The 70,773-nt window shown below is 44.6% G+C and overlaps 4 protein-coding genes across 7 annotated transcripts in view; all 4 read left to right on the forward strand.

Moving 5' to 3' along the window:
- The first annotated feature begins 6,996 nt into the window (after positions 1-6,996).
- Positions 6,997-23,911, forward strand: dgat1b (diacylglycerol O-acyltransferase 1b). Its single transcript, XM_056602647.1, has 17 exons — positions 6,997-7,369; positions 8,142-8,229; positions 9,310-9,350; positions 9,452-9,537; positions 12,097-12,149; positions 12,495-12,600; positions 16,103-16,231; positions 17,110-17,178; positions 17,382-17,485; positions 17,861-17,899; positions 18,331-18,372; positions 18,711-18,755; positions 19,122-19,234; positions 19,538-19,603; positions 20,325-20,412; positions 20,499-20,561; positions 21,833-23,911. The coding sequence occupies exons 1-17, from the start codon at positions 7,128-7,130 to the stop codon at positions 21,980-21,982; spliced, it is 1,524 nt and encodes a 507-aa protein (XP_056458622.1). The 5' UTR covers positions 6,997-7,127; the 3' UTR covers positions 21,983-23,911.
- Positions 23,912-25,620: 1,709 nt separating this feature from the next.
- LOC130391999 (G-protein coupled receptor 20-like) lies at positions 25,621-35,520 on the forward strand. Its single transcript, XM_056602391.1, has 7 exons — positions 25,621-26,076; positions 28,693-28,908; positions 29,592-29,858; positions 30,058-30,302; positions 33,429-33,513; positions 33,897-34,022; positions 34,496-35,520. Exons 2-7 carry the CDS (start codon positions 28,723-28,725, stop codon positions 34,697-34,699), a joined length of 1,113 nt encoding a protein of 370 aa, XP_056458366.1. The 5' UTR covers positions 25,621-26,076; positions 28,693-28,722; the 3' UTR covers positions 34,700-35,520.
- Positions 35,521-41,618: 6,098 nt separating this feature from the next.
- slc45a4b (solute carrier family 45 member 4b) lies at positions 41,619-53,790 on the forward strand. Its single transcript, XM_056602612.1, has 13 exons — positions 41,619-41,796; positions 42,835-43,772; positions 46,802-46,990; positions 47,540-47,719; positions 47,921-48,561; positions 48,816-48,968; positions 49,088-49,336; positions 50,719-50,838; positions 50,930-51,029; positions 51,144-51,224; positions 51,327-51,457; positions 51,563-51,631; positions 51,909-53,790. The coding sequence occupies exons 2-13, from the start codon at positions 43,520-43,522 to the stop codon at positions 52,203-52,205; spliced, it is 2,463 nt and encodes an 820-aa protein (XP_056458587.1). The 5' UTR covers positions 41,619-41,796; positions 42,835-43,519; the 3' UTR covers positions 52,206-53,790.
- Positions 53,791-54,029: 239 nt separating this feature from the next.
- The window catches only part of LOC130391462 (DENN domain-containing protein 3-like), a 25,698-nt gene continuing 8,954 nt past the window's right edge, over positions 54,030-70,773 (forward strand). For 2 of the 4 annotated variants that reach the window (XM_056601609.1, XM_056601612.1), the window contains exons 1-18: positions 54,053-54,238; positions 56,738-56,870; positions 57,087-57,291; positions 57,616-57,714; positions 57,830-57,945; positions 58,030-58,154; positions 58,485-58,608; positions 60,019-60,138; positions 60,495-60,593; positions 61,037-61,156; positions 61,925-62,040; positions 62,153-62,308; positions 67,035-67,131; positions 67,893-67,996; positions 68,468-68,655; positions 69,050-69,209; positions 69,344-69,539; positions 69,905-70,076. In XM_056601609.1, coding sequence (XP_056457584.1) covers positions 56,772-56,870; positions 57,087-57,291; positions 57,616-57,714; positions 57,830-57,945; positions 58,030-58,154; positions 58,485-58,608; positions 60,019-60,138; positions 60,495-60,593; positions 61,037-61,156; positions 61,925-62,040; positions 62,153-62,308; positions 67,035-67,131; positions 67,893-67,996; positions 68,468-68,655; positions 69,050-69,209; positions 69,344-69,539; positions 69,905-70,076 — 2,296 coding nt within the window. In that variant the 5' untranslated portion in view covers positions 54,053-54,238; positions 56,738-56,771. Of the gene's footprint in view, positions 54,239-56,720; positions 56,871-57,086; positions 57,292-57,615; positions 57,715-57,829; positions 57,946-58,029; positions 58,155-58,484; positions 58,609-60,018; positions 60,139-60,494; positions 60,594-61,036; positions 61,157-61,924; positions 62,041-62,152; positions 62,309-67,034; positions 67,132-67,892; positions 67,997-68,467; positions 68,656-69,049; positions 69,210-69,343; positions 69,540-69,904; positions 70,077-70,773 lie in introns of all 4 variants that reach the window. The other 2 variants (XM_056601611.1, XM_056601610.1) reach the window with 2 other exon arrangements.

Raw genomic sequence — 70,773 nt, forward strand, 5'->3', positions numbered from 1 at the left:
ATGAAGGAAAACTTCCTTAAATGTTTCCGTAGCTGGCTAGGCTGTATGGTAGCGGCACATTGAATTTTCTCCAGTCAAATTTTAACTTAAATGTTAGTAAAGATGAAGGCAGTAAGGCATCCTCCTTTCTTTGGCTAAAATGTGAAAGTGCACAATGATGTGAACAACTCATTTTGGTGTTTATAAAGTCGCTAGAATAAGGGGAAATAGTGTCTTTTAAGCTAAAAAAATTCTGGGGGAGGACCCCCAGACCCCCCGTTTCAATTATGAACACAACTATTTTTTTAAGTGCTACATGGAGATGTAACAAGTGCCCCGAATGGGACCTTCAAGGCAGCGCTTGCTAAGGTTAGGGGATAGGACCTTCCAGGCAGCGCTGCCTTTAAGGCTCCGTTGGGGGAACAAAACACCATCAAGTTAGAAAAGCCACTGTGTCCGCAGGTGGGGCCCCATGTTGTCCAGAATGTGCCCTTTTTATTTTTTCGCCACTGCCTCTCATGCTTTACTGCCTTGGGCTGCCTTGACCTCCTCGATTAGGGACAGCATGCGTCGTAATTCGGCTTCAACTTTTGGCAGGAGAGGAAACGGGATACGGCGTGGTGTTGTCAGGGTGTAGGGCTCTGCATCCGGCTTCAACTCAATCTTCACAGGGTCACACTTGAACAGGCCGATGTCCCAAAACACACCCTCTAGCAGATCTGATGCAACAGCATTGACTCTCATCACCAGGCCCATTCTCTTAGCGACACTGCGTCCCAGTAGATTATGTGAGTACGGCCCCCTTATAACAGTCACCCAGTACTTGTAATGCTGTCCCTTGTATGGACTTGTGGCAAGGAATCTGCCCACACATTGCAATTCAACTCCTGGGCTGGTAACGAGTGGTTTTGGCCAAGTCATGACCAATCGTGGGCACCACGCTAGCCTATTGAAAGCAGTCTGTGACATTACTGTGATGTCTGCACCAGTGTCTATTTTTAATTCAACAGGACTGCCATTTACATGCAATTCCACCAGCCACTCATTTTCGGAGTCAGGCTGCTAAATCACGTCTGTTGTCGCCTCCATTACAGCACCAACGAAAAATGCATCTTCACTGTACTCCTCGGTACAGTCAGACGTGACATTGACTTCTTTTAGTGATTTACCTTGACAGATGGCCTCGAAGCGCCCTAATTTGTTGCATTTCCTGCATCTCTTATCTTTAGCTGGGCTGGGGCATGCGTTCCCATGCTGACCATTGCAACGTGAACAGGCAAACTGCCTTGACTCACCCCTGTCGTCCCTTCTCTGCCACTGCGGTCTATCCTTCGAGCCATTTCTTCCATTGGATTGCCATCTTCCCTGTCTCATAGCATTCACTGCACACTGTCACTGTCAGCACGCAAACTCTGATTTACTCGTCCTTGGTCACTCCTAACTCAAAGTACTGCGCTAGCTCGTACAGGCTTCTGATAAAAGCTTCAACAGGCTCACCAGGCTTTTGAACCCGCTTATGAGAGCATGCCCGTTGGTGTATTACGTTTCTCTTCGGCACAAAATGCTCGTGAAACTTCTTTATCACAATGTCGTAATCATTACATCGTCATCATCGTCTTCAAGGGCTACGCTCCGGTCAAACACAAACGAATCGTATATAGCCTCCGCCTCACTTCCCATAGCATAGAGAAGCGTGTTCACCTGCACTACAACACTGTCCCGGTCTAGTTTCGTTGCCACCCGATAGCGATCAAAACGTCGGCGCCACATCGGCCGCTCAGCTGGACGGGTGAAATCAAACTTTTCTCGAGGTCCCACCTTCGCCATTGTCACTTAAAAAATCGTAAATCGGCCACTTCTGACACCATGTCATGTGCGGAGGCATTAACTGTGACTACCACGTAGGTTTCATTAATAGAACAACTGTTTTATTTCCGGACACATGGATATGACGTCACAGGTATGGCACTACGGTGGCCCATACATTCATATATCACTACAAGGACAACCTAAGGTAATGTTGGAAAACTGGGTTATTGTGTTGTTTGTGGACAATGACCATGGGGGGTATTCTATCAAAGTTGCTAACGAATGCGGCGCTTAGATGATTAGGCCCGGTTAGAACTAACGCCTACTTCCACTTGAGGCTAAAGTCATTCCATCAACACATTTCAGCCGCGCCTTGCTCAGGTTAGTTCAAGCCGGGAAACGTTTTCGTGGATTAAGCTCGCTCACAAGATATGTAACTAGCCCAGAACACTCAGGACGCAAACTCGGGTCGCCCGTGCTACAAGCAGTGTTGTTCCTGAACGTGTTCATATTTTGGGCGACGTGAACTGAACGTACTATATTACTGCCTGTTGAATTTTACTGGGAACTTGTTCATTCTGGTGTCTGTGAACGGCAAGCTCACTCGGTTTAACTTCATTCAATAGGGGGGTTATTTGTTCATCAACACGGCGGATGCGCACGCAGAACGCCGTGTTGTTTGACCGGTTGCCATGATTATCTCTGTGTAGTTAATTTGCAGTTGCGGTGTTGTCAGCTTACTGTTACATTAAACTGTAATAAAAAAACACGTTTATATGCTATAGACCCTATAGTATCTGTCGTATAAAGGCTGGGACGAATTTCAAATATGTACACTTTATGTTGAAAGTATAGACCGTCGCGATTCCCATTGAAATGAATGGCGCAGTGATTATTCTTCAACACGAGAGCTGTTAAATTGCGAAAAATGAATTAAACTATAATCAGACAACGTGGTTATATTCTATAGACCCTAGAGTATCTGTGGTATAAAGGCTGAGACGAATTTCGAATTATAAATATGCACAATCCATAACGTTAGCTCTCTTGCTCCTTGGTCAGCGGACAAGAATACCTCCTAGAATCATCGCTTGTTGGCCGGAAACGGAAAGGGGGGCTGTTTACGTTTGGTTGTAATCTTTTCGCTCGGTTCTCCGTCTCAACAGTAGGGCTAGAACCGAGCGAAAGACTACAGCCAAACGTGAACACCCCCCTTTTCTGTTTCCGGCTAACGAGCAATGAGTCTTCCAACAGATATCAATGGGATTTACAAAATGCGCTAAATGTGCAATAAAACACGATAGAAACTGTATTTCGCTACGATACTTGATTCAACCACTCTATTTCATCCTAGATAAACCACAAAGGGGGCAATGTTCAAAATACCGGAAAAAAATAATAGCTCACAGCAAAATGTTGAAAAAAAGAACTATGAACTAGTTCATTTTTTGGAACTGTGAACTTAGTTCAAAATTTTGAATAATGAATGTTTGACTGAACTAGTTCATTTTAAAATTTGTGAACTGAACTTTGAACTAGTTCACGTAGAAAGTTAACTTTCCCAACACTGGCTACAAGGCTATTGCTAGACCACTTACCCAACTGCTGGTTCATAAAATTGATAGAATACATATATTTATAAAAAAAAATGGAGAAAATATCCACGATAACAATAGATAAATATATCGTTTTATTTGTATAATTTAATCTTAGACCCTTAGTGAAAATATACGCTGTTTGCGCTACATATATGTAAATAATGACAAAATCGTGAGGACTAGGCTTGGCAGAACCTTCTGATGGTACACTTGTTTCAGACAAATGGACTTCTATGAAATGCCGCTCAAGTAAGCCTGACAGTGAGCCTGGTACCGACCAGGTTAGTTTGGTCTGATAAATTGCCATGGTTACTTAGCGGAGATTCACTTAAGTCAGGTTAATGGAACGCAATTCTTGCTGAAAGTAGCGAGGCTAATAAAGCCTGGCTTTGCCTTTAGCTTGGTTGATGGAATATCCCTCTGGTGCTCCATTTTGCCGTGCAGCAGAGTGCCTGTGGAGAGAGCTGGTTTAACCTTTGTGCATTGATTACTCAATGCCTAACAGGTGTCAGCCTGACTCGGGCCAGGTGATGCTGCTATCATCCACACACACTACACCACAACATCAACATTCTTTTGAGTCATATCATATTATTCTTAAAGTGAAGTTGTTTTGACGTCTACTCGTTCCCATTCCCCCCCACTGTCTTTATTTCAATGTTGTTTAACTTAATCTCTCAGCCATTTTCTAGGTATATCTGCCCTCCCTCTAATTCTCTGCAGAAGACAGGCCCAGATAGATGGACATCATGGAGTCCTTGGCCAATCCATAAAAGTGCTGAGTTAGCACACAATGTTTTCCACCACACAATATCTGTCGCTCTTTCGACATAGACACAGAGATGCACACACACACACACACACACACACACACACACACACACACACACACACACACACACACACACACACACACACACACACACACACACACACACACACACACACACACACACACACACACACACACACACGTACACACAGAATTACACACCTGCTTGTGTCAGCCTGTCTGCTCACTCTTATCTTTCAAGACAAGCTCCTATACAATTAGCATTCGTCACAAACAAACACTTGACAACAACCAAGCGTTTATTCACATACACTGTAACACTCTTGAAGAGCATTCACATTAGCATACATGCATTCAACTCATAGACAAACACATGCGCATGCACATGCACAGTCACACAGACACTCACACAGACACAAGCTCACACACAAGTGCGACAGCTGCGTGGTGTCTGTGGGTCTGCTGTGAGTGTTCCACACGCAGCGCTAAAGTGAGTCATCCATCCATCCACAACTTCATTACAACCTGCAAGGACAAACACTTCCTCTCATCCCTGTTATCCGTCTATAGATATTTATCTCCCTAGCCGCACCTACTCAGCATCTCTCACTCTATCTGGCTTTTTCCGGGTGTTCCCATGTTCACTATCCATCTCTCCATTTCGGGTTCTCAATCAAACTGTCACTGTCTATCTCCCCCTATCGCCGGTCTGTCTGTCTCTCTCGTTCTCTATTGTCTCTGGTCCGTCTCTCTCGTTCTCTCTTGTCTCTGGTCTGTTTGTCTCTCCTTCTCTCACTTTCTCCCTCTTTTGTATCTGGCTTCCTGTGACCCTGCCTCTCTCTCTCTCTCTCTCTCTCTCTCTCTCTCTCTCTCTCTCTCTCTCTCTCTCTCTCTCTCTCTCTCTCTCTCTCTCTCTCTCTCTCTCTCTCTGTCTCCGTCTGCCTCTCTCTCTCTCCCTCTCTCTCTGCCTGCCCTAAGTGCCTATCGGGGGGGGGGGGGGGGGGGGGGGGGGACATTTGCTGACAAAGGAACGCCCACACCTATCAATACATAAAAACATATACAAAGACAGACATACTGTAGACAGACAGACAGGTGCTGGAACAGACAGGAATATTGGCAGAAAATGAATAAAAATAACTCAATAGACAGAAGTACAAAGAAGGCAGAAATGAAAGCCGCACGGCAATAGCGATGGTAAACTAAGTGGAGGAGATACAGAGACGGAACATGTTTATCATAGGCTAGACTTTTCAAAGTCACATCTTTTTGTTGTTACCATCTGCCTTCCAGGGCTCGGGTCGGCAGCCTTGGAGAAGCCAGACTTTTAGGGCCTTTTCAAGGCACGAAAACCTGAATAATGTATGAACAAAACCTCTTATTCTCTAAATTTTAAATGGCCACTGCTATCAAAAATAAACCCAATCTGGATAACGTCAAGATAAAAAAAAAGAGTTGCCCAGGTGGGTGGAGCCTACGTTGGACCTGGCGGTACTTTTGAGGTGAATCCTAACGGTTCCTAACGGAAAGCAGCATTTCCTTGTTTGTTTCTTGACTAATTTAAACAGTGATGGAGGATTAATTAATGATTTTTTTGGTGGATGCTGGTTTGAATGTGGTTCTAATCTAATATGATGCCGACTAAATTATTCTCATTCACATATTGACTCTATAAAATCGGAAGAATGGGGACTTGTTTTTTGCCGCCCTCTAGTGGTCACAACAGCATTGGGTTGATCTCATAGTACATTTATTGTTTAATGGGATGGTTTACTGGACGATGATGTGCATCTTTACTTTGTGTTATAATACACAGACAAAGATGCCTACTGCTTTTGGGCAAATACTAGGACAAATTACATTCACATTGTTTAAAATGTCCTTATGACATTTTAACCAGTTAGATGAAATGATGAGCTCAGAATGTGTCATCCATTACCATGAATAACAGCTATCTAGAGAAACTGAAGCCTACGTGAGCAATTTAACCAAAACACACACACACGCACACACACGCACACACACACACACACACACACACACACACACACACACACACACACACACACACACACACACACACACACACACACACACACACACACACACACACACACACACACACACACACACACACACACACACACACACACACACACACACACACACACACACACTTGTATGTACTGTAGCCTACTGTAGTTCCTGCTCCTGTTTAGCTCTTATTAAATGAATCTCAAATGACTTAACTATTTACGATGAGCTAAACAGGCCTACTCAAAAAGTTTTACTTAAATTCAGATTAGGCTATGTCTCCTAAAGAAATAGTGATCAATTTCTTATTGATCATTACCCTTGCCTTATCCTAACAGTATGAGACAGTCCCATTACTCCAACCCTATAGACAGACAACCCTCGAATCTTATAGAGGGATAGCACTGATAAAGCTGGATCAATGCTGCTGATCAGATTCGTCGTGAACAAGGACACGATCAGCCTGCAGAGACTCTGGAGTCTGGACACAGAATAGAACCACACCAAATGTCATGGTGCACTATTCTGGCAAAGAGGCCACCCACTATTCATATATCAAAATAAGGTGTTAAGAGTTGTGAGACGTCTGCTTAGAAAACAATCTCTTATGCTTTTAAAAGTGAAGAGAAAACAATTGTTTTAAATGGTTTTCTCTCCAGCATGGGCGTCGGTATGCCGATTTCGTTGGGTCAGTCAATGTTCTTAAACCACAGCTCACTCCTACTTTGTAAACTACACGAACCAGGAGGCTCTCCCACTGGGCGTGCGGATTATCTCGCAACTTCCTCCTCCACGCAACTGTGTCAGTTGAGAAGGGGCATGTCGTTACCTGAAGTGAACTTATCAAAACACACATAGGCTACCACACACACCCACACTGCGATATGTTGTCTTTGAAGCTAACACTTTGAAACATGGGTGATTCTTGCCCCAACAGGCCCTCCGCCCTCCGCAGAAGGGCTACTTTCTCTGGGGTACGAAGCCTGACTGTGCAGCCGGCCAGCGGCGGGTCTGCCACGGCGTGCAGTTCGGCGCTGACTGCGAGCAGCAGTAGAGAACCAGGCCAGCACAATGGCTTGCATACAACTCACTCCAAATCAAAACACGAAAAAGTGGAAAAACGAAAACGAAGGAATGACCACAGTGGCAGATTGAGGTGAGGATTGTGTTCTTTTAAAATGATTTATTTCTGGGCCATACATTTCCATTTAAATGGCTCATGCGTCTCTCGAAACTCCGAACCGAGGTCTGATTTGCATATAATCAGAGCTAAACTTCTAATGGGGCCCACACACTTATTTTGGCCTTTCCTTCTGTTTGTGTATGCTTTTTTTATATGAATTGAAAAAGTGTACCCCGCACTGTTGACAATGTGTATCCAAAACGTACCATTACATCTTTGTCGATTTATTTTAGCTGTCAACCATCTTTATTTACTTCATTTTTCCCCCTTAATAATTTAAATGTTATTGCAAAATCCGAGATAAGCATTCATTTGTGTGCTAAAATAACAGATGCAAGTGATAAACAGTGAAGTCCAGAGGGGGAAAGGAGCTATATAACACAGTCCTACTAGTTAAAGTTTATAGTCAACTTTTTCTATTTCCCTAAAAAGACATGCCACCAGGATACTGGTATCAATATGTTCACCTGTTTCGTCCATCTTTTTTCTTCGGTAGAAATCTTTTTTCATACACATGGTGTGATTTATCCTTGCCCATGCATCCACCAATCCACACACTCTGCCAATCATCAAACCTTCATCCACTCAATACATTCTTCCAACCATCATCTCCCTCCACCGGCCCTCCCTCTACCACCAATATGGAAGGATCCCTCCCTCCATCCATCCACGTGTCTGTCGATCCATCCATCCATCCTCTCCCCACCCCTCCTTCCATCCTTTAATCCATGCATTCTCTATCTAGTTGTCACCAGCACCAGCAGTCCTTGCTGAGCTCGTCCAGTGGATACAGTAATTATCGCGGAATCCTTAACTGGTGTGTGGTCATGCTGGTGAGACACACACACACACACACACACACACACACACACACACACACACACACACACACACACACACACACACACACACACACACACACACACACACACACACACACACACACACACACACACACACACACACACACACACAAATACACAAATTCCTATACAAAACTGAGCTTTATATATCCAGTAACATCGTTATGGTTGCCGGGGTGAAGTGATTCCATTGGTATACTGACGGGACCTACACTGTCCACCAGTTGAGTCTGTATTATTCAGTCTGAAGCTGTACGGAACTATTCCGGGAGACATCAGGAAACGTTCATATTAATAGATAATAGTCTCAAGCCGAAAGCCAGTTCAACACTCCAGTTAAACTTGTCACACGTGGAAAATACGATTTTCAGCTTTTTCTTTGCCAAGGAGAAGCTGCAAGATAAGACGAGAGAAGAAAGAGGGGGAGAGAGCAGCAAATGGTGTTCCTTTTTTCTTCTTCTGCTAATCCAGACTTTGAGCGCAGATGGTTGTGTTCTTCGCTGGAGGTTTTCCTTTTTTATTCCTGGTGAACCCCAGCGCTGTACCCAGTGAGCAGCGTGGGGGCTTAGTGGCGGTTAATGAGATATTAAAGCCATCGAGATGGAGGGAGTGAGAGGAGGAGGAGTAGAACGAGAGAAGAATAGAGGAATGGGAGGTGGATACAAAAAGAGGTGCAAAAGAGATGAAATACAGAAAGAGAGGGAAGTAACATGAGGAGAAGGATGGGGAGAGGAACAAAGAGTCAGTGGCTCGACTCAATTGGAAGAACTGGGTGGACTAAAGAAACAATGAAAACCATGAAAGAGAGAGAGTTAGAGTTATTGCAGCACACTGCAAGTCTCTCTATAATACTGGGACGAGCAGAGATGACAGGATTGAGCGAATCAGAGGGAACAGGCTGGTACAAAACAGTCGCACCAGAAGAAATCTGACCCAAAAATACCAACAATTGTGAGCTTTCAGCAGCCTTGACTGAGTAACTCATTCTGTGTTGCGTAACATGCTACTACTCCAGTGACCTGACCCACTGCAATCCTCTGTGTGTTACAGGTCCTCAGCAACTCCCGCCTCTTCCTAGAAAACCTCTTAAAGTGTGTAACAATGAATTCTTTCACTACATACTTACATATTGTTCCCATCCCCTTGATAGACCTATTGATAATCGAACATGTCTGTCTATTTCTTTCTTCAGGTATGGCATCCTGGTGGACCCCATTCAGGTGTTGTCCTTGTTTGTGAAGGACCCGTACAGTTGGCCCGCGGCCTGCCTAGTCATCGGTGAGTGGGGATGTTGTGGTACTGTGATGCTGTGGTACTGTAGTGATGCATACTGACCGTTTAGAGCTGTCGTAACACAACAAAACGGTATTGGCACATCTCTGGATTGAAACAAAAGCTCTCTTTAGAGAGAGAGAGAGAGAGAGAGAGAGAGAGAGAGAGAGAGAGAGAGAGAGAGAGAGAGAGAGAGAGAGAGAGAGAGAGAGAGAGAGAGAGAGAGAGAGAGAGAGAGAGAGAGAGAGAGAGAGAGAGAGAGAGAGAGAGAGAGAGAGCCCAAGGATGCAGGGGGAAGGGGAGAAGGATGATGAACAGGGATGGAGGAATCAGTCCAGAGGAATGTAATGAAGGTATAGAGGGATAAGGCTGCAGTAAATGAGGCTTAAAGGAGAACACCAAGATAGGGAAGTGAGTCTGATGCTACGAGAAGAGGATCCAGATGGGCTGTAATGTTAAGGCCTGTAATGGGAAGCATTACAACATGAAATGAGTTTGAATGGGTGGCTCTTCATTCTTGCCGAAGGAGTAAAATATCTCATTCTCTGATGACATTGACTACCTAAGATACACACACACACACACGCACACACGCACACACACACACACACACCATACTATGTTGTACTGAACAGTGTATATCTATGCTATGCACTGTTCAGTACACCAGTGTGGTTGTCTCGGTACGGTTTTGATCGACAAATAAACGCCTGAAGACTTAATTTGTGTTTAGACTTTCCATGTATTAGTATAAAACTCAAAAACATGGATAGCTAGTCTTCCAGCAGTATATAGTAGATGAAACATTAGTGGCTGCTTCATAACATAACAGTCATTTTACGCTGCAGTGCCAACCGACCGTGCACCGTCTCCGTCCCGTATGGTTCAACATGAACACACAGATTCACCACGACGGTGTGTGTACAGGTGGGGAGACAGAGATTGATGCCATTTGCATCCAACCGATACTACTATTTGTTAGATTAAGAGATGGAGAGTACTTTTTTTTTTACAAATAGAGTAGCAATACTTTGAATAATATATGACATTGACAGTTGCCGCAATAGTAAGAGTGCTGATTTTGAATAGCAGATTCAAAGAAAAGCTATACTAAATGTATTAAATCAAGTATTCAAAAAAGTACAACTCAACGTTTGCTGACACAATTGGCAAGTAACCACGCTGACTAATTCAAATGTCAACCTTACAATAGAATTACAGAAAACATGAAATATGTAAATAAACTAACTTTATTATCAAAGTTGCAATGCTTAACTTTTCAACTAGCGCATATCTTAAATTGACCTGGGTGCATCTGGAGTCAGTACTGTTCCATGGGGATTTATATAATGTTATCAGTCACATCCTAGAACTGATTACTAAAAAAGAGGGTAGGCCAGGCCGTACCCCTCTTTGTGCTCCAGAACGTCCTGCAGCTGTTTCTAACCAATACTTATTACATCCTTATATGTGTATAAATATATTCAAATATACATGCTGGACACAACGCAAAAAGTATGCTGTGAAAATTGCAGTGTTTATTGAAGTATATTAAAATGAATATGTATGCTAGGAATACAACAATAAGATTCATGAACCTCTTTGTGCATAACATTGGTTTGCTGTTTGCTCAAAGGTTGAAGTGATGATTAGATGAGTCCATAGTGGTTCAATAAGTCTGCTAGGAGATCAGGGCGGAGGGCAATCCATGCCCTTTATTGTTCCGTTTTCTGTTCAAAAATCAGCCCTAATCGTATGGTTAACTTGACTAGTGCTACTACCTAACTAGACTTTAATTATACTAAGTTACTTTAATCCCTCACTGTCATTTGATCTTGGCAAGGACGTAATTTTAACCAATTACCTGTAATCATCTACTGTTGGTTGAAGAATATTGTTCATTAATGGCAACATATTAAGGTCAAACAAATTACTCAATGTTTTTGTGCATATTAAAGTTTGCATTTATAATAAATGATTGAGTTGTGTGTGTGTGTGTGTGTGTGTGTGTGTGTGTGTGTGTGTGTGTGTGTGTGTGTGTGTGTGTGTGTGTGTGTGTGTGTGTGTGTGTGTGTGTGTGTGTGTGTGTGTGTGTGTGTGTGTGTGTGTGTGTGTGTGTGTGCTTGAATGCACTCAAACCCTGTTACTTCCTTTGTGGCAGGTGGTGTGCGCTGTGATGCACATATGCTCTGTTAGTGCTGGCTCATTTCATTCATAGTTGACTGCTGGGTGCCTGTGTGTGGTGGTCTGGGACTGGAGCATGTTTGCAGAGTCTTATTGGCTTGACAGTTGCTTGACCTCACGAGACCAGTGGTCACCAAGAAATTCATTCAGTTCTTAATTCGGTGTGCGTCTGGCGATGATGTTTGCTTTTTTTCCACTGTAGTTCACCCCGCCATTTCTATTCCATTTAGATATTCATATTCAAGATATTTCATACTCAAAAATACATGTAATGTGACAGCATGTGCTTCAAATGACTGACCCTTACACAGCCATGGTAGTGAGAAAGAAGGCCATTTTGTCTATTACTATAACATCGTTTTCATTCATTGTCTTTTACAGTTTCCAATGTATTTATACTGGCTGCACTCTACACAGAGAGACAACTGTCAAAGGTGAGCTCATCGGCGCTGGTTCCGGATGCATTGCGGCACTTCTGACTCATTCTCAAGGCAACCTGACTGGTTGAACAATGGGCGAGGCTGTGTTTGTACATTCAGAGTGACACAAACTTGGTAGCACACAGGCAAAGTTAGGTGAAAGGTCAACATAGCTGTGTCACTGTTTATAGTCCTATGTCATTTTAAATTAGTAAACATGCTTTTACATTATTTTAAGCCAATATTTCAGTACATTTTGTGAATGATTAAAAAATAATATTTAGAAAATAATGTTGTATGTGATTTATTACTAAATGAGTATCCAAAGGCAAGTTCTAACAACAGTGTGTCTCTTTGCAGGGATCCCTCAGTGAACAAGTGGGGCTTCTTGTCCACTCGGTCAACCTTTCAATCATCCTTTTCTTCCCTGCTGTTGTCGTCCTATTGGTTCCCTCCATATCCCCAGGTAAATAAATCCCTCTGTTTGTGTTGATGTGTGTGTGATTGAGTGTGTGGGGGTATAGGTGTTATTGTGTAAAACAGAAATGATACATTTGGATTCAGTGTTACAACAGCGCCCATCTAGTGTTTATACAATCACATGATCCTGACTGGGGCCTCATCCAGTTGGCTCTAGATGAGTGGGGCGGGCAAAGCTGCCAGAGTGGGCGGGCATCGACAGGCAGGGTCAACTAAAGGTCACGTGCATGTGTCTCCATTAGTCTGACTGTCAGCAAACAGAACACACACACAATCATACACTACTGTATAACACACAAACCACACAGTACTATAGAATAACATAGATTCATGGAAAACGTGTTAATTTTACCTGAGAAGGGGAAAGGATCACAATCTTGTAGCTAGGGGTGCATGATTGACAAATAATGATGTTGCGATATTGTTCATGAATAATGTGATATTGATTATCATTTTTATATTCTTAAATATATGTAAAAACACAAAAGTGATGGAGTAACGCATCAAAATAGATCCATAACATATCAAAACAAGTGTTGTAAAAACAAAAGGGTTTATCTGGTTGCCACACTTGTACGGCAGCATAGCGCTGCTTTGGTGTTGTCTTAAAATAATCCCAGGTCTCAATAGCTGCTTACGAACTACAATGAGTCCTGTATCAAAGACACTAACCTAACTAGAGACACCACCTGTATGAGGCCCAGTTTGTCTAGCGATGTCGAGGAGACGGAGGAGGATCCTGGCGGGCTTCAGGCATTGGGCGTAGTTTTAATGACGTAGCCAGTTGTCTGCCTATTAAATTGTGGCCAGATTGCTGTCCGCACAACAATGCAACCCCCTCAGAACATGCACATTGCACACACGCGGGGCACACTATGTGGCCAAACAGTAGGCTCGTAGGGTATGTTCGTCTAGAGGACCCGTACACACACACTTGCATGTGACTTAAAAACTGGCCAATGAAACGTGATCATTATAAAGCGCTGTCAAGCGGGCTCCAAACTGAGAACAACAGATTAAAAAACCAACGGTGGAGGCTCCAAACTCACAGAATATTGCATGCTTTTTTTTCGTTTTAATATTGCCCAATGTGATATTGCAATATCAGTATTGAGTCAATATATCATGCCCCCCTATACTTGTTGCCAATACAAACATGCCTATGGTTGGCCAACCATAAGCGTGTACGGTAAATCAATATATGTCACTGACTAACATATACATGCACATGTAGCAAATAAACCATTGAATGATGAAGGTAACATCAGATATTAAGGGAACACAATAAAGATATTGAGTCTACTTATGGAGATTGAGTCCTCCTTGTATAGCATATGCACTTGATAAATCAAGCATTCTGTCTCTCATCACCTCTCCTCCCCTCTCTCTTCTGCCCTAACCTCTCCTTCCTCTCTCCTCATCTCCTCTCCTCTCTCTTCTACCCTAACCTCTCTAGCCTCTCTCCTCATCTCCTCTCCTCTCTCTTCTGCCCTAACCTCTCTAGCATCTCCTCATCTCCTCTCCTCTCTTCTGCCCTAACCTCTCTCTCCTCTCTCCTCATCTCCTCTCCTCTCTTCTGCCCTAACCTCTCTAGCCTCTCTCCTCATCTCCTCTCCTCTCTTCTGCCCTAACCTCTCTCTCCTCTCTCCTCATCTCCTCTCCTCTCTTCTGCCCTAACCTCTCTAGCCTCTCTCCTCCTCCTCCTCTCCACAGCGCTCATCTGATTTCTCAGTGGGAGGTAGAGTCATAGGATTCAATCCATCTGTCTGTCTATTCTCCTACCACCACCGCAGTTTACACAGGAAGTCTATGTCGGAGAGCGAGTATGTGTGCTTGTGGGTGTGTGTGTGTTTGCGCGTGCATGTGAGTGGGTCTGTGACGACCGCTACAAGCATCCAGGTAATGAATAACATGGGAGCCAAAAAAAGCCTGCAATGTTGCTCAGTGTTATTATTATAGACATTAGACCTTTTAAAATGTTTCCCCGGGTGGAGCCCCGTTATTATCAATTCAACTCATTTTGAATTTTAATGAAAATATTTTAAGGGATTGAGGGAGGGGGGTTGATGGCTAACCTTTCCTGGCTTTTTTCAGTATTTCTTAAACCGCTCTTTTGATGTGTGATTTATAAGTCAGCTCTAAGGGATGTTTAAATGTCCCAGGAGAATCAAGACATAATTCCAAAATTACAAATTAAGCGTAAGCCACTGGAGGCAATGATTTATGCCTCAGCTTTGCATCGTGCCCCGAAAGCCTTCCTTACTCTTTCTAAAAATGCTGAAACCTGGTCATTAAAGGAATATTTATTTTTATATTAACAGAAGTAACGGTATGGTAGAGGTATGAAACTGTTTCAGGAAATATCAGGAACACGTAAACTGCATAGCTAAACAATGGCAGTTTAAATGACAAACATGATTTTTTAATTTAGCATTAACTAACAGCCTCAAAGTCACAATTTGAATGCGTAGTAGCAGAATCATCATGGTGAAAAAACATGCAGAGGATTTTACAGGATTGCTTCTATGTTAACAACTATTACCATTTGAAAAGCTTCAAGATGAGTTTTGAGGCGCACGTCTCCTCTGCTGTCCCTCTCTCATGTCTGGTTAGATGTGGACACACTGCAGATTGGCAGATGGTTCATCGATGGTTCTATGGAAACTGTAATGCCAGTTATTCCGACCTATATTACACAGTGTGTTTGTGTGTGTGTGTGTGCGTGTGTGTGTGTGTGTGTGTGTGTGTGTGTGAGATGACGGATTATGCAAATTGCTTTTTGCTTTGTTCATCTACAATATGGTAGCTGTTGATATTGCTATGGTAGCTTTATGCGTCTTTGTGTGTTGTTCTAAATAAGACACAACACACATAAAGACACACGGTGGCATACACACAGATATTCACATATTTGAAATGGTTGGCTGTGTGGTGAACATCACAGACTGGGTGTCCTTGGCAAAGTTAGTTAGCTGAGCCGTGCTAGCGTATTTTACGGGGCCTCATTTGCTCTTCAAATGATGACCTCGTCTTTCCTATTTTTTTCTTTCTTCCTTATGTAAATTAATTCTACCTCATTTCCTTTCCCTCCACTTTTTTATTTACTTTTTATTCGTCCCCATTCCACTCCTGCCTCTCTCTCTTTTCCTCTCTCTTTCTGTTCCTCTCACTATCGCTCACGCGCTCTCTCTCGGTCTCTCTCTCTCGGTCTCTCTCTCTCTCTCTCTCTCTGGCTCTCTCTCCCTCTCTGTTCCACTCTCTCTGTGTCTGTATCTCTCTTTTTCTCTTGTTCCACTCTCTCTGTGTCTGTATCTCTCTTTTTCTCTGTCTGTGTCCCTCTGTCTCTCTCTTTTTCTGTTCCACTCTCTCACTCTAACTTGTTATACATCAAGGTGTCTTCACAGTGTCTCTCACATAAGAGAAACAGTTTTTCTATGATGGAAAACATCAGTTGAATCGTCCTGTTGTTCTCTGTGTCCCTCGGCCAGTTGGCGGTGTGTTTGCGTTGGGAACCTACACCATCCTCCTCCTGAAGCTGTACTCCTATAAAGACGTCAACAGGTGGTGCAGAGAGCTGAGCAGCATCAAGGTCAAGACACTGTCCAGATCCAACTCCTGTGAGTTCCAACTGCTAAACAAATGGACCCAGCACTGAGGGCCGGGAACAGGCTAGAGTCGTAGTCAGCGGCATGGGTGGATTACTGCACGGGCACACCGGGCACATGCCCAGGGGCCCAAGGGCTCAGGGGGGCCCCCCTTGGGCCCCCCTGAGTCGCCCCACAAGTTACTAACAGTGGGGCCCAGGGCCCCACTGTTAGTAACTTGTGGGGCGGCTCATTTAAACATGGAGCAACGGCGAACTCTAAGTGGATCTTTGAAGCAATGAATTTATTCAGTTCAGATCATTTAACAAGCCTGGAGATGATGCAACCCCAAAAGGACTGCTACGTATTCTCTCTTCTGTCCAGGATAACAAATGAACTGAGGACGAAAATGTCACAAAAACGCCTCAAGGCACTTTCTCTCATGGCAATTGAGAACGACCTTACCAATGCACTGGACTTAGATGATATCGTGGAGGATTTCGCACGGCACAGTGCCCGGAAAAAATGCATTTCATAGGTGAAATACGTTACTGTCCATTAATGTAAGGAACTGTTCGTATTGAGTTGCTTTAAGTCGTTTTTATTTGTGGTTGAAAGCGGTGCATTCGAAATTCGTTCAAATCGCCAAAAATTGCATCAATTATATATATTTTTTATCCTGTTTTGGTTAAATAAAGATGCATTTATTTGTAATAATTATTGTGAAGTTGCCTTTCCTGGGGGGGAAAGGCAACCAAACCCGATATGTCATAATCCGTCTATGGTCAGCGGTTGCATTATTTTCCAACATCAGCCCTGATTATTTATTTTATTATAAAATTAATACAGAAGTGAACAATGCATAAACACAAATTCATCTGTCCTTGCATTAATGCATTCATGTGCTGCAGGTCCCTCAGCCCCACCCGTGATTGGTGTAGACCAGATAGTCTGTTACCCCGGCAACCTGAGCATCAGAGGTACCCTCCCTGAGACCACTGTCGTTCACACTCAGAGCAACGTGCGGGGCCTTATTAAGGCTCTTCATATTGTAATTTGTTTCCATTGGAAATAAACTCAGTTGTTAAAACAGTACAAGGTAAAGCGTTCCGATTTGAATGTTCCTGTTTGTTTTCTCTCCCCCTCTCTTTCTCTGTCTGTCTGTCTGTCTGTGTTTGTGTAGATCTGTACTACTTTGTGTTTGCTCCCACTCTGTGCTATGAGCTCAACTTCCCTCGCTCGCCCAAGATCCGCATGAGTTTCCTGCTGAGGAGGCTGCTGGAGATGGTGAGAGGAGCAGGGACAACCCCACCCGGGGCTCTGGCACACAGCCAATCTACTGTTCCTTGATCACCATTATTATCTCTCTTACATTGTCATCATGGGAGAGAGATATATGTGTCTGTATATTTTTGAGCTGGTGTTATTTGCAGACCTTTACTGATAAGGCTGGGACTTTCTGCACAATGTTTATCATTTAATTATGTCTTCATCAGTGCTTTCATTGTAAATCATATGTTTAGAGGTCATATGTTTGTTTGATAAAAGCTATTCATATCCACAAACCGGTTCACAAATCTATTGTAAATGGTACAATTTCCTTATTGAAAACTGCCGATATAATATGCAACTTTTTGTAACTAAACGTCTTATTATTTTCAGCTCTTCCTCACCCAGATGCTCGTTGCTCTGACTCAGCAGGTAAAACATTTTTTATATCATATTCCCTTTGTAGTAGTTATTATGTTTTTGAAGTGTCTACATTGATACAGTTGAAGTGATAAGCCGAGTTATCTGTAAATTGGCGTTTGCCTGTTTGGCCCAGATCAGACATGTTGTTTAATTCCAAGTTCATGATTGTACGTCCAGAAGGGGAGTGCGCCGGGTAAGCATCTGCTATCCGTTTTCACCTCTGTTGACATGAGTTACAATAGCCTAGCTCCTCTTCATGTGAGGGAATACACTTTTAATTAATTTACAAAGATTTCCAGCGAATAATGAAATTGGATTAAACAACCGGTTGGAACCTGGGTAAGACAGGCAAGGGCCAATCTCCAGCTATCTGGGCGTATTCCCTAAACACTGTTGATCTGATCTTTGGGTCTTACCTCCTTGTCTGCCTCTCTTTTCAGTGGATGGTTCCAATCATCCAGAGCTCCATGAAACCCCTGGAGGTATGGACAATCCACATATTAAAACAAGTTATATTTATATTTGCAGTTGGTGACATTTGACGTACTATAATCAAGGCATGCATCAATGAGGGGACATTTTAATTAAACCGTGACGTCTTGCAATATTATGACCCCCGTCATGGTTTTTGGGTTGCCTACTTATTCTACCTATTAGCATTAGCACTTCTCCAACTCTTTGATATGTGCAGCGCAGTACAAGATCTCCTAAAATAAACAAGTAGAGGGTTTGAGCGTATTTTAGAAACTTTGAGTTGTAAGTGACTCTGGAGTCTGGTCTTTTACCCTGCGGTCTCCTGTCTTCCCGCGGCTCCTCCTAGGAGATGGATCTTTCCAGAATGATGGAGAGACTTCTGAGGCTGGCTGTGAGTAGAGGAACGCTAACCATATATATACACTTCTTTATTTTACAGGTACACAACAGGTAGAGTGCAACACTGTATTATTAATGGACTCAGCCATTTTACCCTCTAACTCCTTTGATTTCTAATGACCTAATGACGGTTTGATTCTGCTCAAAACGGTAGAAACATGAAAACTGACGCCTTTTGCCTGGGTTTGAAATTGTATTTATGTCCGTAATGTAGGGAGATGGCAGCTTTCAGCAAAAACAACAGCACTAAACAGGGTTTCTGCCGAGTGGGATGCTGTTGGCGAGGTTCTTTGTGTGCAGGAAATGAAAGTGCAGAAAACAAACCATTGTCTTATTTATGAGGCCTCTATCTCCGTAGGTTCCAAACCACTTGTTGTGGCTGATGTTTTTCTACTGGTTCTTCCATTCATCACTGAACTTCACCGCTGAGCTGCTGCGCTTCGGAGACAGGCAGTTTTACAAGGACTGGTGGTGAGGGAGGAGACCATAGCCTGATATACATAGCCACTTGTTTTACTTTAAAACCTATTCTCAGCTATACAATGAGTCATGTAATTGCAGATTGAAGACTAAAACGGCCAATGCAAAAAAAAACTGATTTAAAGATATCAAACCGTGTTGGTGTCCTGTTTTCAGGGTAGGCTTGATTCCTTCAGTGCATTAATAGCCCACTGGTAGAAAACAAATCCCAAACAAACATCCTACTTTATGTTATTTGTTATTGCCCGTGTGAATTGATATTATTTCCACTGAATCAGGCGTCTCCTTCTGCAGGAACGCTGAGACGGTGACATACTTCTGGCAGAACTGGAACATCCCTGTCCACAAGTGGTGTCTTCGGTGAGAGCTACAGAGAGAGAGGGCATTCTCTAGCGGAGCGCTGAGCTGTTCTCAGAGCTGCTGAGGCACAACAGCAGGTTGCCTGCTTCAATTATATTGCAGCAGCAGAGCCCTTGGTAGTTTGTTTAATTCATCTGAAGTGGAGTGTTAAACACAGCCTGCGTTATTAAGTATCCCGGATTATAGTCATGAATTGGAGCCATTGATGCAGTTAAAAATAAGTTTCTTATACTACATATATTGTCGAACATAGAACTTTTCATCTGACAATTTGCCTAGGCAGTTGGTAGGAGGGGTTTAATTAATTAATAAGTTTAATTCATAACGGATAATCCAAACCAGCTATTATAAATAACATTTCTGAACATCATGGTGTAAACTACACATGTGCTACATTTTACACTGAAGCACTGTGTGTGAAATGTGAGACTTGCTATTAAGTGATTCTATCTATTTCTTTGCTTACTTTTTCCGCATTATTTACTTTAAAAGTAAATAATCATTTTTTTTATCTACTGCAGTTGTAAATAATTTATTTAGTGCTCAGATACATTTTTTAATGCATTTGATGTGATATTATCAGAAAATATATTTCAAATGCTAACCGCAAAATATCAAGTTGTTTTAATGTCCCTAGATCTATGGGTCTGTATCAACATGTGTTCTTTACTCCCCCATCAACCGTTCTATCGATTCATCCATCCATTGTGATTTCCTGCAGACACTTCTATTGTCCGCTGCTGAGGAAAGGCTTCAGCAAGATGGTCAGCCAGTCAGCTGTCTTCTTCCTCTCTGCTTTCTTCCATGAGGTCAGAGCTCAGTCCACCTTCATCGTTTTAGCATGTCAACACATATCTAAATCATGCATTGACCCGTCCTGTATTTCGTCTGGCAGTACCTGATGAGTGTTCCTCTGAGGATGTTCAGACTCTGGGCGTTCATGGGCATGATGGCTCAGGTAAGCATGGATAACAAACTGTATGCACTGTGTGTAGAATACATTACTTAAGGCATTGGGTTATGTACAAACGGTATGCACTGGATGTAGAATACATTACTTAAGGCATAGGGTAATATACTTGCATGTCATAATACAGTGAAAGTTTATCGCAGTCAATGTGCTCATTGTAGAATATGGTAGAAGTATCACTGGTTGTTGTCCATAGAGACTTTAGAAGTAGGAGGGTGCCCCTCCCACCCACCCCACCTAACCCTAACCCCCCCCCATTGACAGCTGACTTTTACTGAAGCAAACATTGAATCCGATGTTTATACAGTGTGTAGCCTACATTTGTTCTTCCTTTACCTATGCTTTCAATACGCCTTTAATGGAAGGGAAGGTATTTCACTTCTTACTTGTGTAAGCCGATCCAGGCTAATTACTAACACGGCCTACTAGATTTGACTTGCATAAACTGTGCACATACATGAGAGCTATGCATGCGTGCATTTTGGTCAATGCATAGGCAAAATGCATAATATATGATTGACTAGTTGTATTGAAGTTATAATTAATGTATAAAAGTAAAAGGCTCATAAAGGTAAAAGCCCAGGTCTGAAAAGTGTCCAATGTTCAGGTTCCCTGCACCAGCTGGGCTAACTGCAGGGACCTTTTTGTCTCTGTTCGCCAATATTCACTATGCCTCATTTTCTGTCTCACACAATATTTTTTGGGGATGTATGACTTCCGGTATATGGAATAGCCAAACCCCATTCAGCTACAGTAGTAGGCTACAAATATTTTTTTTTCTTCATAGGCCTATGATAATGGCTTATGATTTTTTTTTAAGGATTTTATTAATGCTTCATTATTGATATGAGCATGCATGACATAGCTTTGCTTCTTTTGATTTGTACCATTTTGTAATTTCATAATAATGATGCTTTGTGAACATCTTAATATTACTTTCTCGTTTTCTTAATAGCTGTTATTTTGAATGAAAGCAGTGGGCCATTTTGTAGCTCATTCTAATCATCGCTGCTGTGAAAACCAAATGCTTTGTTTTACAATAAATCACTTTTTCATTAGTTGTATTTGAAATTGAGCAAAGTTTTGTTAAAGAATTATAAAACTATCCTATTTCAAAATGAAAATGATGATTTTTTGCGAATCACGACAATGATTCTTGGTGAGATATATGAACGGCGATAGATCATAATAGAACATCAACCTGTCTGATTCTAGTTATTCCTTATTTTTAGTTTTTATCGTTTTCATTTTCCAAACAGCTCCCATTGGCTTGGCTCGTCACTCGCTTTCTGCGTGGTAACTATGGAAACGCGGCAGTGTGGATCTCACTCATCATTGGTCAACCCATTGCGGTCCTGATGTACGTCCATGACTACTATGTCTTACACAACGGACAAGAGATTCACTGACCACACACACTCCAACACTTACACTCCCATCCTTTTTACAGCTAACAAGACTCTGAATAGGAATGTTGATAACTAATGCTTTTCTACAACCTAATGAATGTCAAATATACATGAATGTATATTTGACAAAGCAATACAATCTATGCCATGTATCATGAAAGATCATTATGATGGTGAACTACTTCACTCCTTTACTCAGGTTTTAAAATGTTTGACTAGAAGGGGATTGGATGAAGTTTTTCAATCAATAAATATGTTCTCCGCCATTTAACTAATATACAGAAATGACCTATTGAACATATTGGATTATTTTTTTTACATTTCTAGATTTTGAAAACAAAGATATGTTTGCTTGCAAATATCTGTGTTTCTGTATCTTATTTTACTTCTGGTCACATATCTAGACTTTTACCATCCCTACTAAGGGATGGTAAAAAAAAGGATTCACTAAATTTTTTTTGTATTAATTTGTTTGAGGGGATATAGAATGTATGTTTATATCTATGAATGGTGTATCATTGTAAACTTCACCAACCCAGGCCTGTATCTGTTTTATGGTGCTGTGGAGCACTTCGGTACAAAGTTTTACTGAATGTTGGGTTGGAATTTTGAGGAACATAAAAATCACTTCAGTCACAAATGTGGCGATTAAAAACATTGACAAATCAATCAAAGATTCATATTATCTTGCATTTTCTAATACACGTGTAACAGGAATCTAAACACACCTAAGATGCACAGAATGCATGGTAGTACTCGCGTCAAACTTGCCAGACATTAACCCTTTATTATTAAAGGAACTTTTTTAGGGAGATGAGACTGCATTTAAAAAGTCTGTGCCTCTTATGATCCGAATGCCAACTTTTTAACTGATCCTGTTGAGCTTCCTCCTACTTGCTGTTAATGTGGCTTCCTTGGCAGGGAGCAGAGGCAACGGTAGAAACAAACACGGGGGAAAACTCCCTGCTCCAGATGTTTAATTACTGTAAAGTAAGTTGACAACACTTCAGCAGTGCTTGTCTTGCCTTCGTACACTAATCCTATTTCACCACACAAACACACATGCACACCTACACACACACACCTGCACACACACAAAGACACACCTCACCGGCTGCTTATGGATGCTAGAAGCAAAAAGCTGCAAATCAGATGCAACTCTGAGCGTCTGACAGTTCTGCGCCCGCCTGTGGTGCCCTGACCCAGGCATTTATTCCTATTTTAAGAGTGTCTTCATATTTTGTTTGATCTCCTAATCCAGAAGAGATCGTATTTTTTGAGGATTTCAAGACAGAATCCAATTCTTGAGACATGGAGCGATGCAGCTCATTCCAGTCACACAGCCAATCACCACTTTACATGATGAAGCACCATCTGCTGCGCAGTCGTGTGTTTCTCAAACACAGTCCTAGTCAAACTGTAGTCTAGCAGGGAGCCCGAGACCGCAGTGGTTATCATGGATTTCCACATTCATGTGTGTGCATAAATGATCTTCCATATTGATGATATGAAGACCTGTTCTGTATTTTGTCAGGCTCACACAGGATTAAACAGTTGGAGACAAAATTACAGAGTTTCGAGTGTGTTTGCATTATTTAAACAGTTGTTATTCATTTTAGCGTACAATACTATAGCCAAATGTCCCTCATGTACATGAATAAAATCCCAATGTATTCTCATAATTTAAATCTGAAGGTGTTTAATAAGATGCGGCTGCTGCTTGGATATAAAAGTAAATAGGTTAGGTGAGCTGAGGAGAACAAATCCATGTGTATGGAAAGAAGTATCACTAGGAAACTTGCTGATCATTTAAAAACTGTAATTATGAAAAACAAAATGCATCCTATTACAGCAAGAATTGGAAACACTTTGTACTCCCGAGAGATATCTTGCTGTTATTGTGGTTTTTACCTTTCCCATTTCCAATCTTCTAACGGGGACGCATTTAATACTTTGGAAGCGTGATAGACCCCCTCACTACCTTCACTCTGATCACTCTCATTGGTGTTTGCTAAAGAGAGCAAGTGTAATCCTCTCTTTAAGACCCATTTCACTGTCGCTCCTGATAATGTGATCTTCCCAAAGGCCGGAGGACGGGACTAAAGTGCAATAAACAGTCAACTCTCATCCGTCACTGCTGTTGAAACTGTTTTTTCTGGTTTGAACACACGCACGCATAGACACTCTACAGCAGCTTTACGTCATCCTCTGCCAAATCTCAGGGCTTCTTCTCTACTCATACAAATACTCCCCCTGAATCTGTCATCCTGCCATGTCCTGCGTACGTATCTCCCTCTTTATTGTACTTCTCCTTCCTCGTCCATCCATCTCGTTCTGCACATTCTCACTAACATGCTGATCCATGGTTCCGTTATTCCGGATCTTTCCAACAGGAACGCTGACAGTTTGTGAGAGTGATTGTGGTCCACCAGACAGGAGGCCATGAGCGGAAGCAGCCCCATGGCATAAGATAGATGGACTTTACCCCTATAATGGACAGGCAGCAAAAAGACAGACTGGCCAAGTATCGTGGAGCACTGTACTCTGACTGTAAGGTCTGACAGTTACTAGGATGGTTTTCAACATATTCCTTTTGGAATATACAGCGATGTATTATATGGGATTTGAAAACAGATCCATTTTCCAATCCATATTTTGGTACACTCAAACATAACAGAAACCACTATCTTTACTCAAATGTAAGGGTTGGGGTTAGTTACCAATGAATATGTAGTAGTGGTAGTATCCCCCACATCTTAATCCTGGTACACCTTGTCAGGGTCACAGAGAGTGGGGTGGGGGGACAGCCGTTCATGATGCAGGGATGCCTGTCAAATGAGATGTGGATCCCCTGCAAGCCTCTGCGTGTGTATGTGTGTGTGTTCGAGCTAGTCTGTGTGTCCTTGTCAGGTGGAGGAAACGGGTGTACATGGAGGGAACGCTCACAAACAATGACCTAAATTCCATTCACTATTTATTAGTGATTAGTTTTTAAAGCCACTACCGTTAACGCTATTTAGCAACAAATGTATTCTGTAATTCTGAGGTTCCCCTGATTCATTAGCCAAATGTGTATTGTTCTATGATCATTAGTACTCTCCCATGCCTATTAGTAAAACAAATTGTCTTTGTTTTGTTTTGTTTTGGCTCATTGCTTATCCCAATCAATTTTATCTTTTGGATTTCAAGAAATGAATCTAATCAATCATTAATATAAATGTAATTTGATTAACTCTTTATGAATTGAGTTTGGCAGCAGTGGCTCCGGCTGATCCCCAAATGGACGTACAAAAAGACAGCCATTGTTTTATCACATTAATAATTGTCAGCATTTTATGTGTTCCTATATATCTGTTCTAAGAATGTTAATATTTAGTTTGTGTAAAAACGAACTTAAACAAACAAGTGTGTGTGTGTGTGTGTGTGTGTGTGTGTGTGTGTGTGTGTGTGTGTGTGTGTGTGTGTGTGTGTGTGTGTGTGTGTGTGTGTGTGTGTGTGTGTGTGTGTGTGTGTGTGTGTGTGAGTGAGAGAGAGAATACATGCATGTGCGTGTACATGAATATGTGTATGGCAGTAGAATATAAACAGACAGTAAGACTTCCTGTCAGAAGAGGAGACCGAGGGGGATGAGGGGAGATTTGAGAGAGAGAGAGAGAGAGATAGAAATAGAAAGAGAAGAGGAGAAGACAAAAAGACGACTGCTAACAGAAATTTACACAGAGGAAAATCTGATTTAACGCAATAAGTCACTAAGAGAAGTATGACCAAGTCTTTAGCCTGGACATCAATATGGCTGACGGAGATGGATGGGACAACAGGAAAACATCATAACTAATTTATTCTGGAGAAAGTTTATTTTAGAGCCAGCAAGAGTTTTGTGAAGAACCTCAATGGAATGAGACCGTTTGGACTTCCAAATGTTAAACCTAAATGTTATGGCAATGGCTGAAGAACAATAGATCGTGCCTACATAGGATTGGCCGTCCGTGCCATAGGGAGAAAGTATGGCTGCGGCTGAGACCGTCAGATAGCGGTTCATGATAACGACCCGGTGGACACCATTCTTTTGGTTTAATTGGCCTACTTTTCTCTGAGTAAGTAGGACATTAACTTACTCATTCTCACTGCCTAAACTAGTAGAAAGTATGACATATATATATATTCCCAATTATATACATAATATTACCCGAGAGAAGGGAAAGGGTTTTAAAATACTTGCTTTCAAAGGGCGGTATTTCCTCCCCTCTCTGCTGCTCCTACCCAGACTCCGAGCCCCTGGGAGTAGCACGGCGCAGCAGCAGTTTATTTGGACAGTGTTATTTGTGCTCTTCCTCAAAACCTAATTTCAGAATCGCTTCACAGCAACTGTATGTCTTTGCTGTCTGATGGTTAAGGAAAAAGATCAGAGATACAGTCTAGTGGGGGGTAATGGCAATGTGAAGTGGTTTGTGTTATTTTTGTTAAATATAATGTTTCTATAGCCAAAGCTAGAATCGACTTCCTATCTCAGCCTGTGTCATGTAGACTTAATACAAACAGTGAGTCACTTCTTTGATCTTCTCCACACCATGCCCAAGGACATGACAGGCTTGATCATGTGTAGTGTGAGCTTAAGGAACCCTTCTCCCCACAGTTGTTTAATACATTTCCTCCAATCATTTACATCTATAGGTTTGTTTTGTGTTAAGCATTCATGTTGCATATTAAGGTTGCTGTTAGCTAAAATCACCATGGTTAAGTGATCTAAACTTTTGCTTTGATTCAGATTGTTTGCAGTATAGCAATTGTGTTGATGTCTGTTGTCACTGCTTGGTATCAGAATAACACTAATATGTGGTGTCTCTCAACATCAGTATATCAACCCTTTTAATTGAAAGGCACTAAAGTGTCCGTAACTCACTGAGACTTGCAGTCAACCGTTTCTAAGAAAAGCACTGAAATATGCCCCTCACCCCCCTGACCTATACAAGGGCAGACAAAACCCATACTTTCATTTTTTTGAATGGGTGTGTTTGCAGCCCTTCCAGCTGCGTGGACAGAGGCTAGAATACTAAATGTAGATGAATCACATTAGTTATGTCCCACCCTCCGCTGAGCATGTTATTCGCATTAGTCTTAATAGACTATGTGCTAACAGCTGGGATGCTATTTTGCTCTGAGAGATTATTTCCTACACATAGAACCATGCAGGATGTTTTTTTCGTTAAGGCTGGGACCCAGATGAGGGAATCCTAGGGCAGATGATTGTCTTTATTCTGAATAACAGGGTGGTAAATTCATCAATTAGGAGTTCAATAGATAATGAACTCCAGTCAGTGTTCATCTCAACAGCAGTTCAGCTTGATTTTTAAATCATGCTATACACAGATTGCTATGGGTAATCATAGAGTACATGTTGGATCAATTTATCTGTTTCACTGTTTTCAGCACACTAGGGTCCAAAAACATAGCAAGGAACATTGGAAATCTAAATCTCTCTATTTGTATCCCCCTTTTCCCTCCCCCTTCCCTCTCACTATCTTCCCCTTCTCTATCTCTCTCTTCTCTCCCACTGCTCTCTCCCCCTTAAATCTATCTCCATCTTCTTCTATGTCCATCTTAATTCACGCCACTGATATATTTACAGTCACTGATGCCCTCTGCTGTCTAACATTCATACAGTCGGCTCAAAGTTGAGCATTGATGGTTCTAGTTTACATGTTCCCCGGGATAATCACAACCACATGACGTTTGAAGAACAAAAGCAAGGGCTTGCCAGCCAGCATAGCGCCACGATGTAGACAGAGCTATATTCACAAATACAAAGCACTTGCTCTGTAGTCATGAACATTCCTGGATTACTTTCCATGCTGAAATAGTTATGGAAGAATCCAATTTGAGTTACACTTTTAAACCAAAACATACATTGTTGTCTAAATACAACTGTAAAAATGAACATATTTGTTTTGTCAATGATTAGATAAATATATAAAGAGAAAAGATTGACCACTTGGCTTTGTCAACCTGAAGCCTGCCAAGATCAACAAAGAATCTGAGGACCGGCTCTCAGGAAGTGCAGATGGCTGTGTGTATGTGTGTGTGTGTGTGTGTGTGTGTGTGTGTGTGTGTGTGCGTGTGTGCGTGTGTGCGTGTGTGCGTGTGTGCGCGCGTGCGCGCGTGCGCGCGTGCGCGCGTGCGTGCGTGCGTGTGTGTGTGTGTGTGTGTGTGTGAAAGAGAAATAGACATTAGTATTAGGCAGAGAGTATGCCCTTTCTCATGAACCAAAACCATGCCTTAATATTACTTCTAAATGTTGGAAGTCATTATTTAGTTTAGACTTTGCTGTCATTCTGTGGCTTATATTTAGAATGCAGTTCTAAGTTTATTTAGGAATCATTACACATAAATTAAGAAGAAGATGCAGAATTGTCTTCATATGCCAAGTGAGTGCATTACAAAGTTTGTAAGCCCATAGATAAGTGCCTCAAATTATTTTTAGCATTTGCTGTCAATGCTTGGACTTAAGTGGGCTTACTGGATTAACCGACGCCTAGATAATGAACACCTCACATTTTAAACTGCCAGATATGCTTTGACAAAGTTAAAAAATACTATGATGTAATACATCATGTTAATTATAATTACATATTACTTCCGTTCAAACAAAGAAGCTCATTGTGGTTTTCAAGAGGCCTTTCCAAAGTTACTAATGTTTGATTTTTGTTTTGCAGAAACATATACATTTAATATCAATCATCATCATGAAGTCCAACTCCTCCGATGGATGGGCTTTCAACAATAATACATTAGCTGTGATCAATGGTTCAGGCAATGGGAGCGTGGTGGAGCCCTATCTTCAGAGACTGGCCCACCTGGACGAGGGACTATACCACGACTTCTACAGCCTCTGGATCACTCTCATGGTCATCAACTCCCTCATATTCCTTGTAGGTACATCCTTTTTCTTTCTGTATTTCTATTGAACAGCCAACATTACCCTCACATACACGTGTTGTGGTGTGCCTGGAGTCGTAAAAAGCAGATATTCTCTATCTATAGCCCCCTAGTGATAACACAATTTAACAACTGCCATCTTGGCATCTTGTTTAAACTATCCCGACTGTCAAATGTTTTTTTATTACTTTGCAGAATATCCTCCATTCATCTAAATGTATTTATTTAGATTATGAGTTTTTCTTCCCCTCTAAGATCCATTCTTCTTTTTTGTAGGTAAGATGTAAGTGTTGTAAGGAGAGAAAATGGAAAGGATTTAGAAATTTACCAACACAGAAAAGCTCCCCTCCCGCCCTGCTCCTTCCCTATGTTTCTCTGCCGTTGACAAGTGTTTCATTCACGCACCTGAGATTGACAGAAAATATTTGTTTCCTGAACCGACCAGCGAAGAGATGCCGTGATTGGGCAGAGTCAGGAACAGTCTGTAATCTAAATTTGTGGCAGGTCAACACAAAATATATATTGTGGCACGTCAACACAAAATATATAGCAATGCACTGATTCATGGATGGCTATGGCCTATTCTGAAAATGTACACTCAAATACCTACAGCGCTTTAAAGTCATTCCTATCCTTATTCCTTCTAATGTTTTTCCCTGGTCACTTCCGTGTGCAGGTAGGCATGGTGCTAAACACAATGGCGCTCTACGTCTTTTGTTTGCGCACAAAGCCCAAGACCACCTCTGTGATCTACACCATCAACCTGGCAGTCACGGACCTGCTGGTGAACCTCTCCCTGCCCACCCGCATCCTGCTGTACTACAGCGGGGGGACCTGCCTCCTCTGCTCCTACCTGCACATCTTCTCCTACTTTGTCAACATGTACTGCAGCATCCTGTTCTTGACCTGCATATGTGTCGACCGGTATATCTCCATTGTGCAGGTCAGTTATTTGGACTACTACTGGGTTCTACTTCTTCTTTGTTACAGTTGCTCAATTATCCCAAGATCTTATGAATCCAGGAGGCAATATGAAGCTGTCTTCTGACACGTATAAAAGTGACCTACCGGTTGAGGATTCTGAAAGCAGTCCATTCTGTGAAACACACAAAAAAGATGGTTGTTTTTGGTTGATCCTGTAGGTCGAGGCGTCCCGCCGGTGGCGTAACGCTAACGTGGCCAAGTGTGTGTGTGTTTCCGTGTGGCTGTTTGCCATCGTGGTCACCTACTCCTTCCTCTCCACCGCCTTCCAGCACCCGGGCTGCTGCGTCTCCAAGCTTCTCTTCCTCACCATCACAGAGTTCTTTCTGCCCCTCGTCATCATTGTGGTCTTCACCTTACGCATCATGTGGGCCTTGGTGGACCATCGACTCATGCAACAGAGCAGGTGAGGTTCAGAGGACTCTTTGCTCATCTTCAGGCTCATAGCTTCTGGGAGTGTTTGTGGCAAACAGTTCTATTTGTGATAGAACCAACATGGGGTGAAAACTGAATGTGGTTAGCATTTATTACTCATGTTTGCATAATTTCAATTTCTTTAAAGGGACACTGTAATATTTTAAGTCATTTATTACCTCAAATCAACGTATTCATTCATAAATAAGTCCTCATTGGTGTAAAATTATCTGCCAAAAATCTAATGTATCCTCCTGAGCGAAGAATAATTAATATGTAGTTGCATAGGACGGGTAAGTGTCCCTAACATGGAGGCTTCCATTGTTAGGGTGTTGGGTGCAGGCAGGCAGGTAGGACCCAGATGAAGATGGGTAGGGAAAACGGCACTTTATTTACGCCAAAAGGCTAAAGGCAAGGAGCAAGGAGCAAGGGAACACAGGTAACCACAGAGAACACGCAGGACCAACAAACCACAATGACAGCACCAGGAACAAAGGAAAGACAAGGGTTTAAGTAACAAACGCAAGACACGCAACGAGGAACAGCTGAGAAACATTAGGGGAGGGAGCAGTAATCAACACAGGAGGGAAACACAGGGAAACACACCAAAACACGCTACAGACCATGACAGTACCCCCCCCTTAAGGGTCGACTCCCAGGGGACCCACGACAATAAAAAAAATAAAAAAAATGGACTGGGGCAGAGCGGAGGGGTGTCAGGCGGGCGGCCAGAAAACTGCCCCAGGGCATGGCAGGGAGCTTCAGGCGGACGGCCTGGGGGGCAAGCAGAGGCAGAGTGAAGGCGCAACCCTTCAGGAGGCCGGCGGCAAGGACGATGAGGGCTCAGTCCCTCAGGAGGCCTGCAGCGGCAAAGAAGCCCCTCTGAAGGCCGGCAGCAGCGAAAGCGGAACCCTTCAGGAGGCCGGCGAAGGCGAGGTAGAGGGCGGGTCCCCTCTGGAGGAAGGCCAGGTAGAGGGCGGGTCCCCTCTGGAGGAAGGCCAGTTAGAGGGCGGGTCCCCTCTGGAGGAAGGCCAGGTAGAGGGCGGGTCCCCTCTGGAGGAAGGCCAGGTAGAGGGCGGGTCCCCTCAAGAGGAAGGCGAGGTAGAGGGTGGGTCCCCTCTGGAGGAAGGCCAGGTAGAGGGCGGGTCCCCTCTGGTGGAAGGCCAGGTAGAGGGCGGGTCCCCTCTGGAGGAAGGCCAGGTAGAGGGCGGGTCCCCTCTGGAGGAAGGCCAGGTAGAGGGCGGGTCCCCTCTGGAGGAAGGCCAGGTAGAGGGCGGGTCCCCTCTGGAGGAAGGCCAGGTAGAGGGCGGGTCCCCTCTGGAGGAAGGCCAGTTAGAGGGCGGGTCCCCTCTGGAGGAAGGCCAGGTAGAGGGCGGACCCCCTCTGGAAGGCGGGACCCCTCAGGAAGGCAAGGTAGAGGGTGTGTCCCCTCTGGAGAAGAGGGCGTGCCCCTTCCAAAAGGTTTGGAAGGCGGGACCCCTCTGGAAGGCCTTGAAGAGGGACCCCCCTCGGGAAGGAGTGGAGGGAGGACCCCCACAGGCAGGAGTGGAGGGCGTGCCTCCCCTGGACGGTCTGGAGGGCGGGCCCCCTCCGGCAGGAGCAGAGGCCGGTCCTCCTCTGGAAGGAGGAGGGGGCAGGCCCCCTCTGGATGGAGCAGAGGGCGGACCCCCTCTGGAAGGAGCAGGGGGCGTGCCTTCCCTGGACGGTCTGGAGGGCGGGCCCCCTCCGGCAGGAGCAGAGGGCGGACCTCCTCAGGCAGGAGCGCAGGGCGGACCTCCTCAGGCAGGCGAAGAGGCCGGTCCCCCTCTGGAAGGCGAGGAGTGGGCTCAGGAACCGGACAGGGCTCGGGGACCGGAGTCAGTTCGGGAGCTGGAGTGCCAGGAGGAACCGGGTGGTACCCCAAACTCACCACCCCCACTCTGATTGTCCATAAGGGAGGAGGCTGGTAGCTGGGGGGCAGAGGATGGTAGCTGGGGACCGGGGGCAGAGGCTGGTAGCCGGGGACCGGGGGCAGAGGCTGGTAGCTGGGGACCGGGGGCAGAGGCTGAGAGTAGGAGCGTGGAGGCATAGGCCGGTCACCAAAGTCCGGTGGCAGTGGCATATAGCTCTCCGGCCAAAAGGTTGTGGGGTTGAGCAGCTCGACTGCCCACTGGGTAAGGCGTCCTCCAACTCGGGCCTTGACGCAAAAGCCCTGCACGTACGCCCCAACACAGCCTTCTGCTCCTTCCTGCTGGGAATGTTCTCCCAGCCAGCCATCCATAGCTATGATTATCGACTAACAAATCCTCCAACTCACGGAAAAATAGAGTGTCCGCTGGGTCCAATCTAGGTGCTGTCATTCTGTTAGGGTGTTGGGTGCAGGCAGGCAGGTAGGACCCAGATGCAGACGGGTAGAGAAAACTGCACTTTATTTCCGCCAAAAGGTAAAGGCAAGGAGCAAGGGAACACGGGTAACCACAGAGAACACGCAGGACCAACAAACCACAATGACAGCACCAGGAACAAAGGAGAGACAAGGGCTTAAATAACAAACACAAGGCACGCAACGAGGAACAGCTGAGACACATTAGGGGAGGGTGCAGTAATCAACACAGGAGGGAAACACAGGGAAACACACCAAAACACGACACAGACCATGACATCAATGTTCTTCCGGTCTAAGAACTGTCGAGAGGAACAAAAAGCACTACGTGGTACGGGAAATGCAAGCGCGTTTTCACTCTGAGCCAGCGTGAATAATTCACTATCTTGCTCGAGGAGTAATTACTCATACATCATTAGCTTACACTAATGATTCAATGCAGTTTGAATTTTTTTTTAAATAACGAACCTCATCATTACTCGAATGACTCGAAGAGGTAGTATTGGATGTCATGACACAGCTTCTTGGCACATACTGCCCAGCGTAGTTTTTGAACAAGCGAGCACTATTAGTTTGAATGCAATATACAATTGTACCGCTAGATGGGAGTAATTTTTACACAGTGTCCCTTTAAGTATGTATTTCCTTTAACAGTTTTTACGTAAGCAGTGCAAAATGGTTAACTATCATATGGTTAGCAGAAATACACAGTGTTTGTTGACCTTTCAAATCTAACGTTGAACTTGTTTTTCCCAGGGAGAGGAGAAGGCGAGCTGTCCAGCTGCTGACGACAGTGCTCATCATCTTCACTGTGTGCTTCACGCCCTTCCACATCCGGCAGGTGAGAGAGTAATAGGTGCTAAACATAGTGGTTAGGAATATCTGTCACAGCGTCCCAGGTGTTCCCACCTTGGTACTGTGTAGATCAATCTGTGGTGCATGGCGTGATAACCGTCATGCTGAGAAATGTATGCAATAACAGAATTTTAAGATGCCTTGGATAAAAAGCTTCCCCCTACACTGTGAGTAGAAGTAGAAATGGTTAATCTAAAACTGAAATACCGACAGTAGTAAGTCCGATGGGTGCAAGGAGATACATTACTTATAACTATAGGTGCTAGCCAGTTTTGTAGCATTTGTACTGTAGATGCCCTCTATACAGAATGGTGTTGATCAGATCATCAGGAATCATATTTACAATCCGCGTTTGGTTCTGTGCTGCAGGTGCTGCTGTACTTCTATCCAGAGATGCCCCACCATGTGATCGTGTACCATCTGACTGTGACTCTGAGCAGTCTGAATAGCTGTATGGATCCTGTGGTCTACTGCTTTGTCACTAACAATTTCCAGGTAACACAACACAAGTGATCTTTATCGCATTCATCCACCTTTCTTCCTTTATTTCATCATCTCATTTGTCATAATAGCTCTTATCTGTTTAGTTATACACTAAACAGTGTATAACTAAGCAATTTAAAGCCTAATCATCAATTCATTCATTCATAAATTCTTTAGTCACCTAACTGATCAAGGTGCATCAATTTGAATTGGCCCTTAATTCACATTTACGGTCTTAACAGGGCCACATACAACACCCCCCTAACACTCAGCACTCTAAAGGGCAAGGAAATACCCAAATCCAAGAGGGAAAACCTTGATAAGGAACACAGAGAAGGGACCCAGCTAATGCAGGGAGTTAGGAGTGCAATGGGTGCAAGGCGGATACAGAGAGTATTTTTACAAAATATCTGCCTAGCAATGAGTTTAAGATGAATAATCCTGACTCATTTATTTATTTATGTTCTTCCTCATTGTTTCCCCAGTCCACCATGAGGAGTCTGTGTCGCCGCGCGGAGGCGGAGCCGAGCAGCAATGACATCATCAGCATGCACCACAGCTCCAAGGTCTCGGGTGTTATGGTCAACGCCGCCACTAACAACACCATCGTGATGACCTCCATCATTGCCACCACCCCCCATTCCTCTCAGAGAATCTATAATGTGAGGATCAACCATAGCACAGTGTGATAGCCCTGTCATGTGAGTCCGAAAGAGGAGAAGTGGGACTTATTGCATCACTAGGTTTTGTTTCTCTTCAAAAATGAAATGCAGAGACAAGTGTGACCGGGGTGACGCCAGGCTTGCATCTTCAACACAGGATCATGAGAAACAGTTGATAATATTACAACGACTAGCACATCTAGAACAGCACACATTTACACAAAGAAGCTTTAAAACTGCACTGTGTAGAACTGTAAGTGATCCAATGAGGGGATGTGTTTATCAGGATCAATGATCTGGCAAGTGCCAGTGCAAAGACACCATCCTCCTCACGGACAATGTAAGAGGAGAAAATATTGTCAATAGACGACTGATTTTCTGTCCTTGAACGTGTGACTTTTTGGTTTGACGTATGACCTTTGATAATGAGATGTTCGCTCACTTCAGCGACTGCCCTTGAAGGCAGAGGAAAAGCTATGTCCATGTGGATCTCCGTACGGCAAAAAATTTACCAGAAGATACTTATTTTTTTTAATACAAGCACTGTGTCCGATTGTGTCATCGATATGAATTTAGGCCGTCTCCCCAAACCATCTATGGAGAATTTGTTTTCATCCGGAGATACTTATCATGCAAATGTTCATAACTGTAGTTATGAACCAAAATATAAATCCTGCTTGTCAATATGTAATCTGTATAAAAAAAAATCGCATTGTGAATTAAAATCACTTTAATGATTGTCAAGGAAAAGAAATCAATTCATGTGCACATTTGTAAAATAAACATTGACTTCAGTGTTTGTCTAATTATTTTTTTTGATGAGACATTATTTAACCCTCACATTTCAAATTCACTCAGCCCCATGGCGAGCCTGGCCCCCTAATTTTAGAAGTATAAGGGGAAATGTAGTTGGCCATCCAACAATGTAGGCTACCTCCGCTTCACATTTAAACTGTTACGTAAACCTTGATTAATAAAGTTACCTAGCCCATCTTGCTACTTTTTACTGAAGTGTAGGCCTAATGTAGTGAAGGATGACTAACCATCTATTGGCCTAGCTGAAAACATTGAAAATTAAATGTTGACCATCAAGAACTTTTTGTGCCAAGTAAATTTCCCATTCATTTTCTCCATTGGCTTTTCATAATATCGTTATATTAAGAGTTTTAAGCCTGGAAACTAGCCATTCATTCGTTAATGTAATCGTATCCATGAAAAGTTTGTTTCAGAGCAAAATAAAAATGGGAACATGGAATAAAAAGCAAAGGTATAAGACTGTGTACATCTTTTTTTGAACGACTGAAGGAACTACCCATCCCGTATAGTGATGGGTCGACTCGTTCGCGCCCGAATCAGTTCGAATGAACGAATCTTTTAACACGAACGAACCAAACAGATTATTCTCTCTCGTTCGTCTCGTTCGTTCTCAGACTCGACTCCTCCCAGACCCATTAGTCGCTGACTCGCTGTTCGTTCACTGACTGTGAGTGTTGAAGAGGGAAGAGGCTTAGTGAGCGAGCGTACGATAATACTGTAATGACCTCGCCGGTGACATAACGATGTCGAGTCATTAGTAATTGAAGGAACTTTTAAAGAACCAAAACCAGGTCACTGAAACCCGTAACCAACGGCAGAAATCCCACACCAAAACAAACCCCGGTTACCCCGGCAACCCCCAACAAAGTCTCACTCACGTTCAGGCCCCCACCCTCCTGTTCTTCCAAGGCCCTCCCCCAGCTGACCTAATGATTCGCCCCCACACTGATTGACAAGAAGAACATTACAATACATGCACATAGAACAACTGGCATAACGGACAACGAAATACAATGCAACACATAACAAACAAACTATTTAACTGTCCCAGGGTCGCTACATTGCCTCCCCCCTTCAAAGTTTCTTGTCCTCGAGGGAACAAACAAAGTCCCGGAAGCGACCCGGCGCTCTCCTCTCCCTACGAGGCTGCGTTGGGGCCACGGGGGGCTGGGGAGAAGCGCCTGGGGGTGAGAGGGGCCCACGAGTGTCAGGCCCGGGGGCGGGCAGGGGGAAAGGGAGGGGCGGGGCTGGGGGCCAAGTTGCTGACTGTGAAGATCGACAGGGAGGGGAGACAAGGATAGGGTTAGGTGGGGACCCAGGGCCAGAACACTGAGGTGTGCGTGTCCGGGGCCCATTCGCACCGGTGCGGGGAGCTGCAGGGCTCGCTGGAGCAGGTTGAGGGGTGGCGGTGCCTCGATAAGGGGCCAACCGGTCTCTGTGGAGAGCCACCCTCCTTCCCCGAGGTGGTAGCTGGACCCTGTACACCACCTCCCCCATCCTCTCAAGGACCCTGCATGGCCCGATCCACTCACTATCGAGCTTTGGGCATCTACCCTTCTTTCTATGCAGGCTGTAGGTCCAGACCATCTCCCCAGCCTCAAAGTGCCTGCCACGAGAACGCACATCATAGTTCCTTTTCTGCCTCACCCCTGCGCTCAGCAGCTGTCCCCTGGCGAAGGAGTGAGAGTCTCCTGGCATACTCTGGGCCGGGAGGAACAGGGGGAGAATCGGGCGGCCGGCCAAACGCCAGGTCAGCTGGGGTGCGAAGCTCCCTGCCCAACATCAGCAGAGCAGGCGTGCAGGACGTCGACTCCTGGACAGCTGACCTGTATGCCATGAGCACCAGAGGCAGATGATTGTCCGAGTCCCACTGATGCTCAGCCGAGACAATGGCCAGCTGCTTCTCCATACAGCGATGAAATCGCTCCACCAAGCCGTCACTCTGTGGGTGCAGGGGGGTAGTACGGGTCTTCTGCATGTCCAGCCTGCTACATAAAGCCGCAAAGACTCGGGATTCAAAATTTCTCCGACCAAAGCGTCCGCTATGGTCTCCGCCCCCTGGTCAGGCAGAGCGTACGCCTCCGGCCACTTGGTAAAATAGTCCATGGCCGTGAGGACATACTTGTTCCCCCTCTCTGTGCAGGGTAGCGGGCCCACCACATCCACCCCAACCCTCTCCATCGGGAACCCCACAGGGAACTGCTGTAACTGGGCATTGGACCTTTCAGTGGGGCCTTTGCGGGCTGTGCAGCCATCACAGCGGCGACAGAAGTCCTCGACGTCTCTCTTGTGCTGCCCCCAGTAGAAGCCAAGGCGGAGGCGACGCAGGGTCTTTGTCACCCCAAAGTGCCCTGAGCCCACGGCACCATGGACCGCTTGAAGCACTTCCCCACGCAGAGAGTGAGGCACCACCACCTGCCACCTCACCTCTCCGGTGGCGGGTTCCTTCCAGGCCCGCTGAAGCACGCCATCCCACAGTCGCAGGGCCTCGAACTTAGCCCACAGTCCCTTGGTGACCAGGGAGAGAACGGCCACTTCTTCCCATGGGGGCCGCCGCTGTTGGTCCAACCACTGGAGCACTGGTCGAAGGTCTGCGTCCTCCTCCTGCTGCCGTCTCCATCCTGCGGTGTCGACCTCCCGGAGCTCACTGGCTGCACAGCTCCTTCTCTCTCTTCTGCTCTCCCTCCTTTCACAGTAGCGGCAGCCATCCTGATTGCAGGGGCGTCGGGAGAGGGCGTCTGCATTAGCATGGCGTACCCCTGCCCTGTGCACCACACTGAAGCTGTAGGACTGCAGCTCCTCGATCCACCGTGCGACCTGCCCTTCTGGCTCCTTGAAAGACATGAGCCACTGGAGCGCGGAGTGGTCAGTCCTTACAGTGAAGCGCAGGCCACAGAGGTAATATTTGAAGTGGCGTACAGCTCTAACGATGGCCAGCAGCTCGCAACGAGTGACGCAGTAGCGGCGTTCAGCTTTGTTAAATGTCCTGCTGTAATACGCCACCACCCGCTCCCCTTCCGGCCCCTCCTGTGTCAGCACGGCGCCATTGCCAACGTTACTAGCGTCCGTGTCCAGGATGAAGGGCAGGGCAGGGTCAGGAGGGGAGAGCACCGGGGCTTTGTTGAGAGCTCCCTTGAGTGTCGAAAGCAGACTGGCAATCCTCCGCCCACACAAACTCCCTGTCCTTCTGTAGCAGGCGGAACAGGGGAGCGGCCACACAGGAGAAGCCCCTCACAAAGCGTCTGTAGTAAGACGCCAGTCCGAGGAAGCTTTTCAGCTGTCTGGTGTCAGTGGGGGTGGGCCAGTCCTGGACAGCTTGCACTTTGTCCTCCATGGTGCTAATGCCTTCTCCTCCCACCCTGTGCCCAAGGAAAGTTACCTCTCTCCTCAGGAAATGGCACTTATCAGGATTGAGCTTCAAGCCCGCCGCAGCTACTCTCTCCAGAACCTGACGCAGCGAGGCAAGTGCCGTCTCGAAGGAGCCCCCGTGTGCCAGTGTATCATCCAGGTAGACGATACACTGCTGCCGGGGGATGCCGGCGAGCACTCGAGAGGCTGTCCATCAGCCTCTCGAAGGTCGCAGGTGCATTGCAGAGGCCGAAAGGGAGGACCCGAAACTGCCACAATCCTCTGCTAGTGCAGAATGCAGTCTTGGGTCTGGTGTCAGGGGCGAGAGGGCACTGGAGGTAGCCAGAGCGGAGATCGAGTGAGGAGAACCAGGACGACCCAGCTACGACATCTAAGGCCTCATCAATGCGCGGGATGGGGTAGGAGTCCTTCCTCGTCACTGCGTTACGTGGCCTGTAGTCGACACAGAATCTCCACTTACCCCCCTTCTTAGGCACCATCACCACGGCTGCTGCCCAGGGACTATCTTAGGGCTCTTTGAGGTCTGCCTGCTGCATCTCCCACAGCGCCTGGTCCGCAGCCTCCTGGCGGGCCAAGGGCAGGCGACGCGGGCGCATTCTGATGGGCCTGGCATCCCCAGTGTCGATCTCATGCTGTACCAGGTGCGTCTGACCCACATCGCTCTCATTCAAGGCAAAGCTGTCCATAAACTCACAGCAGCTCCTGCTGTTGAGGATCTAGTCATCACAGTGGCCCTGCCAAATTGCCCGCACAGTCGACAGCACAGTCTCCTCACCTGTCTGAGGAAGCTGGGCAGGGCAGGGGAGGGGGCCCAGGCTCATGGGGTGGGGTGCTGGGGTGGCAAGGGAGTAGTCTGTAGGGGGCCGAAACATTGACACAAGGGGGTGGGAGGGAGGGGGAAGGGTTGCTGGAGGAGGACTGAGACAATGGACAGGGATCGGGAAGACAGGCTGGTTGGAAGGTCTTTGCAAGGGGGTGAAGGGGGCCGGTGACGTGTGACTGGTCCATCTGAGCTGTTGTCGGTGGGGGCCGGATGTAGGAGGATGTAGGAGGTGTTTGGCGGGGTCATATATGGCCCCGCCAAACACCTCCTACATCCGGCCCCCACCGATATAGACTGTGGGCCAACTGTGGGCCTTGGAAGCCAATCGCCCCCCTCTCAAGGTCCAGCTGGCAGCCAGTGCACCGCAGGAAGTCCAACCCTAGGATACAGGGGTCCTGCACAGCTGCTACCCACACTGGGTGGAGGACAGTCTTTCCCCCTACGCAGATGGACAACAACCCCTTCCCTTTCATGGGATACCTCTCCCCCGTGACTGTGCGGAGCTACACAGTTGTAGGTTGGAGTACCGTCCAGGTCGGCAAAATGTCTGGCCGCACCAGGGTCACAGTAGACCCCGTATCGACTAAAGCCAAACAGGCCACCCCCTCAACAGTGACAGGAACATGACAAAAGTCCCCCGCCCAGGTCCGCCCCACCAAGACAACAGGCTCCAGGATGTTGTCGTCTGCTTCTGGGGGGGGTGGAGCCCCGCCCCCCCGGCTGCGACGATGGGCTCCTCCAGACGACGACTGCGGGGGTAAGGGGGCAGGGCCTCGCGTGTCCCCAATTACGCGGACCCTGACCCGTTTCCCTGGGCTCTCACAGTTGTAGGGCACTCTCTGACAAGGTGGCCAGGCTGCCCGCAGCCCCAGCAGACCCTATGCTCTCGACGAGACAGGGGGCGGCGGTCCGCCTGCATAGAGACAGCGCGGACGAGTTCAGTGAGCTCGTCCACCCAGGCTGGCTTCTGTGAGTCCTCACTCCTCTCCCTTGCCGATCTCACCATCGGCTGAGGAGCAGGATCACCGTCGATTGCTCCAGCCCACACCAGCTCCCTCTCTATGGCCATCTCCAAGGTCTCTTGCAAATTCTGCGGGTGGGCTAGCTGGGTCTGCATGCGTAGTTCTGTAGGGGAAAGGGCCTGGAGGAACTGATCCCGAGCCAGTTCGCTCTGCACGGCTGGCGGTATGTGGGCGTATGCTCGCCGAGACAGGCTCTCTATCTTCACCCGACAGTCCGCAGGGAGCATTATTGTTGTAGAGAACAAGCGACAACAAAAACAGAGCTAACGGCGATGGCAACTTCAGCCGACTCGCCGAGCACAGCAGGACCGAGAAAGATAAAAAAATAAATAAAAATACTTTCACTTCTGACACCAACGGACAACGAAATACAATGCAACACATAACAAACAAACTATTTAACTGTCCCAGGGTCGCTACAATACGATTCAATATCAGTGAAATTATAAATGCATGCTGTCTTTGTAATTTCTGTGTCATGCCAGATTAATCAAATATTTGAATATCTCGTCAATCTGTCTCATTCTTTCATGGTTCGATCTCCACCCGGGACCCCCGCCATCATTGCTAAATCAAATATATTATATTGCTGATATGTTAAACATCCATTAATCAACTACCCCCCATCCCGTTGCGTTTAGTTACAGTTGTAACATTGAGTGATGACCGACTTCCACTATCGTTTGAGAATGAGAACGATGGAGGAGCTGAGTCTGACTCAGCTGAGAACCGTGCATTCCATGATTCGATTCACCGCTACCGGAAACTCGACTAGACGAACGGACGAACAAACGACTCTTCTTGGCGAACTAAATCAAGGAAAAGAATCCATCACGTCGTAAACCATTGCGAACTTTGAACCACCAGAGGGCCGTGACTCCTCCCCCAAGAGGTGCGTAGTGGGTCGGGTCCGGTGACGTCAGTCCCCCGCTCCGCTCTCCCAGTTTACACTTACGTAGTAGATACCAGTGAGACTGATGGGCAAAGTGACCAGGAGGACGCCCGCTGCTGCTCTTAGTGCCTCCAGAGGAGTAACGCGAGTCTTATAACACCTTCCTTCACGAAGTACCTTCCGCACGCGAGCCACGCTACAGGTACGTGGCACGAGTCACTTTATTTACAGGTGGTTGGTTCACGTGGTGACGGAGCAGCGCTACAGCTGGTAGCTAGCCTCGGCTCGCTGACCTGTGGATGGAACATATAACGCAGGGGTGCCGAGACCTTTTCGGCGTGCAAGCTACTTTCAAAATGAGCAGGTCATGATCTTCCTACATTAAAATATGCTAAACATACATTTATTCATATATACCGAGTACATACTCGGATGACTTGCACTGAATGGAGTAAGCCAGCGTTGCGTAGTCCGGACGGAGGCTGCTGGTAGCTGGTCTCAAGCAGGCTTCCAAATGACCATCAGTCATGGTGGAATGGTATTTGCACTTAATAATCTTCATGAGGGAAAAGGTTGACTGGCATAAATGAAGAAGAGCCAAATAATGCTGTCAAGGCGTTAGCACCTTTCCTCATGTTTGCATACTTTCCCTTTGAGAGTAAGTTCCAACATTTAGATGGAGAACGTTATTCTCATAGTTGTATAAAGACCAGTAAGATACTGGTGTTTACTGGATAGTATCAGTAACGGTGTCCCGTCCCACCAGAGGTATCGTTGTACACTCACGGGTCCTCCAGACGCAGTGTTTGGAGTCTAAAGTTGTGACTTTCAAGTTCTGTTTGTCTGCAAAATATTTGATAAAGATCGTGTTCAGCCATTCCGATTTCCAGTAGGAGTTAGAGAAATGTATAAAGATATTCCTTAGTATTGTTTTTCTGCAGATTGTCAGATTGTGTTAGCTTATTACCTGTTTAATGATGGAACTACAAGAAAAAGTTAATTAACATGAAATGTGTAAAATTTTTTGTCTGTATTAATATTGAATGTATGTTTAACCTCAGAATATGTTGTAAACCGCCTGACTAAAACAGTTTGACTTCCCTGTTTTATCCTTTTTTTTCTTTCACAATAACTGTAGCGCAAGCATTCCTCAGGACAGAATCAATCATTGCTTGATTACTAAAACACTTATTTTCTGTCTGATACATTTTTTTAACTGGCACTTTTTCTTTTTCTTTAGATTACTGAGGGATTTAGGGCTATGCTAAGAAGCTGACCACTAATTCACCTGTTCCGCTGATAGAGTCCTTCACCCAATATACCAAAAAGGACAGCATTCCCCCAAAACACAGCCAACACACCAGAGTCTGCACAACGTCTTTGGTTTCTCCAAATTCGAACAGAAACTGCACTGACTTCCACTGAACTACTATGGATCTTGATCTTGGTATCGGTACAAAGTGTACACAATAATATTGTAGGATTAGACTACGTAACTGTGAAATCAACTGAGCTATTTGTTTGATTTATTTTGAACCTCATATGTGGTAAAGGCTTCAACAGCAGATTATACTGCAGCTCAAGTGAGGGTCTCATGGTCGTCATGGGAGTATCAGACAGTTTGCTTTACATGTAAATCCCCATAATTGGAGAAGGAGGAACCGTACTGGCATTCATGAATAAGCAGTAAGACATAATTGTATTTATTTATATGGAGTTGTAATTTAAGGATGAACATGGATGCTACATAATGGGCACAAGTTAAACTGAATCCAGCCCCTTTGTGCAGTGCAACAATGAAGATTCAAGATTAAGAAATTGAATATATAATACAAGGAATAATATAAGTTATTATATTAATTTAAGTGAAGTCACATGTTCACATAGTGAGGAACATATAAAAGATAAATAGCCCTTTAGCTAAAATGGTTCCTCAGAGGAGTATACCTCTGATAGAAGAGGAAGAAGAGGAGGTGACTGGGGACCACGAGATCAGGGGGTTACCTGAGACAGACAAGCTGATGGTTGTTCAGGAGAGACGGGACGAAGACGAGGGTGAAGCCAGACCAGGGAGGATCTCTGTGCGACGCTGGCTGATGCATGGAGCGGTGATGTTTGGACGGGAGTTCTGCTATGCCATGGAGACCGCCCTGGTGACGCCCGTGCTGCTGCAAATAGGTAGGACCCCCTGACACTCGCGTGCTGATAAGAATGGAGGTGATTGTATCGATACGTTAAAATGAATCACAGAACAAGTGATGCTACTGAAATATTAGCATGAATAAACATTGATGCTATGGCACTCCTATTCTAATGGAAACTAAAAACTCTTATAGTTGAAGGTGATACTGACATTCGATGACGTGACGCATGAACAAAGTCTCAATGATTTAACAAGTGCTACCCAAAGCTTTTATTACAATGATTCCGAATAAAAAATAAATAGAAATAATATATTCTCTGACCTTGCGCAACAAAAGCACAGTGAGGCTAATAATGCTGTCAGGATAAACGATATAGCTTTCAAATCTTCTTCCATCCTGAGATGGCCTAACCAGGTTCCCAACAGTAGCCAGCCAGTGGCTATGTTGCTTGTTGCCTGGTTTGCCACAATAGCATAACAGGACAAAGGCCTCTACCCCTGGATAGGTAATGGTATGACAGGAATGTCCAACAAAGCATATTTTTACAGTGCTCAGAATTTCATAGAAATGTTAGCTTGCCCTTAACAAAAGCGCTTTAGAAACCCAATTCCTATACTCTGAATTTTATTTGTTTCTTACACTGCTGGGTTCAATCTCCTAAAACTAGAATACTACCTGTGTTGATCATTGATCATTAACAATTGTTCTAATAATGGATCATTCATCCAGAGGAAGTTTGTTGATGTCTGTGAACCTTCTCCTAAAATCTGAATAACATAGACTGTGGCATAGCATGATGATGATGATAATTACCACCAAAAAATGAATCGTTCCTTCAGATTGTAATACATTCAAGGTAAATCAATACCATGCCTTTCAACCATAATTGCTGAGTAGATCTCTTTTTTTGATTACCCCTGTTTGACTTGGGAGTCTCTGGAGTTCTGACCAGATTACAGTGGGTGGACACTATAACAGTGAAGGCTTTATTGCTAGGTTTTAATTGCACCTCTTTCTCGTTTACAGTTTTCTTTAGTCAAGCATCTCCCGCGTGCTTATAATTTAGAGGTCTGTTCGACCTTATAGATTTATCTATCTATAAAGAAAAGCTTTTTCATCAAATTCCTATTGTAGTGTGAACAAATTCAACATAAATTGCATCAAAGTGTCTTCTTATGACAGTTAACACGTCACATCCTAGAATGCCTAATGACGAGAGAAATGTTGAGTATAGTGGATAGAGACAGGGAGTCTGACATTGGTATTTATGCCACAGACTTCTCTGTGTCTTTTATTATTTATGTGTGGGGAAATACCGGAGCAGAACAAGCCCAAACGGGTACGAATTCCCATGGGAACCTGCAGGCCACTTCGTCCAACCACATTTTAGAGGATCGAATGGGCCTTCTATACTGCCGATTTAATTTGTTCCATTTCATTATCATATCCTGTATTAATATTGCCGGGTGCCTTAACTCCAGTCAACAAAGAAAGTACTCCTATGGGACTGAGCCTTGTACTGTATGTTATCTGTTATACAAACAGTCAAGAGCTGGTATGCACTATGCAGGGGGGTGGGGTGGTGGTATGCTCAACTTAGCTACCCTCCCATCCATTATGTGGGTAAAGAGGACAAGAACGTTCGCCTAGTTGATTCAAACTTAGTTCCCACATGACAATGATAGCAGTGTGTTATCTTGGGGTCTCCAAGTTACTACTTCACGTTACTACTTCTGGATTTATATGGAAAATCTCTGGAGAAATATAGTGCCATCAAGCTGTTCAGTATTTTTACATTTTTATTATCTTGTTTACAATATCATCTTGACATGCTGATAGTGTAACATTGTTTGTTAATCATTGCACAAATTATTGAACAAAGAGTACAAATGCTCTATGTCAGATTTGAACAGGCCCTGAGATTCATGCCACGTAAAATGTAACACTAACCAGTTCCCCACAGAAGTGTCTTATCTTTAAAAGTCTTGACTTTACAATGAACTGCCCCAATTTTTCAGTACTGTGCCTTTCATGGCAAATAATATTATTGAGTTATGCGTCACTGTGTGCCAGCATAGTGCTGTCCAAGATGTTTTTTATTCAATACTTAGTATTGAGTTTATTTTGAGGTGTAGTTAAGAACATGCTTGTCTGCTAGAAAGCTCATCCATAACTGTGGTTGAAACGCAAACAGTTCAATCAAAAAAGTCTTCTGTCCTAGAATCATTTAAAACCTCACAATCCTGACCCGGCAAGCAACATTTGACTAAATCAAAAAAATAAGACTATATTTCCCATTCCTTGGAATCTGGGCCTTATCTGACATGATGACTCTTTTTGCCTCAAGGAACAATAAGGTCCATCGGGGTAGATTTTTATATACCTTGAAAGTTTTGGAAAACTTGAAAATATCGTAATATCCGCCCCGTAAGCCCAAATGACCAAATACTTCTCAATTCTACCCGACCATATTTTTTAGAGGCCCAAGTAATGTGGACAGTTTTGTTTTGATAGCTAACAAAATGATGTCACAAGGTCATTTTTATGTCGCAGGTGCTCCAAGCTATTTTTTTATAAAGGAAGTCAATGTTGAAAAAAACGCTGACTTCAACCATTCCAAAGGCTAACAACTCAGGGTGGTCAAAGTTGGTAGACGAATAGAAACTGCATGTAATCAGGCCTCCAAAAAGTAAAGTACCTATTCAGTGACGAGGGATGGCATAACTCGTAATCAAACTAAAACTATCAGCCCTATTATTAAATCAATAACAAGACCACCTCAAAGTGGCCCAGGGACTTGAAACTTGCCATGTTCGCACGTTAGACTCCCTAGCATTAGCCTGCTCCCAGCATGCTCGTGGAATATTGCGCACACGACAGGATGGCACAACCGCATGCATTCCTTCAGAAAATGCACATGCGGCAACATGTCTAGTTTCCTCAATATTCTTCATTCCTCTATGTGCAACAACGGCAAGAAAAAAACCAACATCTGGATATTGCCCAAGAATCTGAATTCCCAAGGTTTCTCTGATTCCTTTCATGTTTTCTCTGTGTTTCCAGGCCTTCCAGAGCAGTACTACAGTCTAACCTGGTTCCTCAGTCCCGTCCTTGGTCTGATCTTCACTCCTGTGATTGGCTCGGCCAGCGACCGCTGCACCCTCCGTTGGGGCCGGAGAAGACCCTTCGTCCTGGCCCTCTGTGTGGGCACTCTGCTGGGCGTGGCCATGTTTTTAAATGGCTCTTTAATAGGTGAGGACTAGTGGTGGATTTAATGATTTGTTTCCGTGACCCAGTTTGCGTGATTCTGACTGAGTCTGACTGACTCAGCGGAGAATCAGCCTAGTTTCCGGTAGTGGTGAATCGCATCTTGGAATGCACGCCATTGCACGCTTCTCAGCTAAGTCAATTAGACTCAGTGGAGTTATTGCTACCGGAAACTCGTTCGTTCGTTCAGTCGAGTTTCTGGTAGCGGTAAATGGCATCATGGAATGCAAGCCATTGCATGGTTCTCAGCAGAGTCAGTCAGACTCAGTGGAGTTAGTGCTACCGGAACCTCATTCGTTCGTTCAGTCGAGTTTCCGGTGAATCGAATGGTGAACGAGACGAACGAGAGAAACGAACCGGTTCGGTTCGTTCGTCCTAAAGACTCGTTCATTCGAACCGGTTCGCGAACGAACGAGCCAACACTAGTGAGGACCTTGTGGTCTGATGACATTGTTCACCCCTGGCACGTGGACATGTTCTCTGTGTACATGACTGTGTGTGTGTGTGTGTCGAACTGTTTCATTGCTTTTCCAGGCCTCGCCATAGGCGACACTCCAGGTAGCCAGCCAATAGGCATCGTGTTTACGATGGTGGGTGTCGTGGTGCTGGACTTTTGTGCTGACGCATCCGAGGGACCAATCAGAGCGTATCTTTTAGATGTTGCTGACACAGAGGAGCAGGACTTGGCCCTGACCATCCACGCATTCTCTGCTGGTAACGATCATGACGTGTCCCATCAGACCTACATAAACACTAACATCTCATTAAAAAATATGCCGCAGTGGTACAGCACGCTACCTCCACCTTTTTTGTTGCTCATGGAACAAACTTGAATACTTTTGCATATTTTGCACACTTGGCAACTTTACGAGTTCTGCTGCATGATGTGTATATCTTCTTATTTCTTCCTCTCAGGCCTCGGGGGAGCGTTGGGCTACATGCTGGGTGGTCTCGACTGGACCGGAACGTTCTTGGGGAGCGTGTTTAAGTCCCAGGAACAGGTCCTCTTCATCTTCGCAGCGTTGATATTCAGCGTCTCGGTGGTGCTTCACCTGTTCAGCATCCCTGAGCAGCCGCAGGACCCCACGCAGGCCACCACCGCGGGGGGGGACGAGGACTCGGCCAGCCAGCTGTCTCTCAGGCCCAATGGCTACGCTCTTCCTTACATCGACAGAATCGTTGAGGAGGAGGACTCCCCGCATGACCACGACAGAGCTTGTGCCGAGCAGGACAATGACATGGACTTCTTCAGTGTGGAGCGCGAGCGGAGTAAAAGTGATTCGGTCCTGGCAATGCCGGAGGCCACCATCAAATTGGATCCTGACCTTCACCCGGACTCGCATAATTTCCTGCCTGAGGCGAATCCCTTCCTGTCAGAGACACTGGGAGAGTTGGATGGAGCCTTCGCACCATCTGATGATGGTTGTCGTTCTGTCTGTTCACCTCTTCTGCCTTGTAGTACTGTGCCCCCTACTGGCGTGATAGTGGAATTACAGCCCGTAATCCATTCTCTGACCCGACCATCGGATAATCATCCGGACAGCCTGAACAAAAAGGTGCCATACGCTTTTATTATTACCATTGAGGCATTTCCCACTTTTGGTCGGGCATTATTTCACAACTATGATCCTGAATCCTGTCTTTAGAGTGGTCTCGTAGATAGGATTACAGTATATTCTATACTTATAATACCATAAATAACAACTCAGTACTCAATACATCCATAAAACCTTTGTTCTCTGATTCTCCTTTTACAGAAATGGTTATCTCACTCTTCTCAGCCAATAATTTCTTCTCTCGTTTATTTCAGTGCCAGCCCAAGACGGTAAATGGAGTCAAACAGGGTGCGTCTCCTACTGCTTACTCTCCCCTAGCCAATCGCTCGGCCCCTACCAAGTTGGGGACTCGACTTTTAAATACGTCAAACCCACCTCGACCCCACCCTCCCACCTTCTACAGACAAGTATGGTTTCATCATTTGAAGTTTGAATTCGAAGATAAATTAATGCATTTTTATATTCCTCTTTAGCTTTTAGTTCCGTATGAATGAGAAGTCCTTGTTATCCCCCTCCCCCCCTGCAGCCCTCCTTCACCTTCTCGTATTACGGACGGGTGGGAACGCAGCCCCTCCGCAACCGCCGGCTCAACCCGGGGCTCCACCGGCCCGTCACGCTGTCCCGCAGTCTGAACGACCTCTCCACGCTCCGCCCGCCTGCCCAGAGGCGCGAGCTGCAGCGTTCGGCCAGCAGCCTCTCCTCCGAAACTCTGGCCAGCGAGGGGGAGGGCGAGGGCGGCACCACCGTCCGACTCCTGTGGCTGTCCATGCTCAAGGTGAAGCAGCTGGGGTCAGGAGGCTGCTCTGCTCTAGGGGAAGCAGCAGGGGTCAGGAGGCTGCTCTGCTCTAGGGGAAGCAGGAGGGCTCAGGAGGCTGCTCTAGGGGAAGAAGGAGGGGTCAGGAGGCTGCTCTGCTCTAGGGGAAGCAGCAGGGGTCAGGAGGCTGCTCTGCTCTAGGGGAAGCAGCAGGGGTCAGGAGGCTGCTCTAGGGGAAGCAGGAGGGGTCAGGAGGCTGCTCTAGGGGAAGCAGCAGGGGTCAGGAGGCTGCTCTAGGGGAAGCAGCAGGGGTCAGGAGGCTGCTCTAGGGGAAGCAGCAGGGGTCAGGAGGCTGCTCTAGGGGAAGCAGCAGGGGTCAGGAGGCTGCTCTAGGGGAAGCAGGAGGGGTCAGGAGGCTGCTCTAGGGGAAGCAGGAGGGGTCAGGAGGCTGCTCTGCTCTAGGGGAAGCAGGAGGGGTCAGGAGGCTGCTCTGCTCTAGGGGAAGCAGCAGGGGTCAGGAGGCTGCTCTAGGGGAAGCAGCAGGGGTCAGGAGGCTGCTCTAGGGGAAGCAGCAGGGGTCAGGAGGCTGCTCTAGGGGAAGCAGCAGGGGTCAGGAGGCTGCTCTAGGGGTAGCAGCAGGGGTCAGGAGGCTGCTCTAGGGGAAGCAGGAGGGGTCAGGAGGCTGCTCTGCTCTAGGGGAAGCAGGAGGGGTCAGGAGGCTGCTCTGCTCTAGGGGAAGCAGGAGGGGTCAGGAGGCTGCTCTAGGGGAAGCAGGAGGGGTCAGGAGGCTGCTCTGCTCTAGGGGAAGCAGCAGGGGTCAGGAGGCTGCTCTAGGGGAAGCAGGAGGGGTCAGGAGGCTGCTCTGCTCTAGGGGAAGCAGGAGGGGTCAGGAGGCTGCTCTGCTCTAGGGGAAGCAGCAGGGGTCAGGAGGCTGCTCTAGGGGAAGCAGCAGGGGTCAGGAGGCTGCTCTAGGGGAAGCAGGAGGGGTCAGGAGGCTGCTCTGCTCTAGGGGAAGCAGCAGGGGTCAGGAGGCTGCTCTAGGGGAAGCAGCAGGGGTCAGGAGGCTGCTCTAGGGGAAGCAGGAGGGGTGAGGAGGCTGCTCTGCTCTAGGGGAAGCAGGAGGCTGCTCTGCTCTAGGGGAAGCAGGAGGGGTCAGGAGGCTGCTCTGCTCCAGGGTTTGTCTGTAAAAGCATTCTTCTATCTGGTGGTGAAATGGCCTCCATTTATTGTTGCGTCTTTTTGGACTTGGAGTACAAACACATCTTTTTTTGTACTCCAGTAAAACACAAGTGCCCTAAAATCCAACGAATTTCCTCCATTCCTCTTGATCTACTATTAGCATTGACCCGAAGTGTTGGCAACGAACATGAGTATGACGGCATGTGTCTGTGTGTCCTGGACAGATGCCGAGGGAGCTGTGGCGGTTGTGTGTCTGCCACCTCCTCGCGTGGTTCTCCTATTTGGCCATGGTTGTGTTTTACACAGACTTCATGGGACAAGTCATCTTCCAGGGTGACCCCACGGTAAGACGTGTGTGACAAACAGACACATGAATGATAATCAGTGGAGTAGGCGGCCTCTGGGGTAAAATATATCGTGTTTGTTTGTGTGCAGGCTCCATCTAATTCTACAGAGCTGCAGAACTATAACAGAGGAGTGCAGATGGGCTGCTGGGGACTGGTGGTTTACGCTGCTACAGCTGCACTCTGCTCTGGTGAGCTTCACTTTATGTACAAACACACTCTAGGTCTGTTCTGATCTCCTCACAAAATCAACACATTATAGAGAGCCCTCATTGAATCTCTCTTTCTCACTCTCCTCTCTCCAGCCATCCTTCAGAAGTATCTTGATCGTTTTGATCTCAGCATCAAGATCATCTACGTGGTTGGAACTTTAGCATTTTCAGTTGGTGAGTCTCTTACCAGCGTAGAATCTACAGGATTTAAGTTTTTGTGTATTCATTTCTTTTCATTAAGATATGTTATAAAACGCTTTCCCCCCCTCAATTTAGGAACTGCTGTCATGGCAATCTTCCCTAATGTGTATGTTTCCATGGTGATGATCAGTACCATGGGTGTCATCTCCATGAGTATCTCGTACTGTCCATATGCCTTACTAGGACAGTATCATGAAATCAAAGAGGTAACACGCACGCACACTCGATGAAGCAATGATTTGTTATTTTAAATACCTTTGTTTTACTCATTTACTGATTGCATTTGTTTGCTCTTGTTTGCTGTTAAACAGTATATTAATCACAGCCCTGAAAAATCTCGACGAGGTTTTGGTATTGATTGTGCAATCTTATCCTGCCAGGTGAGTGTTTATTTTAATTGTACATGTATTTATTATGATGTAATCATATAAATTACCATATCAGTTAATATTGAAGTAATCCAGCTGGATGCACACAATTCAATGCATGGATATGTTATTATTTTTGTTGCATTGTTCCATCATTTATTAGTATGTACTTCAGGTCTGTATTGAAGAGCCTTTAAGGTAGAGTGGTAGAATGTTGTGGAAGCTTGGCTGCTATTATATTCCGCTGTTCTGTGTAAATGGTAGGTTGTCTTCTGTGTTTTATTCCCAGGTGTACGTCAGTCAGATCCTGGCCGCCTCGGCTCTTGGAGCGGTGGTGGAGGCGGTGGGCAGTGTTCGTGTCATTCCCATGGTGGCCTCCGGGGGCGCATTTCTAGGGTTCCTCGCTGCCTGTTTCCTGGTCATATACCCTGAGGCGGTGGCTAGCAGCTCGGAGCAGAGCATGGTAGCTCTGCAAAAGGAAACTGACCACGGTGCAGAAAGGAACAATCAGGGGACAGCTAAGCTGAAATCGATTGATTCTGCAGAACCAAGTGTTGTTGGTGCAGAGTACGAGCCTACTGTGTGAGTGGGGTTCAGGTTCATTGGATCTGTCCCCAGATCACTTGAATGAAGTGTTCATAACTATTGGACTCTGTCTTAACGCACCGAATTCAGAAGAAACAGGTTCCACGGTGTGACTTTGACACTCTTGAGTTGATTTGGGAGTTTTGAGAAAGTGGAAACCATGGCAACCTCAGGGATGGTGTTAGTGTCTGGATGTGTTTTGTATTATGAATGAATGTGCTAGTCTACTATAATCAGTTAAAGCACACAGGTGCACTAGTCATGAAATATTTGTTCAGATTAAATATTTATTATTTTACCTATTGATGCTGAGTATATTTGGATGGCAAGCAAGTACCGCACTGCTAGAGTGTGAAACAATAGTTTAGTATGATTTTTGAAAGAAATGTCCTTGACAATTTTCAAAGAGCATTGCTAATCTGCTAAACCAGCAACTGTGTTGAAAAGACATGTGAATGTATATTTCTGATGATGACTGACTTAATGACCTGGGTTTTACAAAATGTTGTATTGCACTCTTTTTTTAAATTCAAACCTTGGTGCTGGACGCATATCTCTTATGTCTATTTGAGGAAAGGGACTTAAAGTTTGCTGTCAACAGACAGCGTTTTCTCTGAAATCTGAAAGCAAACATTTTATGTATTTTTCTGAAAGATGTCACCATTGCTTTCATACAGTAACATAAAGTTTAGGAAGCCACATGATCAAGAATTACTCCGGTTGTCATGAGTTAGTAAGTTGCACCTTGTTGAATTGCCTCTATACTTTGTATATGATGTGATATCACATGATCCATGCTTTTTTTAGTTGAATTAAGCACATGTGTTGGTTTATCCGTAATGTAGCTTTTCAACACATAATTCATTTAGGGGTTTCAAAGTGTTTCAATCAATAATGAATTGTGGTTCCTTTGAACTCTAATGAAAGTCAAATTGATTCAGCCTTTTGACAACTATATTTCCATTGGCTATTGAGATGATGGAACATAAAGGAAGGTAAATTCTAAAGAAAATGGTGTTCATGTCGTGATCAGAGGACAGCACGGAAATAGGACACTAGAATAAAGGTCTTTGAAAAATGCCTTTGGTAATTTAGTGTTTTTTTATTGTCTCAAAATAACTAATAAATATGTTTGATCATATATTTGACTGAAAGGTGCAATTTAAGAGGTATTTCTTATTAATCAAGAAATGCATGGAAGGGGAGAATCGTTTGATCCTTGCTTGATCCATGCCTTTGTGCCTGAATCATAAGGATATAATCCTTGTACCTGACGGTTGAAACATGCATGTCTATATGTATAAAACATACATATATTTTTATATAATTTATTTTTACAAGATGAAAGTTGTTGCTATTTGAAAATGTTTTGTGTCTTTCTCCCAGTTTTATATTTTTCTAATTAGTCAATAGTGTATAGTGCCTTTTGCAGATTTGACAATTGCCTTACCACTTACTGAGTCTTTTGTACTATTAGAAGTATTACTTTTAAGCAATATCCTCAAATGCCAACTGTTGATGCAGGTCATTTTGTACAATCACATTATTCACACTTGAATGCCCACTTGCTTTAAATAAAAAACTAGTCAACCTCAACGTGTCGAAGTTTAAATCATTTAAATTAATTAATCAATCAGTATTCATAATAACATAAATTTGAAATGGTGATGTTGGATAGCCATCTGCACCATAAAACATGTAATGCATTGAGAATGCATGAAGAGGGGTGCCCACGTGGGTATGACAAGAGGGCGTGACGGTGCGGGGTGCCGTCGTCGTTCACGTGTGCAGAACTAATTTACCAGTCTCCGCCTGACCAATCAGGGCGTATGTTTGTTGCATGTTGGATTTTTTTTTCTTTAATAGGTCCATGGGATTACCACTTCGATTTATAATAAGGAAGATGGAAATAACCGCATTCTGCTACTCAGATGAACTTCAAACCGTACTTTCCTTGTTGCCGTTTAGTTCAAAACTGCGTGCTGCATATGGCATTAACAAGAACCTGAGCGGATGAACTATTAATCAGACACGGTCAGTAGATAAAAGTCAACCTATGTATCTGTGTATCTGTATGTGTAGCTGTGTAGCTGTATATCCGTGTATTTGTGTGTCTTTGTATCTATGTATCTGTATATCTGTGGGTCGTATCTGTATCTCTATATATCTGTGTATCTATGTACCTGTGTATGTATCTATGTGCTTGGCCACCTGTATGTCTCTGTCGTGTCTATTGTGTATTACTAGTTTTATTCCACTGGTGAATTGTACAGGGCAGCTTTTACGGTGGTGATGATGATATTTCAAATATTCAGCAAACCTTTTGCGTTCCTTTTTGAAGCAACGTTCTAAAGTAATGTTAAAAATAAACATAAAAGGGTTAATTTGTTTTCACCTGATTTTTGCTCCAGATAGCATGCAGAAAAATGAACAGATGACAATGTGCCTTTGCTTGTAAACCCCTATACCATGGTTTGTTATTTGACATGCAGTATGTTTAGGGTATATATTATGTTTTATTAAGAATGAATGAGAACAATTGGTCGTTTCCAACTGCAGTATGCACACATGAGTTGAATTTACTTTGAAAGGAAAATTTGATCTTGAGGGCAATGAGATTAGCTACTTAAGCCTTTCTGTCTTGCTGCTGAGAGTATTGATATTACCAGCCCATATGCGAACTAACTTAACAAAAGGATCTGAACTTGGCATTAGTCTCATGGAGGAATAACGGTGGGCCCACCCATGTCCTTTAGTCTGTTGTTCATCCACTTTCCCTTTTCTCAGTGGCAGCATGTGCTGTCGGTGGACTCAGTCGTTAAATAGCCTCAGTTAATTTAGTTATATCATCACCAGATTTAGCAGTACGGAACATATCGTTACTTAATTTGTGTTATTGTTATTTCATTCCGACATCTTCCGACATGACAAATTCTATTCCAAGCCTAGTTAAAAACAAAAAAAAAGAGTATTGTTCCCAGAAGGTTTTATTTTGGCCCCTACATGTCCATACATGCTTGTGGACGCTACCTCCGTGCTGTCACTCATGTGTTATTTAATAGGCAACAGTGGGCAACTAATGATCTGGAACACTGGGCCGCTCATGGAGCTGGACTCTCTGGGCTGCCTATCAGATGACGTCCTGATGAGGAAGAAGACTTTGAAGGAGCAGTAGTAGAACAGTGTCCTAGCTGTGGAAGCACTTTCACCTAGGGCTGGGCGCAGGGGCGGCCCCAGCACATTTGGCGCTCTAGGCGAGCTTCACTCCTGGCGCTCCCCCCCCCTCCGCAAAAAAAATAAAAATAAAAAATAAAATAAAAAAATAAAAAATAAAAAATAAAAAATAGTTTGTTAATTCCCCACGAAAACTGAATTGGAACCTTGAAAAACTGTTTTGCCCTGTAACTGCATTTCTTTCACATAAACACAACAACGATCGCAACGATGAACAAACATTAATTCAAGAATAAAATCCACGGAGGAAAAAATTGCGCCCCGAATGGCTTTTGCCTCTTCATTTTCTTGATTTCGTTCTTGATTCTCGATTCTTGAAAACACTCTAACCAAATGCCTTATAGTACTAGCATGTTCTGACGAAACCAAGGAGGTAGGTTCCCCTTCTGTTTTCGAATTTTGGCTAATTTTACCCTAATGTTAGTTTTTTTTTTTTTAATGTCAAAATATTGGTTGGGGATATAGAAGGGGCGCAAAAATATGCGCCAGGAGGGAAAAAAATTATAATTATTATTATTATTATTTTTTTTTTTTTTTCAGGCGCATCATTTTGCGCTCCCCCTCTAGATGGCGCTCTAGGCGGCCGCCTAACCCGCCTGTAGGGAAGGCCGCCCCTGGCTGGGCGTTATTGCAAAAAATATTATCACGATTATTTTTTCGATATTAATCACGATATATAATATAAAAAAATATATATATATATCTTTTAACCCTTTCTCTTATTGTGTGTGTGTGTGTGTGTGTGTGTGTGTGTGTGTGTGTGTGTGTGTGTGTGTGTGTGTGTGTGTGTGTGTGTGTGTGTGTGTGTGTGTGTGTGTGTGTGTGTGTGTGTGTGTGTGTGTGTGCGTGCTTAGGCATTAACAGCAAAACTGCGATCAGATTATTTTGTTTATTTCTGCCGCATTGGCAGTCGGGTAAATCCATATCAGAAATGTTTTCTTTTTTTTTTAAATTTTACAAATTTTATTTTATTTTTTTCATATCGAGGATTTATGTCTAATGCTTATCGTCGTAATCGACTCGAGATTTATCGCGATTAATAATCGTAATCGAGTTATCTCCCAGCCCTACTTTAACCTGATCATTTCCCCCAGCCTTGCGTGCTTGTGAAGCACAAGGAAATTAATTGCGGAAGAATAAACTATTACTTCTTGTTTCATCTCCATTTTGACCATTAACTGTTTAACACCATTCACCTTGTTGGCACACAGTGTCCTCCTCATCTCTCATTCCAGGTCTTGGGTTGGAAGACGGGTCTTCTTGACATATCACTCATTCTCAGTTCTCCTGGTCGGGCAGGCTTGGTGAGGATTCTCTGGCCCTGCAGGGTAACATGGCGTTGACACCAATTTCAGACCATTTGCCCCCAGCTCTGTTGGAAGCCTGTGTGGTCCTAGGAGCCTCGCACGACAGGCTGAAGGAGCTCTACCAGGTAGCCATGCAGTAGACTCACTCCGTCCTCCGACCTAATCAGTCATTCAGTCAGGCAGACTCTTTATTCCGTGTTTGTGTGACATACATGACATCATGGGTCCCAACTAATAGAGAAAACAAATTTAAGAAATTGTAAGTAAAATATGATGTCACAAATACAATTATAATGAGAGGACTTCCATTTAATTCATTTCCATTTATATCCACTCTTTAGTCGAGACCACTGGGCAAGGATTGTAATGGGACTCCAGAGCTCTCCCTGCTGGAGCCGGAGGTACTACACATTGTGGCGCCTCTGCTCTTAAGCAACAGCCCTGCTCAGTGTGAGGCGGTGAGTTCACAAGGGCGACGCAGACGCCCATTCAACATGAAGAAGAAAGAACGTCCACCATCAGCAGCAGCAGCGTCCTCTTGCTCAGGTCTGGCTTCATGCATGATCTTTCTATCACTCTTAGATCTTGCCTGATTGCTGTTGCCAGAACTAGTTTATTTTTGCTTTGCTCTTGTTGCTGATTGCTGTGATTGCTCTTTTCGCGGTACTGTTTACTGTAGTGAATTGGTGTTTTATGCTCTGCAATGTATTTTATACTCTAATCATCTTAGAGCGAATAGTTAAACTCATGTTTAATTGCACTTCTCCAACTGGCTTTTTTCCTAATCCTAGCTGAGGATGCTTGTTGGACCTTAATCCTCCTGCTATAACATTAATGACTGGTGTTGCTTTCTTTGTATCTGTGTTTTAGTCCAGGGTATTCCTGGTGAGAGAAGGAACAACACAAGTGGAGACATCAGCGTTCCTAAAGATATTGACCTGAAGGCTCTGCCTCATCTCTGTTTTCCTGGTGTTTACACATACACACAAATACACATATGCACACGCACAGTCTTGACACACTGGTATATGCATTGATATACCAAACTCATTTTAATATGCTTATTGTCTATTCATTGATTTAGACGGGCTTCAAGTAACCAATGAGCTGAAAGAAGAGCGATTCCACTTCCTGGTGTTCACTGATGTGTTTGGCAACCGGTCCCATGGAGTGGTGATGCAGTATTACAGACTCATAATGGTACCTAAGAACACTCCCCTTTCACAAAACCCTTGGTAAAAAATAAAGTATCCTATATTGTGTTGTGTGCTTCTGTTTGAACAGGAAGGGACTCCTATCTACCAGAACGGTCATGGCTCCTTTCACTCCACCAGACTTTACTCTGCCTATGGTTTCTGTGTGATATCCAAGTACCCTTACTACTCTGCGCTGAAGGACTGTATGTCGTGGTAGGGCACCACATCTACCACCACATCAATGCTAGTCCAGAGAAGTGGACGAGACCCTCACATGGTGGCGAGAGTCTTCCCAACATTACACAAAACGGAGGGCTACCAAAGCCTTCGTCGAAATTTTCAGGGCTGTGATTAATATACTGAGTAACAGCAAACAAGAGCAAAGAGGAAAAAAAGGCCATTAAAAAAAAAGTGTGTGTGTGTGTGTGTGTGTGTGTGTGTGTGTGTGTGTGTGTGTGTGTGTGTGTGTGTGTGTGTGTGTGTGTGTGTGTGTGTGTGTGTGTGTGTGTGTGTGTGTGTGTGTGTGTGTGTGTGTGTGTCCAGCCTCCTAGTCCAGCTGAGGACCTGTCGTTTGTCCGATATGGAGGAGAGGGTGAAGGAGTTCACTGCCAGGCTAGCTCTGGTTCCCGTCCCACCGCCCGGGCAGCTACATGTGGTGAGGCTTTGGGTGGGTGCATGTCTGTACCATGCAATGAGATGCATCGTATGTGAATGGGTTCCCTGGTGTTTAATGGGATCTGTTGTTTGGTGTCCCGTCTCTGTTTGACTACGTTGAGTCTAGCCCACCTCAGGCGGTCCATTCCATCACAGAACCCAGGCTGTGGTCTGCATGGCAGTCTGAGCTCAAGGCGTCTTGAGCTCAGTGTTGGGCTCGCAACAACATCAAGAGATGATTTGGTTGCTAAGCAGTTTGAGTGCAGTGTACGTTGTTAAGTTCACACTTTATCTGAGGAAGTTTGTAACAATCAAGTGATTGTTTGTAACAATCAATTGTTGAGTAGCGCCAAAAGAACGTTTTACAAAACATTTCTTTGGATATCATATAACTATAAATTAGGGCTGTCAAGCGATTAAAAATATTTAATCACATTATTGTCAATAGTTAATTGCGATCTGTTCAATGCACCATGAAAGGCGTTTTTAATACTTTTATCAACTTGGTAGTGTGCAAAGTATGCTAGATTTATGCAGGTCGTTCCACCATCGCCGTGCCAATACAGTCTTCCCTCAAGAGCTCAGCCCGGAGGACCAGCTACCAGCTGACAGTGCTGTTATGAAGTCCACGTTCAAGAAAGCCTTGTTTGGCCTCACATTTAACTATTTTGTCATGGCCCTACAGTCGTTTGGCTAGGTAACGCTTGGGTTATGGCGTTTAGAGACACTCTTATTTTGAAATCACTCGCTCGTCTTCCATTGAAGCGGCGTAGCCGGGGGTTAGTTTTGCATAAAGCTGAGGGAATTAGCGGGGAGCAGCCTTGTCCTAGGTTATAGATACTTTAGTCTCAACTATCCTGGGATGTGTGAATAATGGGTTAGGGAGAGGGAGGGACGGGGGGAGATTCTCTAGTGGGATGCAGGCTGGTTATTCCTTTAACCCAGATCAATGAAGCAGACTCTATGTTATTGGTTAAGTGGAGCTTCCCTTTATTGAGAGTCGGGGCGATTTAAAGAGGAATTACGTTAAATGCAGGACAAGCATTTATTGTCTCAGAGACTGAACATAATGAAGGCGTGTCTTTTCCAATTCGTCTAGTCCGCAGTAGTTTGTGTCATGTGATTGGCTCCTGCTCTTGCTGGTTGCCGTCCGACAACAAGGCATTGCTCCGCCGCGCTGCCCGTCTCTCAATCCATGAATGTCCAGTACCAGTACATGTGTTAATGCGTCAAAATAAATTTGGGTTAACAGCGTTATTATGGCGTTTATCGCCAAGCCCAACTATAAACGTAATGTAAGGTGCCTTTCAAAAAGGGAATCTCAAATGCCTTTTGTTTAATTTTAAGGCTGTCTGTTATGTTTACAGGCTGCATGCCTGTGCAGAAGTTCTCTAACAATAACCACCAACTGTGTGTTCTCCAGATGTTCTCCCTGCCTCCTCTCAACATAGTTCTACCGGCCAGAGAAGATGAGGACTGCCCCCCCGTAGACCTAGACCTCCAGATATCACTGCTCTGCTTCAGACCCCAGCAGCTCCTTCAGGTTCACTCACTCACTCACTCACTCACTCACTCACTCACTCACTCACTCACTCACTCACTCACTCACTCACTCACTCACTCACTCACTCACTCACTCACTCTTAATTGGCTACATTCACAGTTTTTAAGTCAAAGAGGGCAGTGATTAATTTAAATCTGCAAAAAGTATATGGTGTTTGGGGGGGGGGTTGTTCTCTCTGGCACCATGCATTGCTCATTTTCTTTATTTTCTGGCAAAGAAATATTGTGACCTTTTTGGGCCATCACCATTTTGCACCCCTTTATATACTCGCACACACCTCAAACTGAGTCTATTAACTGCACTTTACTGAAGCGGATCTCCTTGCCTCCGTCTAGGTGCTGTCCTCTCTCCTCCAGGAACAGAGGGTCGTGTTGTTTTCTGCTGATTGGGCCCAACTCACTCTGGTGGCCGAGAGTCTACTGCTGTTTCTAAAGGTCGGCTGATGTTCCAATCATAGTCCCCTTGTAAAGTCACGCACTAGAAATAGCTGTGCACTGGCCTTCATGAACGGGACAGTTTACTCAGCTTTTTACATGCTTGTGTGTTTCCCTCTTCTCATAAGGCTGATGGAAGCCTTATGAGCCTTTTGTATTTTTGGCAGTGTTGATTTCTGTAAGTGATTGGATTGGTATAGTGATCTGTTTTCAATGACTCCTGTGTGCAATGTCACTTCAAGTTTTGTGTTTTTTATACAGCTTCATTATTAGGTAATGAGCTGTACTTAACAGCTGCCATTTGACATCAACATCTTTGTTCTCAGATCCATGTTATGAGCAAAAGTAACGACATTGAAAAGCCTGGAATGATTTATTTAGTAATTTGTTTGGATTGATCAATGAGTCTCTACCTTCCGGCCATGTATTTGCCTGTCTTGCAGCCCATGTCATGGCAGCATCCCTATGTTCCTGTCCTGGCCAGTGGGATGCTGGACTTCCTCATGGCTCCTACTGCCTTCCTTATGGGCTGTCACAGCAGCCATTATAAAGACGTCGCTGCTGTGAGTACATACTAGCCACTGTGCAGGTTGTAGAACATGGCAAGCGGTCGATATCTGAGAGTTAAGCTTTACAGACACCTATAGTATCATGCCAGCGTGGGTGCCGCATTTCACAAACAACATTGCTCATGACCATGCTCCTACATGATGACCAGACTAAAATATGTCACAAATGGGTCGTAGCCAAGTGGATAAGAGGCCCTGCTCCTTCCTACATTCAATTCACCCCAGTATATGACAAAGAAGCTCAATTCTGATGGTTGATTCGCAGCCTAGAGCCGTCAAAAATGAACCTTGGTGCGATTTTGCATATCAGAAATACATGTTGTAATTAACTGCTACATTTAATTGTAAAATTAGGGTATTTAAAATGCACACTCAAAATAGCAGCACGACATATTGGTATCACAAATGCGCAAATAGTTGTTGCACAGGGAAAATCATGACATTCTTTCTATTGCACTCAGTAAATGGAAATACCATTTGTGGCCTTTCCATTTACTATGTCTTTATAGAAGGCTACCATTTGAAAATAGGCCGTTTTTTTTTACTTTTAATGACTAAGAATCCTAACCAATGTGGGTCTAGCTATAACCTTTTATGAACTTGCAGGATGAAAAGTTTGGTTTCGCTTAAACTATTGATTTTATCTCAAATTGATAAATAATCCTGAAACATTTTCTCACTGTACTTTTAATGATTAAAAAAACATTAAATGATTACAATGGAGAATGGTGGGCGTGGCCTTCCCTACTTCATGTGGTGCAGGAAACGGATGACTTGATCCTCATCCACATCGATGCGGGTACTGTATCCAGGTCTCAATGTGACACCGTTGGTCTGCCAGAGATCCCCATTGCTGCGGCAGACTGCTTCACGCAAAGGTTCGGATTTGTTTGTAGTCGATAATAACAGGGCAGTTGTGTGGACCATGGTTTGCTGGTCCGATGGCTGCCATTACGAAAGGCAGATCAGTGCGTCTTTGTGTTTCTACAGGTGTATGTCCCTGCAGCTGCACTTCCAGCTGTTTCAGTGCCAGCGATCCAGCTGCTCAGACATCAATGAGCAGAGGGGACAGAAGAGGGCGTGGCAGAGAAGCCTCAACATGGACATCCAAAAGATCATGCTGGAACTCATGGTCAACATTTTCAGGTCTGGTGGTATCTGGGGAAATAATCAGTCATTGACCTAGTGTCAGCCATGAGAATAGGTTGTGGTGGTTCTTGTACTGTGGAAAAAGGCAGGTCAAGCCCATTTTATATGTATAGCCCATGTTCACAGTTGCAGTCTGAAGTTACAGGCCATATATTCATGCCCCCCCTAAATCTAGCCCCCGACAGGGCAAGAAACAAGTCTCTTTAGAAATATTTTGAGGGAACGCAGAGGGAGCAATCCCTCCTTCCAGTGATGGATTGGAGTGCAATGGCTGCCATCATTGACATACATTGTAGGATTACAAGCAAACATTAAAAATAATTATTATTAATAACAGTAAATTAGTATTGTCAATGCTGATGGCTGGTGAGCAAGCTAGCCGTCAGAGGTTGGGAGGCGTCAAGTCTCGATCACAGCAAGACACTAAAACAGACAGCATTATGGTTACAGGGGGCAGGCTGGACAATGAACACGTAGCCTACAGTGGCGATTTCTCTAAGACTGCAAGGGAAGCTCAGCTTCCCCTAAATTTCGAACATTAAATTGTCAAATATGTATTGTTGTGTTAACATTTCATTGACTACAAATTCGTTAAAATACGTTCATGTCGAAGACGAGTTCGATAAGAATCTTATCCAAGACTGACTCGATTTTGTTAACTTCTCATACATTCCCGTAATGTCAATGCATTAGACCGTATAAGCCGAGCGTCCATTCACTTCAATGAGACTGCATGGAACAGTTTTTTTCATTGCCTCGAAACTCGACGGTCATTGGATAAATGCCCAGATTTGTCCCGCCCCCAGACGCTCAGCGTCTCTGGGGGTGGATGGAGCAGTGGGCTGGCCTGTGCTAGCCTGGACGCTGGGCTTCCGCGTTATGATTGGAGGATCAGTCGAAAGTCTGAATCACTTTTTGATTGACAGCTATTTTGAGATATACACAGTCACTTCACTATCTGAGTTCAGTCCCATCGCGGATTTTGCAAGTAAAGTCTCATGACAAACTGCAACACATTTCTTGGTATTTGCTTGGCGAAATTGCTTCCATTATTAATTTCTTACACTGTGAATAAAACACATTTATTGTATTTCCTTGTTTCAGTTTAACATACTTTCCGCATTTCCTTGTTCCGAGATTAATATCGTTTCGTTAGTTCGTTCATTTATACTGTTGGCTAGGTCGGAGTGAACTAGCCAGCTAGCATTTTCTTGAAAAGGAACGGAGGGCCGAATTGAGGTATAAATAAATTGACAACTATTTTGATGTAGGCCAAAAATGAGCTTCCCCTCTTTAAAAGACCAGCAGCCGCCACTGGTAGCCTAGTACCTAATCTAATCTAGTACCTATCGGAAGTAAGGGTAGGCAGGGACACTCCTCTGAGCCAAATGAGGGAAGAGAGAGGTAGGTTTTAATTTTAGATTTCAGATTCCCTGATACAGGTGGCAGACTGTTCCACAGATAGGAAGGTGGTCATGTTAAAATCTGACCTGGCATTAATTGGAATCCACTAGACTGAGTATTGTGTTTACATTATAGATAATATTTTTGAGTAGAAGAGTGTCTCTATATCCGTTGCGAATAAAAATTGATTTAAGCAATGTTAATAAGATGAATGAATGCAGTTCTTGTTATACTTGTTGCATGTTGATCAAAAGAAAGCATAGGGTTGAAAAAGACACCAATAATTTTGATACAGGAATTTTGGGAGATGGCATAGCCCTCAAAAACACTGACCTCTCCAAATATTGTTTGTTGTTGCTCACGCCTTGTGCTAGGCTGCAAGTCATTTTGAGGCATCCATCTATTAATTGCAGTCAGAAAATAATCAACCTTCTGGATCTGGGAGGAGTGGATTTAGCAAATTGGAATGTTGATTTGAGTGTAATAATTTTGTAGCTGTCATAGATTTCAAGGAGCAGTCGACCCAGTGCCAACCCTTGGGGTCGTCCGAAGCTTAGGTTGCATTTTTCTACATTAGTCTTCACAGAGAAAAAAAATGCATTCTATTGGTGAGAGAAACAAGAGAAGAGCCGAGGATTTGATGCCATCATAGGGTTCAAGACGATCAAGAAGAATTCTTTGGTCAATTGTGTCAAACGTGCCTTTGAGGTCAGGCAGCACCCGTGGGCTTGCATTGCGCTTCCCATAGTAAGGATAGATTATTTACCTCTCTAGTCACAGCAATTACAGTGGAATGGAAAGTAGACTGTGACAAGTAGACCGTGACAAGTTCATGATAATGGGCATAGCAGGACCAACTGTTTCATTCAGGGAGATTGTGCTGGGCTGCAGAAAGTGCTGAGCTCCTTGCTTGTACGAGGTCCAAGCTGAAGAGATGGAAGAAGCATCAATTCCTTTCAAATTTATTTGATTTGGTGTATTATAGAAGTATTCTAAGAAGTTGCTTGCAGGGAGGGAAGATCCCTCTTTCGGAGGTCGTCTTTGTGCGATTGCCTTTATTGAACCATGGCGTTAGTCTGGCTTCAGATAAGTGATGAATTCATCATTGAGACTATCCAGGGAGCCCCTGCAGGCAGAGAGCAGAGCAGGGGACATGGGTTACTTATCTGCCATGGCTTTAGAAGTTAAAGGTGGGATACCCCGGCAGCTAAAAGTAGCCCTGCCGGCGTCCCGGGATACCAAGATACCACCACCTGGAAAGAGAGAACGAGTAGTCCGATAAAGCTGCGTTAGATCAGACCAAGTCGGAAGATTTCATGAACAGATCCAGGGCCATATTTTAACGTTCTAAAACGCAAATTAGAAGCGCGAATCGGAAGTAGCTTTGTAGGCGGGTCTATGCCGCTGTTGCTATTATACTGGCAGATAAATGACTCTTGCGCCCGACGCAAATGTAAAAAGGGTTGCCCTGAAGTAGCCTAATTACCCGTAGGTGTGGTTTGGGCGTAACGTGCAATAAACCAGTGAGAGTGACATCTCCCATCCCCTTTAAGAGCCATGAGCGTATTTGAACCTGACGAGTTGATATTTTGACAGCGCATTGGCGGTCTCCGATGAGACAGATGCATGACCACATGAATTTCAAACTTTAAATTGCTCAGTTTATGGCCAAATAATATGGCCGAATTTCACGCATGGATTAGCGTTTCTTCTACAACTTTTGAAATACTGAGTCGTCATGTAAATTTCGGCAAAGAAAACTTAACACATATATGATATGCGGTCCTGTGGCCGCAACTGTGGGTCTATTTAATGATATGCGGCAATACATTAACAAACATCGTTTCTTACCAGTATTGCATACATTATTGTTATTGACTTGTGTTCCTAATATGCATGTGTCCACCTGTTAATGTACATTACCAGTGACTGTACATTAAGTGTTAAGTTTGCGTGAGTTTAAACAGATGGACGCACACATGCACGCCTGCATTCATTCATTCTTTTTAACACTCACTAGCGGTAAAACGATGTTTCCTCACGATCAAATATCTAATCAATCCTAAAAGTTATGGGCTTGTACACAATGTCTGTCATGAAAATATGTGTTTGCTGTACGGTGTTTGTAGATGCATTGATTTAAATATAACTTATTAACGCTGTATCAGCTGTTTCACAGATGATTTAACCAAAGTTATAATTTACCCTAAAAGGAGATTTTGTTTTGGAAGGCTGGGATATAGCCTACTTTGCTTGAGTTTATTATTGTTGTTATTAATATTTTAATGCATGGCATAACCTACTACCGTTTTCATTCATGCAGCCCCTATGGAAAAAAAATGTTTCCACATCATCATCATCATCATAATATTTCAACTAGGCAAATCGTTTGCATGTTTGTGCTGTGTATAGCCTAGTGGTGTGTAAGCTTATGTTGCAGTTCCGACCTGCCATGGTACGTCAAAATAGCAACACCAATCGCGCTATCCGCTATTGCACTTAGACCAGGTATTTGTCGGTCAGATGCGCAACTGCTTTATCGGTCTGTAAGATAGCACCATGTATCATTTGCGCCGGAACACTCGCAGGTTTGCTGTGGGGGAAAATCGCCTTTGCGCTGGGTGCAAACTATACATGCGTCGGTGTAGAAAGTCAAGTGCGCTGGATGCAAGATGGGGCCCCCATTGTCTTTCCACCATTGTTGGCAGGGTGATGGACTAACAGTGAAGCCAGCATGTCTGTGATGGACAGAAAGCCTGTGCGAGAGAATCAGCAAACGCTGATTATCAAGATTATTCACATGAATGTTAAAAAATTCCATTCAAAGATCGGTTGCCAATTTCAAGAATTCATTCACAAAAAGTGAATTGAGACCCAGTGGGTGGTAATCTAAACAGAATTCATCTGTAATGGTTTTTGTTTGTTTGATTGGAAGGAGGAGCAGAAGGCAAGCACCTGTACGAATGTTTAGTTATTAACTTGTAATTGGAGGAGTAGCAATGACACTTTAGCAAATTGGCGCTTTGACCGGTATTATAACGTGGAGGAGCCTCACCCAGGCCCCGGTCTAAACTATATAATGCCAGCCAACGGTTTAGGGATATTAATCCACTATAACGCTAACCCTGACAGGTAGAGGGCCAGACATGATCAAGCGGTATTTTAATTATTTTTTTTATACATGCCTGGTTGTATGAATGTTTTATTAAATCTTTTTATTTATAAGAGATTTACCTCATTCCTTATCAAAGCTAAGTCTTTCATCATAAATTGTGTAAGTCTATTAAACAACTGTTTCAATGTTATGTGTTACCTCCAGGGACGTGAGCAGCCATCTGAACTTTGAACACAGAGTGTTTAACAGTGAAGAGTTCCTCAAGACCCGAGAGACGCCTGAAATGCTTTTCTACAAAATGGTGAACTATTAGTTCTCTTTCGCGCTCGCTCTCTCACATTCTCTCATATTTTTATATTATTTGTGGTTACCCGGCTCCGTGAGTGTCCTGTCTTCCGCCTAATTAACACATGGAGACACCTGGAGAGGTGTGGTGGGGAGGAACGGCCTCCCTGATCTAAACCCGAGCGGTCGTTTGTTATTGGACTTCTGTGCTAGTCATGGATTATCCCTTACGAACACCATGTTCGAACATAAGGGTGCTCATAAGTGTACCTGGTACCAGATTACCCTAGGCCGAAGATCGATGATCAATTTTGTGATCGTGTCATCTGATCTGAGGCCGCATGTTTTGGACACTCTGGTTAATAGAGGGGCGGAACTGTCAACCGACCACCATCTGGTGGAAGTTAGCAAAATGCATCTTAAACCTGCCTCACCCGAGGGTCAGGGCGCTTTCCTCCTCCTACTGCTCAGGTGTTTCCCATTAATGTGGTTTACTTATTTATTTTTGTATTTGCTCGAAGGAATCATTTCAAATATATCATGCCAAAAAATGGGGGTCCAGGCAAACACGGTTATATTTGGGGTTGCATTGTATGGATGCGTTCTTGCAATGGTAAGTGTAACTGGAACTGTTGACTGACTGCTTTCAAATCTAAATGTAAAAAGGGCAAGATGTATCATGCATTTAGTCAGAGCCAAACCTCATGTGGAAAACTCCATGTTGAGACCTCCATGCCCCTACCCACTTCATTGACCACTTGTTGTTCTGTGCCATAGGTTTTGGAGACCCACGTATTTCATTTTTTTCTGAAAGATCGCCTTAACAGAAAGATGGACTCTTTTGCTCGCATGGAGCTCCACACACGCTCAGAGATGCAGAAGTCAGTAATACGCTCAACTTTCTCCTCATAAGCTCTCCACTCACCAAAGCTGAAGTGTACAGCACAAACGGAGGCTAATTGTCTTCAGACCTGAGGGGTATTAAACCCCAGACCACTCACTTACCATGTCCACCATCAAGGATCAAAAGCGGCAGGCAAGGTTGAATAAATACGCTCCACCCCAATACTACGTGCTGCGCTCCGCAAGGCGCTCTGGTGTGTTGAGGCAGAAACACTAGACTCTTCGCATATCTTTAGCTAGCACTGAAATGAAATGAATTGGAAAAAAAAGAGTGCTAATTATCTTTCTGATGTAAAACTCTAAATAAATATTAAGTCAAATTCTCATTCCTGGACAGTTTTTTTTTTTTTTTTTTTTTTTTTTTTTAATACCTCACACATTCAGTATAATGGTATTGAATGTATACTGTGGAATTTAGCTTCTTCAACACATACTGTATGGCTTTGTAGGTTGAAGTGCATGGTGGTGAACCCTCGCAGGCCCACCATGCAGGAGATCCAGGCCCGCAGGACCGGCTGCCACCCTGAAGCCATGCTTAACAAGAGGCTCGGCATGAGCCTTCCAAACCTGGGGGACCACCCACAGGTCACTCGCCAGACACAGACCTCCCTCACTAAGATCCTTATATATGACCCCAGTAAGACACAAACACACACACACTCTCTCACTCTCTCTCTCATACTCACTCGCTCACTCAAACACCATGTTTGGCAGTGCTTTCTTTAATAATTCGCAATGCATAATCTTTTTACAACAATAACGTTGTTTGCCCCAGTTGGTTTCAAAATGCTGCAGCTGAGGAAAGATGTATTTTCATGTCAAGTGTGACGGTCTTATTTTATAATCTGCTTGTTTGAATGGTGTATGAAAAAAAAAAAAAGTACCAAGACATGTTCACTTGTCTTCCCTTCCCTATTTCCCCATCCTTTCGGCTCTTTGAACATTTCATTGTCTTCCCCTGCTCTCTTCACCCCTTTCAACTCATTCCCCCATCTCATTGCCTTCCTCTCCCCGACTCTCTCTTCCCCTAGTTTTGCAGAGTCCTCTGAAATGCATGAGGGTCTTTAAGCTGCCAGAGCTCCCTGCCTCCCTGTCACTCCTCTCCATCCAGAGGTTCTACAATGAGTTGATCCTGCAGCTTGGCAAGGCCATCTTCTGTGTCCCGCCCGAGAACTCTGCACTGCTGGCCAGGTACACGACCTACCTGCAGTTGGTCTTAGTATTTGTGTATCTTGTGTATCTATTTGTATGTCTGTATTTGTTCCCATGTTATACCAGTCAAAATAAATGGTGAACTAAAACCAACAGTACTTGTGTCTGTGCAGGTTCTGTTACCTACGTGGTCTCATCAACACCTTGTGTTCCCGCCGCCTGGAGGCTCTGAGGGACTTCCAGAACCTGTATAAGACGGACACGTCCCTCTTCCCCACCCAGCTGGTGGCCTGGCTGGTGGACTCGCTACTCCTGGAGGAGAGGCAGCTGGCCGAGCGCCGGCCCGAGCTCAAGAGACTTTTCCTCAAGGTCTTATGGAAACACCTACCCTCACTATTTAGACATCATATTAATCATCATCAGGATAATAATATGGTTGAGTTACATTGCATTCACTTCTTAAACTGTATTTGACTTTGTCCTGGTTCTGTTATACTGTATTTTGAAAGCTTTTGTTTATTGATGATTATAAAATAATATTTTTTCACATTCTTCAGTGAATTGTAAAATCAGTTCTTCAGTAATTATTTTGGGTTACATTTTTGTTGTACTGTCCCCTACTGAACGTAATATATTCCTATTGTCATTTACCACTTATTTAAAGTGCAACACTTGGCTGTAATGGCGGTTATGATGCCAGCTTATGTGATGAGTTCTCTGTTTCCTCTCGTCAGGTGAAGACCGACAACGAGCGAGTTTCCATCCAGCCTGACGACCACGTCAAGAAGTTTGAGCTCCCAAGGTGCCGCCTGGCGCGGGAGGCCTTTGTGCGCTGCGTCCAGGAGTCTGGAATAGTGAAGGACGGGCCCACCATCCAACGTCTGTTTGACGCTCTCACTGACCACGGTAACCAGCAGATGTGATGCCGGCGTACGTGTGCACGGGTCTGGGTGGTGGGTGTGTTTGGTGCCAAGCCTGTATGTGTGTGTGTGTGTGTAGGGAGATGAAGGTGGTGTGATTCACATGTAAATGAAAGGAATGTATGACAGCCTCTAACCCTAGCCCCCCACATGGCAAGAACAAGCTCTTAATTAGCAAGGAAGAAATGTTGAGAAGGAACGCAGAGTGTGGGATCCATCCTTCCAGGGTTGGTTAAGAGTGCAAAGGGTGCCATAGTTGACATGCATAAAAGTAATGCAAGCAAACATTTCTTAATCATTAAGGACATTTATTGTTGTCTATAGTGATGGGGTGCTAGCTAGTGTGCAAGCTGGCCTTCAGGGGAATCCAGGCATCTAGTCGCAGTCACCGTAACACATGATGGTTAGATAGGGCAGGGTGGACGGGGCCAATCTAGTACCTATCAGCAGCAGGGGTAGGCCAGGGCCGGCCAACCAAGCTGCCACCAAACAAATAGTAAAGAGATAGGTCTTCAGATTGGATTCACATTTCTCAGCAGGGACAACTTCTCTGAATACAGGTGGCAGACTGTTCCATAGTTAGGGCGCTCAATAGGAGAAAACTCTTTCATGCTAATTTAATTTTCATCTTTGGCATCAAAGAAGCCAGCTCCCAAAGACCGGAGGGGCTGAGAAGGACAATA

This window comes from Gadus chalcogrammus, chromosome 11 (assembly GCF_026213295.1).
Source record: "Gadus chalcogrammus isolate NIFS_2021 chromosome 11, NIFS_Gcha_1.0, whole genome shotgun sequence".
Taxonomy (NCBI): domain Eukaryota; kingdom Metazoa; phylum Chordata; class Actinopteri; order Gadiformes; family Gadidae; genus Gadus; species Gadus chalcogrammus.

Excerpts from the sequence above, each read along its gene's own strand:
- dgat1b (XM_056602647.1), top strand. The coding sequence starts at position 7,128 with ATGGGTGATTCTTGCCCCAACAGGCCCTCCGCCCTCCGCAGAAGGGCT. Across the intron at positions 16,232-17,109 it reads ACTGTCCAGATCCAACTCCT|GTCCCTCAGCCCCACCCGTG; the intron begins GTGAGTTCCAAC and ends CATGTGCTGCAG. Across the intron at positions 17,179-17,381 it reads CGGCAACCTGAGCATCAGAG|ATCTGTACTACTTTGTGTTT; the intron begins GTACCCTCCCTG and ends GTGTTTGTGTAG.
- LOC130391999 (XM_056602391.1), top strand. The coding sequence starts at position 28,723 with ATGAAGTCCAACTCCTCCGATGGATGGGCTTTCAACAATAATACATTA. Across the intron at positions 28,909-29,591 it reads TCAACTCCCTCATATTCCTT|GTAGGCATGGTGCTAAACAC; the intron begins GTAGGTACATCC and ends TTCCGTGTGCAG. Across the intron at positions 30,303-33,428 it reads CGACTCATGCAACAGAGCAG|GGAGAGGAGAAGGCGAGCTG; the intron begins GTGAGGTTCAGA and ends TGTTTTTCCCAG.
- slc45a4b (XM_056602612.1), top strand. The coding sequence starts at position 43,520 with ATGGTTCCTCAGAGGAGTATACCTCTGATAGAAGAGGAAGAAGAGGAG. Across the intron at positions 47,720-47,920 it reads CATCCACGCATTCTCTGCTG|GCCTCGGGGGAGCGTTGGGC; the intron begins GTAACGATCATG and ends TCTTCCTCTCAG. Across the intron at positions 49,337-50,718 it reads TGTGGCTGTCCATGCTCAAG|ATGCCGAGGGAGCTGTGGCG; the intron begins GTGAAGCAGCTG and ends TGTCCTGGACAG.